The sequence below is a fragment of the Lissotriton vulgaris genome, chromosome 10 (assembly GCF_964263255.1).
Source record: "Lissotriton vulgaris chromosome 10, aLisVul1.2, whole genome shotgun sequence".
In the NCBI taxonomy this organism is placed as follows: Eukaryota; Metazoa; Chordata; class Amphibia; order Caudata; family Salamandridae; genus Lissotriton; species Lissotriton vulgaris.
The window spans coordinates 679,707,933-679,780,021 of NC_141698.1; the positions used below are offsets into that span (position 1 = coordinate 679,707,933).

Consider the following 72,089-nt stretch of genomic DNA (forward strand, 5'->3'; position numbering starts at 1 on the left):
GCAGACCTTCTAGTCTCCTGTTTGAATGAAAGGCGAAATCTGAGTTCAACATTCCTACTTACCTACCAAACAGCACCCAAGAGTGGACATTCCCAAGGAGAATGCAGATGCACAACCTAATTTTGCAATACAGTATAAGCTTTCTTTTAACAATCATATTTGGAGAACTGAATGGGTAGGTTCCCTCACCAACCTAGAAGACAGAACATTTTGATACCCGATAACTTGGGTTTTGAGGGCAGAAGTACTGTTTGCAATGCAATTATCTGTACTCTGTCATACTCATTCCTTTGTTTCCTTCCACAACAGATTGATGACGAAGGATGTGCTGCTTATCGCCCAGATGAATCTTGTCCTTCAGTAGTGTTTGTTTTTGTCAAACCTTTCCCTAAATCCCCTTTACCATCAATTCCTCAAACCCCTAACCCCTTTCACCAGGGCTACGTGATTTATTAGGGTGGGGCTTAATTTACACAATCAATGGATCACACACTTGGTGGGGCAGATGTGGTGAAAGCAACACCAACTTACTGCAGGATCTTCTAAGCAATAGCCCACACTGGCCCCATTTACCCACGCACGCATGAAAAGTGATCCATATTTTATATATAGAATGAATCAGCATAATTCAGGCCTTCTTCTGTTGTATAACCATAAACGCCTAACCTAACATTGTCCACTTCAGATTTTAAGTCTATTTTTACGACTCGAGGATTTTGTAAATAAGTTACTATGACCTCCCCATTAGCCAAATTATTTTTTGTTATTTTATCGCAATCAGGAATTCTTGTTGTGCCATCGATATGTAGTTCTCTGGTGTCAATTCTTTGTAAAGCTTTGATATAAAACCCACCAACTCAGTCTTTCTATTTCCATGTAGTTGCCTACGATGGATAATCATTCTGGTGAATAATCCTGCAGATGGATCTCACCTGGGTGGAACTGGAATGGGGACCTAACTTGTGAAGTTGTGATACCGTGCCTGTTATTGCTTCATCTATATTCAGGTAAGACTACTGAACAGGTTAACTTTGTAAGTAAGTAACTAACTGCTACTATAGTTTATCTAGGTTGTTGTAGACAATGTAGGTCATCGCAGCATCCCCCAATGGCCAAGATAGTTAGAGAGGTATATATCTATAACTAAGTGTTACACTCTCCCGTACAAGCACATAAAAGGCTGCGGAAAAACAGAAGGTAGCAGTGCAAAGTAAAAGTAAACAAACTACTTCAGCATACATTTAGATGCCTATAAATTCCCCTTTACTTTTTTGCAAAGCTACCCATCCTCTCTACCCACACAGCATGCAGACCACTCTACTCAATAAAACTGAACTGATCCAAGCCCCAATGTCCCAAATACCCAAAGAAAGTCAAACCTGGTCTACTCCCAACTCCTTTCTCCCCCTCTCCACCCAGCCAAAACAAGTCCCTCCCTCTAAAAAATAAATTATAAAAAGAGCTAGAAGAGGGCATTATGCATGTTGGTCCAGAGCTGGTTAAGACTCTATTCCATCATGGTGAGCCAACACTCGATGGTATTCAGCTGCTACAGGATGCGGCACAGCAATGGCCTGTTGTCAGTGTGGGAGGAGGTCGCAGCAGTTGTCTATCAGCAGTGCCGGCCATGTGATGGCCGGAAGGCCAGAGGCTGAGGTGACAGGCTGCACTGGGGCCAGGCAGAGAGGGATTTATTTCCTCCTCCTCCTCCTCTTCCAGGACCACTAGCCACTGGTACTCTAGTTCGGAATGCTCCAGCCTCTGCTACTGCAGACAGGTTGCTATCTCCCGCCCGTTTTGTCCTACTGGTGGATGAGCAGGAGTAGCTATATTGAGAAAAACAAAACAAAAATGACAAATTGCAAGTAATGGTCTGTGCAAACAATTGTTGTAAATTAGTGGGTGGCACAGTAGCAGTAACTGGTCCCCTATGGCCATTGGAATGTGAAAATGATGAAGAGAATCACAAGCCCAATTTTGTTTTACCCACACATGCCCTTCATAAAAAAGCTGACTGTGTGGCAGAAACGTATTAAGCAGAATAACACCAGATTAAACAAACAGTGATTTTAATTTCTTTTTTTCTAAAGGCTTTTCAAATAACTTTAAACTGACACTTAAAATAAATTACTACTTATTAAGGATTACGGCACTATGGAGAACAACTTGTGTGTTGTGCTAAAATAATGGATCCATGCTTATTGCTAGTCAGCACGTCAGGTATTTTGATACTGTCTGCAGCTAGGGCAGCTGTAGTTAACAATTATCTGTTTTTAATTCCAATGGCCCTCCTCTTCTCCTAATGCATTTCTCTTTGTACTCTGACTCCAAAGAGGCAGATGAATAATAAATAAGACACAACATCACACACCTCATGAATGATATGAATATATTCATATTATCCTGTCTGCCGTAAGTAGACGGGGAAAATGTTGGCCTGCAGTACAGGGAAACGAATGGGATATATAGATCGTATTTGGAATATTCAGCACTGTGTATCCTATATGCCAAACTTGACATCAAATCATTCACTTAATTCCACTTTACTCTGTGGCCTCACCCACCGCCACATATTATTTCCAACAAATTAATTCTCAGGGCAGTAAGCACGGAATGGAATTTGGCATTTGCTGGCGAACCTGGTGTGACTCTCATCCCTACCTGTTTGCTGACCGTGCTGGGGGGCTCCTGCCATCAGTCTCCCCACCGCCGCTGCCTTGAATCACCACGTGGCTGCCGAGCGGAAAGACTACATACCCCAGGACACCTTGCTGGTCATCCCGCCCACCTCCGCCCACTTCCACGCCCGGAGGCGCTCAAAAGAGCAGAGAAACTCCAGTGTCGCGTGCGGGACAAGCCCGGGAGAAGCCCGGGACAAGAGCGGGCCGTCTGGGGCAGGCAGAGGCCAGGCTGGGCCACCCCCCTAACCACCAACTTAATGGATATACCATCAAGAAGGTACTGTCACTTAAACTCCAACTGACTCACCTGGTTATTTGACTTATCTAAGCCAGGTGTTAGTGGTGGTTGGGTCAGTTCACGCAATGTACTTTTTTGCCTCGTTTTCCATCATGGTCTGATAAACTCTGTGGTTTGTTCTCCCTACTATAGTTGCTACTGATTTATTAGAGCTTTGTTTTAATTGCAGTGAGGGTGCCTTTTGAGCCAACAGGTGTGTTGCATTAGTTTTTCTATCATGGTCCGCAAGAAGACACAGACAGTTCCACCAGGGGCATTCCCAATCACGAAGTCAACTGTCACAACTATGGAAGCTTACTTAACTAAGGCAGCATCTGCCATTGACAAGGAGATCGAGTTGGTGAATAGGCGCCTCTCTAGATCCCCGGTGGGTTGCCTTCAACACCTTAAGGAAACATCCAAATTAGTTGAACAATCCAATGCACCACCAAATGGCTTATATAGTGGGGGGGCAGGCGGGGGACTTTTGGGACCGGACCTAGCGGAAGGTATATCTATAGCCTCGGGGGAGCAGGTACCACATTCTTTGTACCCTGAAATAGTCATCACTAGTAAAAAGGGCCCAGCTACAGTTGCTAACTTGGGGAAAGGTGGTAAGAGTCCTGTACCACCACCATCTGAGGACCCAGACAACCTCAGCCTGTCCTTATCCCCTTTATCTAATGGGACTGGTTGCTGGGCCAATGGCCTTAAAAGAAAATGTAAGGCATCAACGGGCCAAGCAAAAAAAATAAAAATAAAGCTTAATGAAAAACAGGCACAGACTGTAATAGCAGGGGGTGCACCAGGTAGTGAGAAACATCTGCTGGATACATTTAAATCTGTTTTGTGTACTGCGCTGGATGAAAAGTTAGCGCCAATCCTGGTGAAGCTAGCTGAGATAGAGCTCAGGTTCGAGGCCATGAAACAGCCCCCTCATTGCCACCTGGCTGGTGCAAGCACTTCACAAACCCCAGCATCTCAATCTAACCATGTAGTAGGGCCCACGCAAGACCCACACAACTCTGAAATTACCCCAGAAACAAGTTTTAACAAAACCTAGGGGATGTTTACTGGTACTGGGCCACAGGAGCAAGTGCTAAGTTGTTTTAATGAGGGCATAACAAAACACAGGCAGACTACAAAGAAAAGGGAAAACAATACATCTCAGGGCACACGGGGCATTAGTGGTGAGGCCCGTGGTGAGATCATTAACAACGGGCAAAATTTAGAGGTAATCGATTTGCCCCCTCAATCAACACACCTCTGGTGGTTATATTAGGTAACGTGCCACCACTTCCACAAGGCTCTACAGAGGCCTTATACCAACTTAGGAAAAAGGTAATGCAATGGCTATCTGGTAACACCTCAATGGGCTCTGAAGTTGGTCGCAACATTATAATGGTGCGACGTGTGGACTGGGTTGGATACTCAAGTAAGCCAGGAGGCGGGGACAGCATAATCGTGAACTTCAATGATCATTTGATCGTTGAGAAACTATTTTGCGAAAACCACATAAGAAAGTCCAATTCTAGTACTCGGATACAGATGCTCCCCCTGGGTTTTTTCTACCAACCTATTCCACTGAATAATTTCAACTCCGGTCCACAAGCCCCTAGGCCTATGCAGGGTTTTAGACCAGATTACAGAATTAAAAAAATCAACCATTACTCTGCACACATGACATCAGATAATACCCGAGGCTTATCATGGCTTATCAATCATGCCATTGCCCAACAGACTTTCAGCCCTGTCCTCACTAGAAGACTGTGATTGACTAAAGTCAACCACAGATCCCATTGACCTGCCATCACCCACTAGAAAAAATCTTATGGGGGTAGAACTGACGAACCAGATTATAGGCAGAGGTAATACGATCATTTGTGATGAGAGACTTGAAGAATGTCGCCCTGTGGCCCAACTCAGTCTAAGACCACAAAATATAATACCATGGAACATAGCCGGGTTGGCAGGGAAGGTTGAAGATACAAAATGGGTAGAGTTCATAAAGACATTCCCGGTGATTTGTCTCCAAGAGACTTGGATGGTGGAAAATGGGAGGCTATAAAACTCTATTTGTACCAGCCCAACGCTCGAGTAGTGGTAGAGCTAAAGGGGGTTTAGTGATATATATTGACATGGCCCTGAACTGTGCTGTTAAATCAATAACATCAGATAATACTAATATCCAAGCAGCCACCATAAAAAAAGGAAATGTAAATGTGCTCTTAATTCATTTTTATAACGCCGTAAACACAAGAGGTGATTGCAGGACTAAGGATCTAAGCAATTTTATTAGATTAAACTGCGCTATGGACTCCCACCGGCTTCTGATTATGGGGGACTTCAACATCAGTATGTGAGCCCTGGGATGCCATAGGATGGAAGGACTCCATTTTGAACACACCGGCAGGGGTGACCTGCTGAATCATTTAATTAATGAATTAGACCTGGTCTCTGCCTTATCAGTGGTGGACCAATGCAGTTTTCAGCATATCCCAACTTTTAAAGGATGCTCTGGGGGGTTCTTTATTGACCATATTCTATTCTCCAATGGTTTTCAGTCTATCATATTGGATTTTTAAATTGAAGATATAGCCTATAGCGACCACAATCCAGTCTGTATCCTCTTTGATGGTACTCTTTTAGCCCGACGGGAAAAATTGGTAACCCTGGGAGAACTGAAAAGCACAGACGGAAGACGCCGACTTAAATGGTCGAACGTTAACTCCGATCAATTGTATGACGGGATACATAGAACCTGTGACTCAGAGTTGACGTTGTGTGTGTCCCCCTTATTCAGTCCATCTGAAATTTTGTTAGCTTTTGAGGGGATCACCACCAAAGTAGGCTTTATGTTAACTATTCCGGTGTCGGGGAACCTGCACAGTGACCCTAAATGGTTTGACCAGACCTGTTCAAAAGCTGCCCAAGCCTTAAAGGCAGCCCTGAAGACTAGCTTTAGGGATGTGCAGTTGGTTCGGACACTACGCCATAGTTATAAAAAGGCTCTGGCAAAGCGAAAGGTATACTTAAAGAACAAAGTCTGGCAAGGACTTCTTGATCCAAATGTCTTGGGTAACAGTGAGCATTTCTGGGGAGTTATTAATAGACTACTGTTTGCCAGAGAAGGGGAGCTGGCGGTAGATACTAATATCACTGAAGATGATTGCGTATCACATTTTACTTCTATTTTCAGCAGTAATACCTCACAAGTAGAAAGCCACAGTGATGACCGGGTACAAGCCTTCCCCCACTTTACACCAAATGAGATAGACAAAGGCATCATAGGGCTGACAAGTAACAAAGCCCCCAGACCCGACGGTATGCCCCCAGATCTCTTTAACTCTAATGTATCATTATGGACACCAGTTCTGACTGCAGTGGTTAACGCTGCTGCTCAACACAGTTGTCCAAAGTCCTGGGGCACCTCAACAATCGTGCCAATATTCAAGAAAGGCGATCGTAATAGCACAACCTGTTACAGGCCAATATCGCTTATCGACTCTGTTGTTAAAGTTGTGGAGGTGTAATCCTGAATAGACTGACATCATGGGCTAACGCAAATAGGGTCATCTCCAGTATACAGTACGGGTTCTGGTCAGGACTCTCTACACTGGCTCAATGTATCAACTTGTACACAATCCTGAGGAAGTATAACATGGCCTGGCAGGGCACCGTATACATGGCGTTCATGGATCTCTCATCTGCATTCAACAGCGTTAATCGGGCGAAGCTATGGGACTCCATGGGCGCCATGGAGGTCCAACCAGCTTTGGTTATCTTCTTGAGAGACATACACCGGGAAACAAGGGCCAATGTAAGATACTCAAAAGATCTTAAAGTATCCAGGGACTTCGGTGTCCACAGAGGTGTAAGACAGGGGTGCATCTTGGCCCCCTTTCTTTTAAATGTATATATCAACAATCTAGAAGAGTGCCTGATCAGCACCGGAGTTGATTACCCTTATGCCGGTGAGAGGGGCCTACCAGTTCTGCTATACGCGGACGACGCCGTCCTTCTAGCAAGAACTGCAGTAGGCTTACAGTCCCTATTAACCGCTTTCCATAGTTTCATGGCTGCTCGTGACCTTTCTATTAATAATAACAAATCTTACACGATGCAGGTGGGGAAGGGCACCACGAAACAATACCAGTTTACGGTCAAAACAGAGAAGGTACCTAGGACTAAGACATTTTCTTACCTGGGAGTTATATTCGATGACCTGCTAAACTGAGGACCACTGCTAAAGAAGAAAAGAGGAGAAATCATAAGGGCTAACGCTGCTATCTTCAACTTTGCCAAGAAAATGGGCAATCGCCCGGTTGAGGCCCTTTTAAAACTCTATAATGCAAAAAGTGTCACAATAGGCAGTTATGGAAGTGAACTATGGGGGTACGTGGTAGCTGATGGTATAGGGGTCGTAGAGAATAAATTCCTAAAACAACTTCTGTGTGTACCATCAGGGACCACCAATCAAATAGTCCATGAGGAAACTGGTACCCTATTTATTAACGACACCGTAGCACTTCGGCCATTAGGCTTTTGGCTTAAGTGCTGGCTTAATAAAGATCTGTCCCTAAACCATCTGCTTTTAAAGGATGTTCTGGCCATGGATCACATGCTCAAAATTCCATGGCTAAAATATCTAAAAGACTGCTTCTCTGCATTGGGGCGCCCAGGCCTCTTTATGAATCCAGATTCAATTGCACATACTGATGTGGATTTTGTGAAGAAAACTTTTATTTCCCTAAAGCAATTGAATCGTGATGAGGTTGAATTAATTAAACCCAGTGTACGCAAATATGTTATGTTGAAAACTACCCCCAGTCTAAAGCCTTACCTTACATGGTCTATATCGGGCTATGAGCGTTTCTTGTTGACCAGGTTTCGCCTAGACTACTACCACCTCCTATTAGCCGTCCCCAGCGGCTGCCATAAGGGCCAAGTGTTACCGTCCTGCGGCTGCGACAATGTGTCTCCGCAGGACCTGGTACACTTTTTATTTGTATGCCCCCTTTATGAGATACCACGGAGGTCTTTTTTAAAACCCCTGTTTAGAGTACAGAACTTTACCCAAGTCCGTCCAGCCCTCTGCCACTTACAATTGCTGAAGCCTGAGAGCACCTTATTCCTGATTGTTTTTTTAAAATCAGCTATAAAACGTAGAAAAAGTCGGATGAATTGAGTATATGCCAAACTACAGCTACTTTATATTTTGTTCCTTAATGGCTGTGTTTTATATTTTTTAACTTTTTATATGTCATTGTTTTGTATATGTATAACTGATGGGGCTTGGATCTCTGTTTTAATCATGTATTGTATTGTTGGTAGTAATATTGCTTTTATGGTTTTAAACTACTAAAAACTGAATAAAGTATCTAAATGAAATGAATGGAAACTTGACTTATTCTACTTCAGGGTAGGGTAGAGGGATCATTGATTCATCATCTCTGCCTTATCCAGTAACTGTACAAGTCGAAAGGCAATAATCTAAATATTTGTAACATAAATCTCTTATGGGAAACTATGAAAAATTTATATTCTGGAATCACTTCACTTCACATGGTTATAAAATGAAATGTGGCACATGCCAAGAATGGATTTTCGAATTTGGAGGCTGGGACGGAAGAACTTAGGAAATAATAAAGGAGTGAAGAACTAAGAGGAGACTGAGTGGAGACAGAGTGGGAAAAGGGAAACAACACACCTTTTGTGTTTGCTTTGCAGTGCATTGGTTAGAATGTAAATGCCGCATTTACAGAAGCAGATGCACATTGCAAAGCCAACACTGCAGTCACAAATTGACCCATACTGCACTCGGTCATAGGAGGCAAAAAGATGTTATAGGCGGGGAGGGGGTGATGAATAATGGGAGAGATACATCTGGCTCACTTAACAAATACAGCGAGTCAAGGGAGTAGAACAAAAAATAAAAAATATCCGCACTTTGAACCATAGCTTTTATAACCTCACATAAACAAAGTAAGCAAAGTAGATGAGTAGCATGCTCCTCAGGAGAAGAGTTGCCTTGCTTATTTATCCAAACAATCCAAATATTCATTAATCCTTTCATTCTAATTCACCCATAGTCACCATGATTGAGCTTTACTTTCTCTCATCCAGTTTTTCACCAGAATTTTCAATCTATTATCAATCCATTAGGTTATTTACCCTTTCTTCTAACCATCCTTTTTCCCATACATCCCTTTACACACCCATGCACCCTATCACCTTCCCATCCACCCACTCTTTCACTCACATACCATTTCCTTTCTTTTTTTTTTCTTTCTTTCATAGTTTATTATGTACAGAACAGATGATGTTGACTTAACCCAGCTTGGTGGCCAGCTCCTTTGCCTTGGCTTTCTCAAGTTTTGCAATACGAGCCACCGATTTGGGTCCCAGGATACCGCCACCCCAGTGACGATGAATCTCATCAGCTTGGCTAGCGCACCCTTATCTTCCGGATTAACTTGCGTGAAGGCAACCGAAGCGCAGGTCTTCCTGTGGACTAGTCGCCCGAGCCTTGCCTTGCCCTTGATGATGCCGTATGGAATGCCCATTTTACGGCAGAGAGCAGGCAAGAAAACTACAAGCTCGATGGGGTCCACATCACGGGCAATTACCACCAATTGGGACTTCTTATTTTCAACCAGAGTGGTTACTGTGTTCACGCCTGCACGGAGCACCGGTGGCCTCTTGGTTGGAGCATCCCCCTTGCCCGCAGCCTTCTGTTCAGCTCGAGCCAAGAGCCTCTGCTTCTTCTCCTGCTTAGTCTCTGGTCTGTATTTGTGGGCCAGCTTAAAGAGCTGAGTAGCCGTCTGTCAGTCCAGGGCCTGCGTGAACTGGTTGATCGCAGGTGGTACTTTAAGCCTCTTGTAGAGGATGGACCTCTGGCGCTGCAGCCGGATGTAGCGGGCCATTTGACGAAGCGAGTCAGATCACGCTTGGGTTGAATATCCTGGCCAATGCCATAGTTTTTGGGTCTCTTCTCGAAGAGGGGGTTTACGACTTTCTTAGCCTCGAGCTTCTTCACCACTGAAGGGGCCGGGCCACCTTCTTTCCTTTAGCCTTCTTCCCCTTCGGCATGGCTGACGGTGATAGAGAAAGCACCATTTCCTTTCTTTTAACCTTCTGTTCTTTCATGTTACCCTCAAGCTATCGACGCTCATTGTGTGAGCTTTTGGTGAGTTGCAGATAGAAGAGGCCATAATTCATAACTCACCCACTGCTGCAGCTGGTAAGGCTGGAGGAGGGGTCTCAGTCACATGTTGATGACGCCCTGGTAGTAGCTGGTGAGTATAGTAATTACAAGAAATGATGTGACTTACCAGTGCCCATCCCTACTTCAGCGTGTCCCCATCCAGCTGAATTGTCTCCTTCTGCAGCAGCACTAGAGCTGGCATCACTGGTGTTCGAGTGTGGCTAGAATAACACATTATAAACATTTTAGATGCCAGAAATACCACTTCAAATACATTTACAATACATCACTACAGTTTATTTAGGACTGCAGTATCTTATAAGAAAAATATCACTTTGGAAATTTAATTGGTTCACAAAGTTAGACAAGCCAGGGGTGAAATAGAAGTCAATGAATGACATATGTTGTTGGTTAGCAAATGCAATGAAAGTGGGACCTCATACTTTTTTCCAACCATGCTGTACTGTCATAGGAAAATGCTGGTATACTTTATAAATGAATGTTTATAAATGAACCAGTAATACACTACGTTGGAAGGGTGGTCCATGATGACCAAGACCACTCTCTCATAAACTTGTTAGAGCAAGAGCAGGAAAAAGATAGCCTTCTCTCAACAAACATATATGGTGAATATTGTTTATATAATACTAGCTTCATTGGGCCTGCAATCTTCACGCTAGATAGTAGAGTACTGAAATGTGTTATTCTTTGTCTTACAGTACCACAAGATATATAGGAGGGAAAGATTACCAAAGAAGCAGAAGATGTGGAACTGGAGATTAGAGACTTTGATCGACAACTAAAAAAGGCCAGGGAAGAAATGTTTTACAAGAACAATGTGTTATATGCTTATAGGAAACCTGGCAATCAGCAAATTTAACCATATGAAATTACACAACACATGAAATTAAAGCAAGAAAGAATGCCTTCGGAAGGCCAAGTGGAGGTCTGACAATATCAATAAGTACCAAACTATGTATGACAAGCAAAAAATTCAAAACATCTCCGAAATATATATTATAAGTTCTGTAACAAATCAAAACTCAACAAAGTTTTTGATCATCACAATATATATTTCCCTCCCCAATTGGTGAAAAATAAGTGCAGATATCGGGCAACATTAGATGAACTGGAGCAAATAATGGTTGCATACAAACAATTGTTGGTCATTATAACTGGAGATTTTAACCAAACCTTACAGCCTCTGGCAAGCTAAATTACAAGTAGTGACAAACCAGATATGAGCTATAATATCCCACAAGCCATAATTTCTTTTCAGAATAAGCCTAAAAAGATTAGTACCTTAACGGTTGAGTTTGTTGATTTACTTTTAGAACTCGGCCCGTAATATTGCCCGCAATACTGGACTGCAATATCTTTGATAACTGAGCAAGCTGCTGCAGCCGTAATTAAGGGTACGTTTCTTTATCGAGTGTTTAGCGACCGACTATTGTTTGCCTGACTCAGTTTCTTACGAATTGTAGGTTACAATTCCCGATATTGTTTTTACAGGCCTGTACTTCAATCGAACAATCTTTAAATTAGAACCAAAAATCCTTAAGAACCAAGGTATGAACATCACTTTACTCTGTTCGCTTTTGTGTGTTCTTAAAATGGGGGATCATTGTGCTTCTATATTTTTTCTTTAACGTACATATACGCGTTTAGTTTTCTACAATTAATATGCTGCTAAATAACAAGTGTTTCATTTGGGCTATCAGACGAGACTGTGAGTTCATTTATTTTTCAATTGAAGGTTCTCAATGAAGTGTCATGAAACTCAATGGTAATTTGAATAATCATTAATCACCATGTATATTTGTCATTATAGTTGTGTTTATTTTTCCTTCTACAGAATAACTATTACCCTGAAGAAGGGCAAAATTGCCCGAAATGCATTGGGCTATGTATTATAAATGATGAACAATTAACATTTGATTGCGAATGAAACGAATGATTCAATAAATTGAAAAAACTTCTTGAATAAAACTTTATTTCGAAAATTCTAAACCTTGAAAGGAATTTTTTTTTCTGAGTGCTTTTTGAGGACGTCATTCCCTGCTGGAATAACGCTACCAACCACTATATTTACAACAGGCAAACCCACACTGTATCATAAGATTGGAACTCGGTCTAAAATCCTTGGTACTACTGCACAACAGAAGGTGTGTGAATTACATTAATGATTGAGCCAAGGCTGATCTGTCTACATTGAAACATCTAATATTTTAGGATTTAGTGAGATCCAAATACAGAGACATAAAACTGTATAGTACATTGATGGGATTAGGATCTTATGTTCTGCCTGACATACAGGAGATGGGGCAAATGATCGGATCTGTGCGAAAAAATCTAATACGCAATACGCTCACTACTAAGCAGTGGAATTTAGACCTTCTGCAAGCTGGAAAATATAATCATATGGATTTATTAATCGATAAATACACTGTACATAGTCAAGAATATTTAGGATGGAACCTACCTGGTTATATAAATGGACTATTTTATATACCAATTTGGGAGTTTGGAGGGAAATGGAACCAGGCACTTAAAGGTAGACTCACATGTCGGCTCTGTGGGACTTCTGATGAATCACTTGAACACTTAACCCCTCCCCTGCTGGTGAAGGAACCGCTCCGTCACCAGCCACTGATGCGCTGTGCTGATGACAGAGTGGCTCCGTCACGGCCCGCTCAGCGCGCCTGCGCGGTGCGGATTCCGCGCCTGCGCTGGACGTTCTGTTGAGCGGGCGGGGCCATGACGGAACCGCTCCGTCATCAGCACAGCGCACCCGAGGCTCGTGACGGAGGGGTTCAGTCAGGAGCATGGGAGCGCTGCGCGGTCCCCCCACCCCCTTAGTGCTGCGGCGGAATTGCCACCGCAGCGAAGGGGTTAATATGTATCTGCCCTAAACTGTTGTCCATATGGAGGACATACCAATGTTCCTCATTTAAAAATGCAAAAACAAGAACAACTGCTGAGGCCATTAGATACCCTTTTAGGCTCAAAGGGGACCGTAAAAAATAACAATGATCATAAAGTTTTTAGATCATGCCTATAAAGCATTAACTGCTTAGATGGCTCATATATTGGGAAGTAATGCAGATTTTTACTTTAGAGAACTAAAAATTCAAAATTGCATAATCTCGAGAAAAATATGTATCATATATTCCCAGCATTTTAGCACCTTAATATATTCGTGAAAGCAATAAAGTGAAATAAAAAATCATGATCTATAGACAAAATGGTGAAAGAATTTGCACATTTGGCTTATTAGCACTTTAGTTTATCTTGAAATCATAGATTTAGGTGAAAAAGTTTATTATATCGGCAAATGATTAAATATTATATGTTACTATTGTAGTAAAAGGATTAGAATTTGCATATATATCAGGGAAACATATGTACAGAATATTATATGATAAATTAGATGCATATACTTTACCAAATTAGCACATTAGCACTTTTTAACTTGGGAAAAGAAATAAACCAAAGTAAAGAATACAGTAATACAGTGGTAGGCGGATAGACAAAGTACAGAAACCATTGTGTGAACTTACAGCATCTTTGTAATACGTGGTGTGCATTGACCTTTAGGGAAAGTGTTAATTATTTAAATTATTGACAAATCTTCTTTTAAATGCTTGTATTTTTTATTGTAATCAATTATTAATACAATTAAGTATTTTTACTACCACTAGAGTACAGACCAGAAAAAGTCAGCTCCCAAAAAAGAAAAACATATAATATAAGGAGAAAAAAAAGACAATGCAGGGATAACAGGAATTAAACACAATGTTATCCACTGTGCTTTGCATGAGTGGGTTTGTATCTTGTCTTCGTCGTAACATGGAAGGAAGACGGTATGTAAAGGTGTCAGAGAAACTGTATTTCTCACCAGCGACACCAGCCTCCAGGCAGCAACTCCCATCCTGGAACTGGGTACCAACATTCCAATAGCCCAAGATTCTACCTTAAACCCACAGCAATCCTAAAACCCAACATTAGGGAAATATTAATAAATATTAAGACTTACTGGTATGATCTGATCCCTCTACAGAAGCACTGGTGGTCGGTGCCTCCTGATCAGCTTTACTCGGACCCTCGACAATGTCCCTCTTCTTGCCCCTGGGTGCTGATGTAAGAAATGAAAAAGATAAAACAAATAGATTAGTGATTTAGTTAATCTACCCAAACTTTTTATGACAAGCAAACACAGTCACATTGTACTTCTCTAAAGCAGATCGTCTATAGTACTAGTTTAGTCGGCTATCGTTGAGTTGCCATACTAATACAGAAACCCCTATTCCAACTTTCCTTAACAAAAAAACTTTTGGAACTAATACATTGCAGTGAATGATCTTTGATTCTATTCCCATTTCTCAACCCCCTTCATGGACCAACTCAGTCTCCCTTTTTGCAATGCATAGATGCATACTAAACTTCTCAGTGAAATAACTTGGAACTGTGGTAGCTACCGAGACTAACCAAGTCACAAGGAAAACGTGCTACTCACTGATATCACTGATACACTGTAGTGACAGGACAACAGTCTGCAATGTCTTCTTACTCAATCAGCCAAAGCGAGCACCAATGATGAGCATGATTAAGTAGCATTGAGCACCTAACTAGCAAACACTAGAAACTAGATCACACAATAATATTCCATTGTGAGCAAAATGTAACTTACCTCTGAGTGTGAGCAGCACTAGTATGCTATTCAACTTTTTTTTGCCTTGTAGAACACAAACACAAACACAAAAAATACATTATTAATACTCACCGAGCCCTGGAATCTTGCCACCTAGCAGGTCGAGAAGGTCCTGTTCTGGGTTCAGGATATCCGCCCAGCATTGAGTCAGCTTCTGAGTGGTGCGATGCACCTGGTTGGTGCGGTGCACGCACTGTTGCACCATCCCCCAGCGCTCCCACAGGGGGTATCCGCTACCGGGGCTGCCGTCTGCTGCCAGCATGGAGGGGAGGTGGTGCTGCGCAAAATAAAATCAGTGCTGCCACCTCCTCTTCACCAAAGATCTCCCGCAGCAGCACACCTGAACTGTACCACCCCGAACACAGTCGCCCTGCCTCTGCCATGTTGCTGGGTGGGTTAAAGAAAGGGAAAGGAAGAGAAAGAAGAACGAAAAAAGGTAATAAGGGGAAAAAAAACAAAAAGTCACGAAAAACACAATTTAATTCCCCAAAAACGTCAAATACACAAACACAAAAACATACACTAATATACTGAGGGGTAGATTAGTTTTAAAGAGGGAGGATTACACAGATGAAAAAGAGATTAAGTTTTATGCACAGCACCATAACAGAGAGAAGAAAAACAAGATGGCTGCACCCATGTGGAGAGCGTTGTGTCATTCACGCGTGATTTGGAACGAGAGACCACACTCCACATTCCCATTGCAACGTGACAAACTCCGCCCACCAGCGAACCTCCACATAGCATGCCTTAGTTTTTTTATGACTTTGCGTAGTTGGGATTAGTCCATAAACTCCACCCAGACCTAAGTTTCATCTGCCTAATGATTGCAGAAGAAGTGCTCAAAATAGACTACAATAAGTTTCAATAAATGTATTGTAAACTTTCTTCGTGTCTTTCTTGTATTTACTGTGGGCATGCATGAGTGAGCGATGTAACAAAAGGCGGAGGATCTTTTTCCATGGTTCCCTTGGGTACAAGAGGGTCATGTTTGAGAGTGCCAAAATCCCCTGTTGTTCCGGAAAGGTAAGGAGTTCAGGTAAGACCCTGTGAGCTAGCCAGGATTTGGGCTGACATGCCCTGACAATGCAGAGAGGCTCAGTCCCTACATTCTAACATCCTGACATCCTAACACACATAAATTAGTCCTCCTGACACAGAATTGTACAATTATAAATAGTTTATTGGAACAAGGATAACACGTCCATACAACAAGGGGCACAGGAGTAACTGACACACCTGGAATGCAATGCGGCGCCTCTCACCTCCGAAGTGAAAGTAAAAGTAAAAGTAACATAGTCACACTGCCTTAATGCTGGGCATGTCGCTTCTCACTCTGTTAGCTGTCCCTCACTGGCCCCTGCATTAAAGCACTCCTTGAATATGACGATTTTTGCTTGTCACCAATATTGTAATGCCAGGTTACTTGGTAATCCTCATTACTCCGAGTCCAGGTCTTCCCATTTCATTCCCGAGCCTGTCCCTCCCTCACTAGTTTCAGTTTATGGTGATTGTTTTGTTTTTCTTTCTTGCGAGTTTCTTTGGTATTCTCAGGCTGTCCTAGTGCCGTTCTTCCCCCTTTAAGCATGCTGGGTAGGCAGTGCCATGATGGGGGAAGCATTTCAACTTCAGTTGGGTGATAGGTTCTGTGGAACAGATGAACTGCTCATGTGTAAGGAATGGGATGGGAAGACGGACGAGGAGGTAATGAGTCTCTTCACACCAAATGATACAATTAGAAATAGTTTATTGGAACATGGATAACATGAACATCCAACAAGAGGCACTAGAGTAACTGATACACCTCGAATGCAGTACTTCATGACATTGCTACATTCTATGATGCACCAACACTTAATCTACTACACTACCACAACACAGTGTTTCTTTATCAGCAAAATCTGTGCAACAAGTACACGAGAAAGAATCTTTTGAGTGGCGTTTGACTCCACCGACCTTGTAGTCTATAAGACGTTACGAAGGATCTATAAAGAGTTATACCCTTATCACCTCTTATTACTAGGTTGTGTCTCCTACCTGTCACAGTCATCACCCTATTGAAATGCCCTTCCATAATTGTCAGTCTCAAAGGAGCTTCCCAAAAAAATAAACTCAGTGTTTCAGGAAAGTGTTGGCCAACGGTTGGGGAGTGTAAACATTCAAGCAAGTTACCTTCCCCTGAACTTGATATCTAACTGTAAAATACAAAGTGTTTAAGAAGAGGGTTGTCCTCCTACCCTGAAGACTTAGTGACTCCAGCATTGATTATCTGCCCAAATTTGCATGTGCCCAAGAAGTTGGTTTATGTGCCCATCAAATGTGTTTCCTGTAGTATAAGTATATACTACCCTGTGGATATTTTTATTATTTCTCACTTGTGCTTCAATCATCTTAAACCCCTGTCTCTGGTTTGTTGTCTCAGCTGTGTGGTTTCATGCACAGTGTCAAGACATTTCACTGTTAATTCATTGTCAAACATAACTAACAGCCCCTTAACACCATTTCTCTAACTCACATTTTGAAAATTGAATCACCTATGTTAAAAACTTGGATGGTCGAGTCACCCACCCCAAAGAGAAGACTAGTTGTCAGACATCCTATTCCCTGTATCTGCAATACTTTCCCCTGACATTGATCTTAGGCAACTCTAACCCTAGTTATCCATGGGATGTCTCACTCTTCCTCCTAAACTAGTTTGATCACATATTCTTTTTGTGATCTATCTCTGGCAAGGAGCAAGTTAATCCCTCACTCGCCACTCTGTACTATATGAACTGTGGGTCTCATTTATGGTATTTTGACATGGGTTAAAGCAGCAAGGCACCTTGCTGCACTGCCCTACACCAAAGCGAAAGGCCAGGAATGCACCATATTTAATGTGTGCATTCTTGTTCTGTGTGCCTGTGCTGGTCTTGTTTTGGCAGCCTGGCACCTACGTAGGCTCCTTTGCACCATGGTGTCTCCATTGCAGGCAGGATTGTTTTTGTTCCAATTTAAAAATCAAAAAGACATGCTCATTCATGTGTTTAAATCAATACAGTTGCTAGTTCCAAAACATAAAACCCAGTATGCCAATTTTGACCATTAAAATGGCTTCATCCATTTTACATCATATACAAAGTATTGGATTAAGTTGTGAGTCGGAACTAATATATCCATGGTGACTGATTTCAAATTTATGTTATGGTGAAGTGTGCATATGTATGTGAAAAAACGATTATTGATTGGCTTGTTTTCAATTAACAGCCCTGATGATGTCCGCTTAGGCTGGATACATTGAATAATGTACATTTGTGTTGAAAAATTAGATTGAATAATACATTCGGAATTAGTTTTCTAATTAACCAAGACTCCCTTTGGATTTTCTTGATTGGATACACAGAGAATGGACAACATATGAGCGCACTGCTTGGAACACTATCATTTTTTGAATGAATCACACGCTCCTTTTATAGAGATTGTAGTTATTGTTGGTGGCCCAGTGGCAGTGGGACCACATAAAGTAGAGCGTGATCAGAACTTTGAGAATAAGTATCCCAGAACAGACACCTGTGCGCACTTTGCTTGCCACCCTCACCACCAGTTTGTGTATTAAGGATTGTTTTTGTGCAGGAAGGGGCACAGTCCTACTCAATAAAACAATCCTACAAGGTGTTTTTCTCTTTCTATGTGTGCTGCAGAATGCATGGAAAGAGGTACAAATGAGGAGAAATAAGCACATTTCTCTTTGTTATGCCTCATCTCTGGAAGTGTATACATTTGATGCTTCCCCAGGTTTACCTCACTTTGCAAATCTAGGGCAGCACCAAAGCTCATGGGTGTTGCATGGGAAAACCCTCTGCAACCCCCATGGAACGCCTCATGTGCGCAGAGTAAGGTGAAGCGGCGATTTGTGCTGTTTTGCCTAACTCATGATGTATGAGGCCCCTCAAAGCCACGCACAGTGACTTTACCTAGCTTCGTAAATCTTTTTTCAGAGCCCTGCATCATGCATGTGGCACTTTATGTGGAGCAAAAGTGAATAAGGGCTCTCATAAATTAGCCCCCCATGTCTTGATGTCCAGCCAAGATTTCAGTATAGCAATGACATATGGAGTGTTAGAAGAGCATTACTATGAGTCTAACTGTGGCACAATTGAATTCCACATGAAACATGGTAGGAAACTCAGTGATCTTACTGATAGTGGAACCAAGATGATGAGGATGAGATGATAAGATGGTGATGATGATGTTAAAGAGTAAGCATAAATATAGAACACCATTGCCAAAAATAATGTTGCATCTATATACATTATGAGGCGGGACAAGTTTAATTAAATGATAAAGGTCAACCCCACTATTCAGCACTGGTTATTTTATATATGTATATTTACTGAAAAGACAAATGTTAAAGTGACATTATAGTTAGGGGTAGTAATAATATGCTATTTTGCATTAAATAAACCTTAGCAATTCACTAAAAAAAAACTGTAGGGTAAAGGGTTGTTATAGTTACGGGAAAATGTCAGCTAAAACTTTCAGTTTAAACTAACAAACCTACAGTAAATCAACAGTTACAGTGACCTCAAGTAACTATAACTCGTGAAATTAAGTAACCATAAATCTCACCCCCAACATGCTAGGTCTTGTCATTAACCCGTTCGCTGTGGGTGTTGGCCAATGGCCGTCACGAGTACTACCTGCTATAATAGAACGCTCTGCACTGGCGCGGAATGTTCGAAGCAGCAAACGGGTTAATTATGTACTTTCAAATGTTGCAGTCATGTTATCAATGATGTCATATATCATGTCATGAGTGGTTATTGTGTGGCGTAGCTACTTTTGCATGGTGAGGGTGCGAGTTTTAGTTCCTTTAAGGCATGAGTTATAGTTACTGGGGTCAAGCACTGCATCCAGTCTATCACGGGCAGCCACCTACATGCTGCACACAGCCCTTGGCCGTGTGTCTTGCTGGCCATGCATGTCATGGGGTTGGCTGCGTGGTCAGGCCACACTCAGGAAGACTTTCTGACATTTGTCAAAGAGTCACAACACCAAAATATAAAAAGTAGAGCTGTTGGCTTTATTAAGACATGATCATATCTATACATTGAAAACAGATCTATCATCTTTCTCCAGAAATCCCCAATACTTTTAATCATATGTATATTTCAGTAATTAACACAAGACATTGCTATATTATAAAAATGGTGAATAAGTTTTAATAAAACAAATAAAATTAACATTTCTGTGAGTCTCTCTTTTAACATAGTTTTTATAATTACATTTTATGGGCTGAAAATGTTAAAAGAAAGACTCAGTGACATGTTTAAAAAAACACAAAAACAAACATGTCTCCAAGTCTTTCTTTCATCATTTTTCAGGCCACAAAATACTTTCATAAAAATAACCAAAAGAGGGCCTTGCACTTCAACTGAAAGGCATAGAGCTCCAATTAGGAGTGTTTTTGTAAAATAAGTTAAGTTAACCTGGGGTCTTGGATTCAATGACCATGGACACATAATGTAATTTTTAATGTTACTTGAGGGCTGCCCAATTCCTGCAGCCCCTTGCAACATTTAAAAAAAGTGTGTTGGTGCCCCTGCTTCTTCTATGGGCACCACAAACATGAATATAAGTTATTTCAAAATTTCCTGGGGAATTATATGGTGGTCCTTGCTAAGAGAAGTGGATTATAAATTAGTGGCTCCTGACGCTCCTTTATTATTCACTTTTTTCTTTTTTACATATTTTGGGTGTCCAGTGCCCACCTCGGACACCCACATGCTTATTATTATGTTGGGGGCTGCAAGGGAAGCCCCAGGGCCCCATCAGCTCTCCTGCAAGAACCCATCCTGAGTGTCAGCCTGAGCCGGCAATTCTTTTTTTTATTTTTAAAATAATACTGCTGAAAGAGTGTGTGGCCCCTCTCTGTGCAGCCTCCCCAAGCGTTGCAGGTCCATTATACACCATTTTCAGGGATGGATTTTTTTAAGGGAGGAATGCACATGGCCCCTCCCCCACCCTAGCCTTTACAGGTCCCGGGGATACTATTCCCTGGGAAGTAATTTTCCTGGGTTAAGTAGGGGACCGCATTGCTCCCGACCAGAAGGGTCAAGGTTTTTTTCTATGATTCTGCAGCCTCCAGCAATCTCTGCTTCCTTGCCTACAAGAGTGGGGGCAGGTAAAAAAATGGTGCTCCCAACCAGTTAGAGAGCAGACAGATTTAACTTGATTCTGGGAAATGGTATTCCAGTGGTGGGCTCACCTCGACACAGTGATTCAGCCAGCCCCTGGGGAATGGGTCTTTGGCCTTTCTAGGCTCGGGGAGGAGGCTGCGCACCCCAGTACCCTATAGTTATGTTTCAGTCCTGGGTGAAGGGGTCCCCATGGCATTTTCAAGCTGTGGAGGGGTACTGCACACCCCTTCCCTTTAAATATATATTTGCCCCGGGAGATGGACTCACTGAGGCTTTAAAGGCTTGGGGAGGGGACCACATGTCCCCTTCTCATTAAATATATCTCTTGACCCTGGAGGCTTGAAGAGGAGACTGTAGACCCCTCTCCCCTTTTTTAAATACAGCGGCCCAAAGGATATGGTCCCCTGAGCCTTAAAAGGCTTGGGGAGGAGGGGCTTACATTCCCCTCCCCTTTTTTACCCTTTGGTCAGCCTTGGTGGATAGGGTCTCCCGGAGCAATATCAGCTAAAGAGGACGGGGCATGCATGTTCCCCTTCCCCAAAAATATATATATTTTGACTTCATGCCCTGGCTTAACCTGGGGGTAATCTGGGAGGACAGGGGACTAAGTCTGTAAGTCCTGTAATGACTGCCGCAACATTTGCTTTCAAGTTTCGGCCAGCTAATCAAAGTGCTCGCACCAACGGGATCCTCACCCTTACAAGAGCGAGGCGGCCCAAGGGAAAAAAATCCCCTTAGGCTAATAAAAAATTTAATTTTTTTAAGTTTTGCTCATTGTTACTCTTTGAGAAGCATATTTTGATGGCAATTAAGAATTATTGAGACAAGTCATTTTCAAAGTGCTGAACATTGCAACTTTTCTGCAATATTCAAAACGCCTATGCTTTACAAATTATCAGTACTGCAAGAGAGAAACAACAAAATCCAATATATCAAAATGGCATTAGAGACACAAATATATTTGTGACTCACAATGTAAACATTGCAATTACTTGTAAACCGCAACATTTTTCTGTTAAAAGAAAATATACAACCTATTTTTGATCCCTCTCGGGTCACAAAGCAATGGACGTTTACTAACTGCTTTTGCTAGAAGGACGTTAGGGGCAGATTCCAGAAAGTGATGATGAGTGAGTAAACACAGTTTGAGATACCAGCACTTTGTCTTGATAGGGACATACACAGTTGGCACATTACACTCTGACCTTGTCCTGCATTTAGTTCTAGGGCTCACAAGGAAGCCATGGGAAGTTTGGGTATAGAATTATGGTACTCATCTCTGTATCATCCTGAGGGAAATTTGATTGTGGAGAGGAAAAACGGTGACTTAAAGCAATCCTTAACAGCAAGGGTATTAGGCCCGGGTGGTAGTTGGGTCAATCACCAATATTGGGTCCAGAGGGGACTTAATAGCATGTCAAGAAGTTCCCTAGGAGGCATCACCCTTTACAAAGTCCTATTTGGGATGAGAATGTGGGTGCCTAACCTCGATTGTGGCAGCACAGTGACGGATGAAAAACCATTTGACATTGATAACCGTTTGGCTCTTTTACAGGAACCCGATGAATTCTGGGCACAAGGCAACGTCAAAGTAAAATGTACCTCCCTTAGGGAACTAAAAACAGGAATGGCGAGGCATGCCTAGATCCCAAAAGTCGTGGATCTGGTCAGAGAAAAGATTATGGACAAGAAAGAATTTGAGCCATCCTACAGAGCACCTATACCTGGCCTGGCTGTCGAAGAAACAAGAACAGTACTTCTTCCGCCTCTTGACGGCAAGAAAGAAAAGAGATTCGTCTCAATTGATCTGATCAAACCACACTATGTGGCCGATACTGAATAGCAGGCTGCGTGGGCTCCTGGGTAGCTGCTGATCTCCTCTCACTACCATACAGGTGGTTCAGATAGAAAAACTGATAACATTTGAAGAGTCTTCTAAACATAGTAATGAAGTTACCAATAATGAAATAGAACTTGTTCCTATTGAAATTGAACATCATAAAAAAAACAAATGAAACACGGATATCAATTCGGCCTACCACCGCCATCTACATCAACATGCTTCTACATGAGACATCTGCAAGTTCAACAAAACCTGCTGAGCTACCAAAGACAGATCAAACTGCATTTGGCGTCTTCATTGATTTTAACACTTTTTCTCTGGATCCAAGTGAACCAGAGTCACCGCCAGCTCCAGTTTCTCGCAAAAAACAACTTCATGCTTTCTACTTTTGGCTGAAAAAGACTTACCTAGTTTCATCCTGGCTACAGCTTTGGATAGCACTTGGAATACTGTTCCTACTCTTCTGGATAGGTTTATAGACTGTATTTTTCCTGCTTGTGAATGGACACTATCTCTCAGAACGCCCAGCAGTATCAGATGTGAACTTGGTACTCAAACCTCAAACGTCATCTCATCGTGAACAGAGAGACCTGCCCTATGTGAACATTACAACTTTTCTAGTCCCTGATGCAATAGTTTGGACAGAGTTTCATATGATGTATTTGGTCCCACTGTACTTTTGAAAATACTATATGTTTAAAATTTCTTTGAATGATATCATCACCTCCAGAACATACTCTGACAATTGGGATTTTAAACTGTAAATAGTATGCTGTCTGATTTACAACTGTCCACAGCATTTATGAAAAATGTCATCTGATTTTGACACCATATATTGTTACCAACACTATGATCATGATTTTTTGCATAAAACAAGCGCACCACGTAATGTTTTCACATACCACTACTGGGAACATTGCCCAACACCACTAAAAGGTAGTTCACAAACATTTGCACAAAAGTTTGCTTATTTTTCTGGGTTTAATACATCAGATCCATGCTTATGTTATTATAAGCTTGCACCTACATCTGCAAAGAAAAGTATGCTTACTTTCACAAAACAGATATACTCTGCATCCTTTATTGCCCAAATGTCTGAACAGGTTTTATGACTTATGGAAAGACACTAAATAGACATCAAATCATTCTGGGGTACTAAGAAATGACAGGTTCAGGGAACTGAGGCACTATTTAGAGCATCCCTCATACCACAACAAATGATCTTCCTGAATGACACTGTGCAACAGACTTCCTGTCTTGGGTTAGCCAAGATTAAGGACTTGAACACAGCTTGTATTCCCTCATTTTCACACTTAGAGGGATGGCAAAACTATACAGAAAATGGCAGGGGTACACTAGATGACATCATGCATGGTGTTTCATTCAATTCAACAATTGGAAGGGATGGTTGGTTTGGCCTATCAACACAAATAGGTGTCAGTCAAAGTTCAGGGACTCCACAGAAGGGTTTACTATATATAGGCCTGACCTACGCTATGTACAACAAGAACATTTAGGTGTGGTGACATCATACAGTGTTAGGAAGTTATGCCTAGATTGGCTAAGAACCTCAACACTGTCACAGGTGAAACAACACTCATCCCTACTCTCAGACAACATGGATCTTAGTGATTTTTTGCTAGGTCCTCGAAAGCCACTTCAGAAACTCTTTGTAAGCGCTGTTGATGAGGAAATTTGGAAAATCTCTCAGGAGGAAGTTGTGGAGAAATTGCATGAAATTGACATAGTTAACTTAGAAAAGGATTTTCTGTAGTTGACAATGGTATGACCACAATGACATCCAGGATTTATTCACTGGTCAACATTGCATCTTCTGCTGTAGATATAATGGAACAGGATCTGCCTATCTTACAACACGGACAGTCACAGTTCCGATCCATTCTATTATTAAGCTGGGCGCTACATCATTGCGCTCTGATCATTTGCCCTCGCGATATATTAACAGTACGTCTCTTTTCTCCGCATACAATCTATCAGAGAGACAGATAAGAATGGCACAAAGAGATGCAAAATATACAATGCTGCACATTGAGAAATTAGACCAATTACCTTTCACCGTGACAGAATCACCATCCACAGAATGGATAATATTGCCAGTAACAAATTCCCAAAGACAAAATTGCCTAGAACACCACCAGGTAGACAGATATAAAGCAATGGGTAAGGACTTCATCCTTGAATCTTGGGAATTACCATATAGATTTAAATGGAGAAATGGGGACATTGAAGTATTTCTCAGTGCTACAGACGGATAACGACATAATATCGATAACATAAATATCGATGTAGCAAAATAGCGAGTTAAAAAAATAGGATACAAAAGTATCGAACTCCTATCTCCAAACAGGTAAGCTGAAAAATATTGAATCAAAAATATCGTTGTAAAAAATATAGATAGTCAAAATATAAAATTTTTAAAATGTCTTAAAAGTAATTGAAAAATAATAATAATAAAATATTAAATATAATTAACTTAAACATACTTAAAATACTTAAATAACCTTAAAATTAATAAATATTTAATTTATGTTAAGAATAAATAAACATACAATTTAATTTTAAATACATACATATATATTAACATAATATTAATACAAAATATACAATATTTTTACCGTAGGTTAGGGGGACAGTAATATTTACTATTACCACTTCACTGAGTGCAACAGCAGAGAAAGCGTTGGATAGCGTAGGGGTATAAATTACTATTCCCACTCCAGTGAGTGCAACAGTAGGGAAAGCGTTGGATAGCGGGAAGGTAAAAATTACTATTCCCACTCCAAAGAGAGCAACAGTAGGGAAAGTAAATACTTCATATATGATTAAAAATAAATTAAATATGAATACCAATTATAAAATAATTAAAATTAATCACCAATGTAATATAATATAATCATTAATCAATTAAAAATAATAAAAACAATTAATTACTCAAAAATAATTACCTATTAATATACATTAATTACCAATAACAATTAATTAATTAACAATTGATTTTTTTTTACAATTAATTCAAAATAAATACCAATTAATAAATTAAAAACATGTAATTAGTTACAATTAAATTACTTCCCACCCAATTCCCCTATAAACCCACAACCCGCTACAGAAAATAAATTAATCAAATGAACATAATTATCAATTAATAAAAATTAATTACCAATTATATTTTAATTAATTACCAATTAAAAATTAACAATTAATACAAAGTAAATACAAATAAATAAATTAAAATATTTAAATATTTATATTTAAATTACTTCCCACCCTATTCCCCTATAAACCCATAACCCGCTACAGGAAATTAAATAAATACATTTAACATAATTATCAATTAATCAATTAATAAAAATGAATTACCAATTATATTTTAATTAATTACCAATTAAAAAAAAATTATTAACAATTAATTCAAAATAAATACCAATAAATAAATTAAAATATTTAATTAATTATATTTAAATTACTTCCCACCCTATTCCCCTATAAACCCATAACCCCCTACAGGGAATTAAATAAATAAAATTAACATAATTATCAATTAATAAAAATTAATTACCAATTATATTCTAATTATTAACTGATTAAAACAAACTAATTAACAATTAATTCAAAATAAATACCAATAAATAAATTAAAATATTTAATTAATTATATTTAAATTACTTCCCACCCTATTCCCCTATAAGCCCACAACCCGCTCCAGAATTATATTACTTAAAAATTAAAATAAATTATAAAATACACTTTTAACACAAATACTAACATAAAAAACACTTACATATTATTAAAAAATAAATATTACCTTACCTACCTAAAATTCGATATTTTTGTGGTCTATATTCTGTCCATCTATATTTTTATTGTCTATATCCTGTCTATTCGATATTTGTTCATTCTATATTTTGGATTCGATATTACTGCTATTCTATTCGCTATTTGGGCAGTCTATAGTCTGTCCATTCGATATTTTGCCCATTCTATATATTTGACTCGATATTTTGCACATTCTATATTTTTTACTCGATATTATGACTATATACCCTACAGACTGTGTGACTTCATTAAGTGGATCTCTACCAGGATATTATGCTTCATGGGGCCTGTAACCGTTCAGTTGCAAACCTATTCTATCATTTAAAGGGTTCCCCTGCTGCCATGATTAATCCAGTGTTCAGGCTTCTCTCAAATGGGAGTTACTTAATGCTGAATCAAGGTTGGTGTGGGATGCTTCTAGGCATCACATATCTAGTCACAGTAAGTTCCAGGATTACTTGTTGCATGCAAGTATTGTTTCCACCGACCCACACATTAAGGGAGGTGCCGTTATGGCCTTCACTGAATGTTTCATTTATACGGTTTGATACTCTGAGCCGAATGAAAGCCATACTTATACAGAAAGATATACCCCTAACCTCAGCTCGGGAGACTTTTGATCTTCAGATTGCAAGGTCCTCAGCTGAGTTAGAAGCACTGGTACAAACTAACTGCCCTTTCCATTTCGGTGAAATGGTACGTTGTATCTTTAACATGTCTATCATGAAGGGTATAGTACACCTATTTAAGACCATAGGTTCTGGAATGTTAAGCACCTTTCAGACAGTCTTCCGAGTGATCCATCTTTTATACTCTCTGTATTTGGACGCTTGTTTGGAGGGCTTCCGCTAATCCTGCTACTGGTAGTGGGAATCCTGATTTACATTTTTCTGCTATGCAATAGATGTCCCAGTCACCAAGGAGATGGAAAAAAAGCTTTCGGAGCGACATTACCGTTATCGCATCGTACTCCATCCGGGCACACCCCACCTTCGGGAGCTAAGCGAGTCTTGGTTCCTATCATTCAGACCAGTCTGAAGTGAATCCATTTTGCCGACAAGAATGAGTGTTGGACCTCTGTGTAACACTTCCATTGGTTGCGCCTTGGACGTGGATGTATTGCTGTTAGAGGCCCACATAGTGCAGTGTCCTCAGGGTATTACCATGTGGTTGTCGGCATTCTTAGAGCGACCATGGGATGCTTCAGCTCCTATTGGATTGGACACCTGCTCTACTGCAGGCATACAGGCTTTGGATGTTTCAAATGCTTCCCCAGCATTAGCTGTGGGAGCTGAAGAAGATCATTGTTGCTTGATCGACCTGATCTGTGAGGTGTTACAGGGATCGTCATCTGCGAATGCAAGCAGCAGTGATGTCGCATTTCCCACACAGGACACATAAACATTTGGCTCTCCATGTGCTGGGAAGAATTCAGCCGTTTTCCAAAACAACCAAATCTGGACTTATAAACACTGAGCACCATGGCTTTGATACACTCTCAGTTGCTTAAACTATATATATATGAACTTATTTTTAAGGACTAATAGGGCTTTTAACATATATAAAGGTTGTATCAAGTTTTTAGGCACTTTTTACATACTTTTAGACATTCTTATTATAAAATTAAAATTTTTTAACAATGTTTTACGATTGGTTCGAAGGACATTCACCTTTTTTAGTATATGGTGCGGTTGGATGAGGAGTGGTTGTTATGTTTAATAATGTACCCCAATATCGGCCTGGGTGGTCACCTAACCTTTCACCTACGTTTTCCCTGCCATTGTACTACATAACGGTTTCTGGTATTGATCATTTGACTAGTTAGATGCTGCATAAAATGTCGTGTGGTTTTCCCAGAAAACTAACCTCATTTATTATGCATGAGGATTCTCAGAATCACAGCAGGATTATCATCTTCTGCATAATAACTATGTATAAGGGTCATCCCTTTCGTCATTCTCAGTCGACATGACACAGTAAAGTCGAACCCCTGTGGGTACCTTTTGGGTCTATAAACAGCATATCTTTGCTGTGGCAGGCAGAGGAGAAAGACTTCCAAGCTGATACACTGATGCAGGATGCTGAAGTTCCTGCACACAGACACTCCAGCACACAGTGGTCCGATATCCCTCGCGGGGTGTCCATCTCGAGGCCAAAGCAGGGTCCTTCATTCACTCACACAAGGTAAAGGAGTTAGCTTCATCCTAGGGGGGTTCTTGGCTATGCTCCTACGTACATGCTAGGTACTTTTAGATACATCTAGTTTGGGTTAGCATTGTAGGAGTGCACATTATTACTGTTATGTATTTATATACTTGCTAATATTCATTGTTTTAGCACTATGGGAGAAATCTATCATCCATTTACTCTTTTGGGGCTTATAATCATTTAAATCAATTTCTGTCTTATGGTTATTTCATCACACATATTTTACAATAGAATGACGCTGGTTCAATAAATGCTTATTGAAATGTCCCCACCCTTTATTCTGTGTGACTCTCTGAGACAAAGTGAGCATGAGTGACTGAGCGAAAAGTACTTTACTGTTTCCACAATCCCTGAGGAGACATGGTTGTCATGTTCAATAGTTGCCAGAAACTATTCTCTCCTTGGTAAGAGGGGTTCATAGTTGCACTGTGAGCCAGCTGGAATACAAGCAAACATATTTGGTGAGGGTGTCTGGAATCATTCTGAACCCCAATCCCACAGTTTATATTGTCTAAACGTGCAGATCCTATATAGATTTTTTTTAACTACATGACAGGGCTCTTAGCTCCTCTAAACTCCGTCTCCCTGTGCCCATTTTCTCAGCTGCAATACCAACTATACTGACTGGCTCTATGAATGAAAACCTTCAGGGAACCTTTGAAAGGAGGCCATGGCAAGACAACATCATCCCTTGGGAGGAACAGTAAAAGACCCTTCTTCAAGACACTTCATGTCCCCTGCAAAAGGTTTTTGATATGTGTTAAATGGTGAACATATTATAGGGGGTACTCAATTGACATGTATCTAAGGGCCACTTTGATCCTGCAAACGTTTCTTTATTGTGAATGAGGAAACAACCTTATTTAAGTATATCTTGACTAAAAAATGGTCACACACTATGGTGCCTCACAAGCAGCTTACCACCCTTTTGTTAGTTCCTGAATGCAGGTCCTGGAGGGCTAAATATGTGAAGTGAATTATGACAGGTACTGAAGAGGTCAGAGAGACATAGGGCAACTGGAGTTACTAGGCCCAACCATGGAGGTTGAGAGCTTTTACTCTTGGTGTTGTGAGGTCTGGCATACTATGGTTCCTGAGAAACTGAGCCAAGTGAGCCTTCAACACTTGATTTTCTTCAATAGTGTGGTCTGAGAATTCCTAAGCTCCTACAGGGGTGGGGTGAGGGATTGGGGGTAGGTGGATACAGAGGGGTGAACATGGCCTGGCAGTTCGGGCTGAATTGTTCCCATTGGATGCAGGGTCAAGACTGATTTGCATATGGCTGGTTTAAAACTGGAACGGCATGAGGAGCAAAAAACAATGGATTTAGGCCCAGATCTCTATACTGGGGTGAATGTATGACATTGTTCTGCATTCTGTCCATCAATTGTTCTTTTTGCATTTGCCACCCTGAGTGGGATGAGTATGCCCAGACGTGGGACCCGTGCTCTCCATGCCACTGGAGCAGCCACGGCCTGTGGAGGGAGTTTTGGTGGGGCGGAGAGGCGGGGCAGGGGAGGGGCAGGGTGGGGAATGCTAAAAACTGGAGTATGGATAATTGAAGGTAAGTAAACAATTTAATTAATAAAACAAATTTTGTAGCGCGCCCTGCATTGCAAAATGCGATGCAGGGTGCACTACAAAATTCGTTTTATTTATTACATTGCTTACTTACCTTCAATTATCTATACTCCAGTTTTTAGCACCCCCACCCTGCCCCTCCCCGCCCCACCTCTCCGCCCCACCGAAACTCCCTCCACGGGTCGTGGCTGCACTGGAGTCAAGCTATCCTGGCTTATGAGGGGTGAAACCCCGAAACCAGTCCTAGGATGCTTGTTTCCAGTCCAGGGAGGACCTGGTCTGGCAGTTTGGGCTGGACTGTTCCCTTCGGGTGCAGGGTCATGACTGATTTGCATATAGCTGGGCTCAAACTGGAATGGGGAGCAAAAGGGCCCAGATCTCTGTACTTGGGTGAATGTATGACATTGTTCTGCATTCTGTCCATCAATTTTTCTTTTTGCATTGGTCACCCCGAGTGGGACAGGTATGCCCAGACGTGGGTCCTGTTCTCTCCGTGCCACTGGAGTCATGCTATCCTGGCTGATGAGGAGTGAAACCCGGAACCCGGTCGTAGGAGGCTTGTTTCCAGGTCCAGGGAGGACCTGGCATGGCAGTTCGGGCTGGACTGTTCCCAATGGGTGCAGGGTCAAGACTGATTTGCATATGGCTGGGTTCAAACTGGAATGGTATGGGGAGCAAAAAAATGATGGATTTAGGCTCAGATTTTTGTACTGCGGTGAATGTATGACATTATTCTGCATTTTATCCATCAATTGTTGTTTTTGCATTTGTCACCCCGAGTGGAACAGGTATGCCCAGATGTGGGTCCCATGCTCTCCATGCGTCTGGAGTCAAGCTATCTTGGCTGATGAGGGGTGAAACCTCGAAACTCGTCCTAGGATGCTTTTTTCACGTTCAGGGAGGACCTGGCCTGGGAGTTCGGGCTGAACTGTTCCCATTGGGTGCAGGGTCAAGACTGATTTGCATATGTCTGGATTCAAACTGTAGTGGCATGGGGATCAAAAAAACATGGATTTAGGCCCAAATCTCTGTACTGGGTTGAATGTATGACATTGTTATGCATTCTGCCCATCAATTGTTCTTTTTACATGTTTCTTTGTGCATGGTTCACAACTCAACATGCATGCAGCATCAGCAATAAATGATTGCTTAGCCAAATACTTACCTTTGCGAAAGAAGAAGTATTGTTATTTTACTGTTATTTGCACAAAGGGAAACACGCCATTCACAAACAACTACACAGTTTCTGAGATGTCAGGGTTACAGTCTCTATGGTGTCAAGGTTTGATGTTTCTTTAGGCAGTTCCTCAGGGACCCAAGTCTTCCTCGCTCCTAGCAATAGTGCTTATTCCCCATTCACTATAGGCAATATCCATTTTAAATCCCACTAGTATTCTGAGTTTCAGACTCCACTCTGACTCTAGATTAAGGTCAATATGTTCCAGTCCGCAGCACTATCTTGCAAGCAAGTTCCCTCTGGGCCAACAGGACTGGAATCAGTCATACCTGCACCTGCAGGCTCAGAGGGTCTGGAGAACCTGGTTCCTGAGTGTGCCACTTCTACAGGTGCTTGGATCAACAGCAACTGATTCAGATGAGTTCACTGCACACAGCCCAGGCAGGCTGCCATGGAGTTTCTTAAACAAGGTTGCAGCACTGAAGGAACCGGAGGTTCTTTGCAGCTTCTCCTTGCAAGTTAAGTTTCTGGGCTGTCCCAGAGTGGGGGCAGGGGGTGATGTGATGATCCTGATTTGAGTCCCTCACCTTCGTTATGGTGCACAGGGGCTCCGAAGGTAGCCTCACTTCAATGGTTCTGACCATGTTGGATATCCTGCTAATCCCAGTGACACCCCTGTGGCATGCAGGGTCACCGTATCAGCACTGTGCATGGGCTCTTAGCTCACTAGGCACAGCAAAGTCCTTAACTTCAGCCCAAACAGGTATACAGGGTTGTAGCACAACACCACACAAGGGTTTTGTTCTTCACAGCACTGCAATCTTCTCATGGTGGCCCATCCTAGCATACAAGGTAATCAGCTCCTCACTACGCACAGGTTCTGGCCCGACGTGTGCAGTGATACACATGGATCAAATCACCCAGTCCTCCTCAGCCACACAAGGGTCACGGACTTCATCCTACACATGTGCAATGACCTGATCAGTGCTGTAGATTGCACAGAGAGTTTACTTGACAGGACTCCCCCTCTGGATCTCACTCCCTACAACCCTCTCCTCTTCCTCTCAAGGCACACTGGTCTTAGCAAGCAGGCCAGTACTGGTACTCTAGGCTTCAGGGCAAGTGGCTCTTGGATTCTCTTAGTGATGTCTGCTCACACAGCAGGGAAACTGCCAGGCCTCAGCGCCCAGTCCTGGTCAGAGGCAGAAGTCTTGCAGAGATTTCCCTCCTCAGACAGCCCTTGTGGCAGCTTGGCAAATGCCAATTTTGGTATCTTAAGCTCACCTTCCTATGGTCCATTTCCAGACACCAAGGGGTCGATTCTGATTAGGGAAAAAACGCTCCAAATAGCCATTTGGAGAGTTTTTCCCATACGAATCGTACCCTGCAACGTCCCCTGTACGTACGATCAAGTATGATTCGTACCAGGAGCTGGACTCCGTACGAATCGTACAGAGACCATACGAATCAAATCCCCGTATGAATCTCCCTCGGAACCCGCTGTACGCGACATCTGTACGGTTCACGGCTGCTTTTTCCGACCCGGCAAGTACGATTCGTGTTGGGTACGCACTGTATGACCCTTTTTCTACAGGAGCTGAAAACAGCCTTAAAAGCAGAGTTCGCCCTGAAACAGGTACGGTGCATACCCTTGCAATCACGGGGTGTACGCACCGTACCCCGCGATCTTGGGGTGTACGCACCATACCCCATGTTCGCTGGGTGTACGGTGCGTACACCCTGCGATCGCAGGGTACAGTGCGAACACCCCAAGATTCCACGGGTACGGTGCGTACCCCTGCTATCATGGAGTGTACGCACCGTACGGTGGGTAAGTGATTGTGTGCTTTTCCATGCGAATCGCCCTTACCTGATGTAGACCGTACGAATCGCGTCCTCATACCCCGGTCCGGATTGTACTCGTCGGGTCATAAGGCATGTGTATGAGACGTTCGGTTCACTGTTTCAGCCTTGCAATACGTACGGATCACGATGATTCGGATGGATTGAAGGAATGCGGATCGTCCTATCCGACTCGGACGGACGGGTACGAATCGTACGGCAATGGCTCCGGATGAAAATCGTACAGACTTTTTTTTTCCAGGATCGGAATCGGCCCCCAAATGTGATTTAGAGTCTTGGCCTTTGAAGTTTATATTGGGAGTCTGCTTCTTTTTAAAGTGCCCACTACTCTGTCCTCTCTCCCACTCGAAAGCAGTCAGTCACAGCAGATAGCCCCACAACAGCCACAGAGATGTGTTCATCAAAAGGTTAACCCAGGCCCCAGTTTTCCACTTTATACTTCTCTTTTCAGCCCCATCTCCTTCCTGAAATGTGTCAGCGCTCCTTCCTTGTGATCTCTCACTGAATCTAAGAACATCCTTTGAAGTATACTGGGTGAAGCCTGGCTCTCCCCTCTTTCATTGTGTCTCACCAATCTTACAGGAAGGCAGCAATGCACAAATTTGTCTGGAGGGATTCCTCTACCTCCTCTCCTAATGTTTCAGCATGTAGGCCAGGGTGTCCCAAAATGTGACACATAGACTGCCAGGCATTGTACCATCGACAGGCACACATACACCCAGTACATGCATTTAATATACACACACCGCACAGCACTGTATCGTTCATGTGCTATACCATCCACAAGCACACATACACACAGCACATGCATTCAACATGCACAGACTGCACATTCCTACATCCTTCACGTACTGAACCGTTCACAGGCACAAAGACACCCAGCACATACATTGAACATGCATGCACTACATAGTACTGCAATATCCCTGTGTTGTACCTTTCATAAGCACACATACACCCAGCACAAGTACACCACTAATGTGCTGCACAGCAGTCCACAGCAAATCGATGTGTGGCAAAATTGAGGCAAGCACACAGCAGGGGAAATTTAAAATGAGTGAACCTGTAGGCCTCACTGCATTGACACAGGTTTAAAAGGACTGTTACCTCCTTCTGATTACTACCCGTTATGCAGCCACCATTACACTTGTGCTGATTAACTCCTGCTGAAGGCAGTAGCCTTCCACCACTATGAGGGTAGTGATATGGGTGTCACTCCCAAATCATAAAAACTGCAATCCATGAGACAGGCTTATGTCATGGCACACACACATGATCGTTGTTTGCCTTTTATAACACAAATCAACATTTTGGATCCAGACATCAGTATAGTTGGACACTCATGGCAGTGGTGTACATCTGTTACCATGTAGAGGATCTTTCCATCCCAACAAATGCATATATCATACAGGTGGGGTGTATGTTTGGAACAGCTTTTGTTTAGTGATGTACAAACCAGACTTTAATGTTGTATGGATACTAACACATTAAATGCAAATAAAAAAATGCAGATGTCTCACTGGTTTTGACTAGAATCCCAGCTACTCTTGAATACATCTGGACATGAGAGATGGATAATATAAACTAAAATAATGTAGATAAAGAACCAGAAGTCCATCATCCTGGTCTGGGACCCTGAAAAAAAGTTCTTCATTGACAGCTCTCCACTTCAGCTGTTAAAGAACACAAAGTTCTTATTCTCTAAGCTATATGAACATATAAATCTAACTTTAATATAGAATAGCTCTTACAGAAAAAACACATTTTGAAATGTGATCGTTAGTTTTTCAATCATGAGTGGATTTACTTGCTTACTTGCACAAAGGTTTTCATGACTAATTTATGAGCGCTGGTGGAGAGTAGGTAGGAAATGAGAATTACCGAACAGGATTCCTATGTGAGTTTGTGAACACCCAGATACATTGGGTATGATTCTCAAACTGCACTTTGTAGTACATTTTATGGAACTACAAAATGCACTACAAAATACAACTTACAAAATGTGCAAGCTACTTGCAGAGTTTTAACTCTGCGCACTACCTATACTTATGTGGGGGTTCTCCGCCCTGACTGTGGAGCCTCTGGGTGTGGAGTACTCCAAGCACTTAAGTATAGGGATTGGGAGCCATAAAAATTCTGCACATAGGATGTGAATACCCAAAAATAAGAACATTAATTGACAGTGTAAGTTTACCTCTGAGCCCATTGTTTTGCACGTGGGTCCAGATTTAGCCTGCTGGTTAGAATGAGTACCCCTGTATTTCAACCTTCTGCTGTTGATGGCTCTTTTACTATCTCATAGAGACTCTGAGTTAATGCATGTGTAACAAGAGTCAAAGGGCCATATGTATGTAGGGCAAGATTTGCGATTCTGAATTAGCGATTTTTACCGAATCGCTGATTCCGAATCGCAAATCAATATGTATGAAAAAAATTGCAAATAAATAGCGATTCGGTAAAAATAGCTATTTATCTGCGAGAAAGTGAAAAGCAATTCCTTAAACTGGAAAAAAACGCAAATTTGCTATTCCTTAACGGGAAAAATCGTAAATTTGCAATTTTCGCTAAACAGCCAATCAGAATACTGGTGCAGTCTGATGACATCACTACCAGGAAGTAACAGACTACCCATGCTGCAACAGTGTTTGCTGAGGGAGACTCACAGAGAGGGAGAGTGGGAGACTGCAGACTGCTCCAGGCACACCATGGCTGAAAGTGGCAACAAGGAAATGGCTGGGACACAGCAGCAGGAAGAAGAATGTGCCAGGAAAAGGAAAATTAAGTTTTCTGAAGCTGAAATTGAGACCCTCATACAGGAGATGGTTCCTAACCACGATTTGCTCTTTGGAAAAAGTTCTCTGAAGGTGCCAGAGACCAGGAAAAGAAGGATTTGGGCTGACATACAGGCTAAAGTAAATGCCCTGGGAGTCACACACAGAAGTGTGGCGGTACTACGTAAGCACTGGTACGACCTGCGCCAGCGCTCCAAAGAAAAGCTAGCTGCCAGGATGGAGCAGTAACAGCTCACCGGTGGAGGGACATCAACTGTGCCAGAATCCACACCTCTGGAGGAACTTGTGGAGGGTACTCTGGTACCAGAGAGCGTGACGGGCATGGCTGACCTAGACAGCTCGGACCAGCAAGCATCCACACCAGGTAAGAATCATGCCATCATAACCCAAACCCATCCCCCAGATCCCCTGCAGCAACCTAGAGGGTAGGGGAAGCACCTTCAAAGCCAAAGCAGTTACAAAGGCAGTTAGAGCAATGCATTATGGGAGATGTAGTCAAAGGTAAATCTAAGTTGTGTTAAGCAGCCACGCTAGGCAAAATTGGCATGTGCAGGTCAGGAAAGGGATAAGAATAAGTAATGTATACCCAAACGTTAATGCAATTTATTTTAAAATTGCAAATGAGTTAAGAAAATAAATGTGTGCTGTTCTGTCCACAGCACCAGCAACTACACAGCCAACAGGCAGTGGAACAGTGAGGGATCATCCAGACTCCGGAGATGCAGAGTAGGAGCCAGATACAGATGGGGAGGACAGCCCTGTCAATCCTCCCAAGAGACAGAGGCGGCACATAGTGAGGCCACTGCCACCAATGGAGGATGAGGCAGAGGACATTAATGCCAATTTGCAGTCCCAAGATACACAGCCACAGCAGGAGTCCAGGCTTCAGGACAGCCAACGTCTACAGGGCACAGGCAGGCGCAGACACCGCAGAGCCAGCAGCTTTGCGGAACAGGAAGAGGAATCAGTCTTTGCAGGCTTGGAATTAAACATGCTCCAGGTGCAGCGTCTGCAAGCAAAAAACATTGAGTTGTTAAGTTCAAGTTCAAGTTCAGGAATTTATATAGCGCACTACTCACCCAGAGGGTCTCAAGGTGCTTGGGGGGGGGGGGGTAATTATTTATCGAATAGCCAGGTTTTAAGTTCTTTTCTGAAGGAGATGTGGTTCTGTGTAAGGCGGAGGTGAGTGGGGAGTGAGTTCCAGGTCTTGGCCGCCAAGTAGGAGAAGGATCTACCTCCCATTGTGGATCTTTGGATACGCGGAACTGCGGCGAGGCCTTGATTGGAGGATCTTAGTTGGCGGGTGGGTGTGTAGAAGGATAGTCGAGTGTTGAGGCATTCGGGCCCTAGTTTGTAGAGGGCCTTGTGTGCGTGGGTGAGGAGACAGAATGTTATTCTTTTGTTGACGGGAAGCCAGTGGAGGTCTTTCAGGTGGCCGGTAATATGGTCTTGGCGAGGGATGTCCAAAATGAGTCTCGCTGATAAGTTTTGGATGCGTTGGAGTTTTTTCTGTAATGTGGCTGTAATTCCGGCATAGAGGGTGTTTCCGTAGTCTAGACGACTCGTAACCAGTGCGTGGGTGACAGTCTTTCTTGTTTTGGCGGGGATCCAATGGAAGATTTTTTTGAGCATACGAAGTACGTTGAAGCAGGAGGATGAGACGGCGTTGACTTGTTTGGTCATCGACAGTGAGGAGTCCAGGATGAAGCCCAGGTTACGTGCGTGGTCCGTAGGTATGGGTGCTGAGCCCAGATCTGCAGGCCACCATGAGTCGTCCCAAGCAGAGGGGGATGAGCCTAGGATGAGCACTTCCGTTTTGTCTGAGTTAAGTTTTAGGCGGCTGTTTTTCATCCATATGGCTACTTCTTTCATTCCTTCGTGTAGGTCTGTTTTGGCGGTGTTTGGGTCTTTGGTGAGGGAGAGGATCAGCTGGGTGTCGTCAGCGTAGGAGATGATGTTGAGGTTGTGTTGTCGCACGATGAATGCGAGGGGACTCATGTAAACGTTGAAGAGGGTGGGACTGAGTGATGAACCTTGTGGTGCACCGCAGATGACTTCGGTGGCTTCTGATTTGAACGGGGGAAGTCGGACTCTTTGAGTTCTCCCAGCTAGGAACAAGATGATCCAGTCCAAGGCTTTTTTTATGCCGATGTTGCTGAGGCGTTGTATGAGGGTGCTGTGACAGACAGTGTCGAAGGCAGCGGAGAGGTCGAGTAGAATGAGGGCCACTGTTTCTCCGTTGTCCAGTAGTGTTCAGATGTCGTCTGTTGCTGCGATGAGGGCGGTTTCGGTGCTGTGTTTGGCTCAAAAGCCGGACTGTGAGGGATGGAGGGAGTTGTTGGATTCAAGGAAGGCGGCGAGCTGGCTATTGACGGCTTTCTCAATGACTTTGGCCGGGAATGGGAGGAGGGATATGGGGCGGTAGTTTTTAAGTTCAGAGGGGTCTGCAGTGGGTTTCTTCAGGAGGGCGCTGACTTCGGCATGTTTCCAGCTTTCTGGGAAGGTAGCAGAATTGAAAGAGCAGTTGATGATATCACGGAGATGGGGTGCGATGATGGAGTCAGCTTTGTTGAAGATGTGGTGGGGGCATGGGTCGGTTGGCGAGCCAGAGTGGATGGAGTTCATTAGGCGGATGGTATCTTCAGTGGTGATTGGGTTCCAGGTGCTGAGGTTGTTAGAGGACGGTTTGGGTTCTGAGGGTGGTGGAGAGGATTGTTCATTGGAACTGTTTTTGAAACTGTTATGTATGTCTGAAATTTTGTTGTAGAAGAAGGAGGATAACGAATCGCAGAGGTCTTGGGAGGGAGTGATGTTGTTTGAGGCTGTGGTGGGGTTGGTGAATTCTTTGACGATGTTGAATAGTTCCTTGCTGTTATGGGCGTTGTTGTCGAGTCGGTTCTTGAATGCTGATTTCTTGGTGGACCGAATCAGCTGGTGGTGTTTGCGGGTGGCTGCCTTGAAGGTGGTCATGTTGTCGGTGGTTGGCTTTTTTCTCCATGTTTTCTCGAGGGTGCGGCATAGCTTCTTGGATTTCTTAAGGTCATCGTTGAACCAGGGGGCCTTTTTGCTGTCTTGTTTGGTGTGATGGTTTTTCAAGGGTGCTAATTCGTCAGCGCTGTGAGTGATCCATTGTTTGAAATTGATGGCCGCTTGGTTTGGGTCTGAAGAGAGGGCGGGTGGGTTTAGGTTGAGCGATGTGAGGAGTTGGTCGGTGGTGATTTTGTTCCATTTTCTTCGGGGAATAGGTTGTGGAGGGTTGTGGGTCGAGGTGGTTTTGTAGCTGAAGTGAACACAACTGTGGTTCGTCCAATGGAGAGCTTTGGTGTGATCAAAGGAGATGTGTTTGCTGAAGGTGAAGATTGGGTTGAGCGTATGTCCGGCTAAATGGGTGGGGGTGTCAACAAGTTGTTTGAGACCGAGATTGGCCAGGTTGTCAAGAAGGGTGGTGGTGTTGCTGTCGTTTTTCTTTTCCAGGTGGAAGTTGAGGTCTCCTAGTAGAATGTAGTTCTCAGAGGCGAGAGCATGTGGACTGATGAAGTCAGTGATATCTTCGCTGAATTGTTTACGGGTTCCTGGAGGCCTGTAGATGAGGGTGCCTCTGAGTGTGGTCCTAGGGTCGGTGTGGATCTGGAAGTGGAGGTGTTCGGCGGTTGTAAGGATATCGTCGGAGCTGGTCGTGATTTTGATGGTGTTCTTATGGACGATGGCGATGCCTCCTCCTGTTTGGACGGTGCGGTCTTTTCGGATGATCTTGTAGTTGTCCGGGATGGCTATGGCGATGTCGGGTGTTGATGATGCGTTCATCCATGTTTCAGTAAGGAAGGCGAGGTCTGGTGATGTTGTGTCGAGTAGGTCCCAGAGTTCAGTGGCATGTTTGTGGATCGATCGGGTGTTCAGCATGATGCACTTCAGGTGGTTAGAGACGGAGTTGTTTATGGGGTTAGTGCATGTGGTATGGGTCTTGATGCTGGTGAATTTGCAGGAGTGGCAGGTGAAGGGACCGTGGGTACGTCCCGGGGCAGCTTCGTAGCATTGTGGTGTGCGTCCGGGATTAAGGTCTAGAAGGGTGGCGGCGTCAAGCGTTATGCGGGTGGAGTGGGGTTTGCGTGGACCAGGGGGTCTGGTGCTGGGCGCGGTCCAGGCGCGGACGGGCGTAGACGGGCTTACCTTTGGCGCACCTTCGGCGCGCATGGGGCGCGACCGCTGCGCGTGAATGCTGCGCGTAGAATCATCTGTCATATATGGATAGTGGAGGGGGAGGGGCGAGGTGGGGTGGGGTCAGCTGGGAGGCGGGAGCGGGGTGGAGAGAGGGGCTGGGAGGCAGAACAACAAAATGGTGGCAGCAGAAAGCGAAGACGAAAACAACACAAGCAGGGCTTTGCTAATGTACACAATGCTAGCTTTGCAGTCAGCGCTACGAGCAATTTGATTACAGATCACAGTATGCAGAGTGGGCAGCCAGGAGCAGTGAAGCGCTACGATCTTAGCAGAGTACAATCACCAATTTAGATCACAAGCAGAGTCAGCGCTACGATACCAATGCCAGGGGAGCGACCGCTTCTGAACCAGCCAGGACGGTCACAGCGCAGGGTTAGGCGGGTCCTTCCTGTACTATCCGTGGGAGGTGGGGTCAGCTGGGAGGCAGGAGCTGGGTGGAGAGAGGGGCTGGGAGGCAGAACAACAAAATGGTGGCAGCAGAAAGCGAAGACGAAAACAACACAAGCAGGGCTTTGCTAATGTACACAATGCTAGCTTTGCAGTCAGCGCTATGAGCAATTTGATTACAGATCACAGTATGCAGAGTGGGCAGCCAGGAGCAGTGAAGCGCTACGATCTTAGCAGAGTACAATCACCAATGTAGATCACAAGCAGAGTCAGCGCTATGAGCAATTTAATCACAGATCACAATATGCAGAGTGAGCAGCCAGGAGCAGTGAAGCGCTACGATCTTAGCAGAGTACAATCACCAATTTAAATCACAAGCGGAGTCAGCGCTACAATACCAATGCCAGGGGAGCGACCTGCTTGCTTGTTACAGCGAGAGATGAGGGCAGGGCTCAGGGGCATACAAGGAGAGGTGAGGGGCGCCAGGCAAGAGCTGTGTGGAGAGCTGCGTGCAGAACGTGCTGCACGGCGCAGGGAGCAGGACCGCATGGACCGTTATACACGGGCCATCAATAGATTGGCCTCTGCCATCAACGTTTCATCCAGGTGCAGCATTCTCATGCAGCGAGAATTCTCACATGGCATGCAAGACATCGCCACTGCAGTCATGCAGGCATCATCTGCTCTGGATGAGCTGCGAGCCCACCGTACAGCTGGCCCTGGAGTACTAACTCCCAGTGAGGAGGACGCCCAGTCTGTGCGGAGCAACAACACCCCACCCCCCATCCAGGAGAGGCGCCATAGTGGCAGGAGCAATAGGCCTGCTAAGCACAATTAGAATGACTTTTCCGTGGCACTAGTTTATTTTTTGCACTGTGACTGTTTGAGTTGTTAGCAATTAAGGCTTGAGCACCTCTTCTTGAGCTATGAGGAAATTGTGCCCAAATAACCAAAGGATTAGATTATACAGCTCCAATCCTTAAAAGGTGATTGTAATCACTGAGATGAAGATGTGTTTTCATGGATTAGCGCATGGGAAGTTGCTTTTCTCAAGTAATAGCCAAGTAATTGCAGAGGCGGCTCCTTCCATTGGTCAGAGCCAGAAAATAAAAAATTCATTGATAATTAAACTGTTTATTATCGATGAATTTTTCCCTGACAGAGCAGAGTGGCCCAAATCAAGGGCGCACATGGCCATTGTCTATGATGGCAGAAGGCTGAGCAGGGAGGAGGAGAGCTGTGCACTATAATTGTGCATGTCTGTTTGGCCGGCACACTTACATTTCCCAACCCAGCTGTGTTGCACAGCCAGGTGGGAGAAGAGGCACATGCTCCCAGTCTCTGAGTGAGCGTCAATCCAGCCTGCTCAGATCAATCTAGGAGCTTTTTTCATGCTGGATAATAGCATGAGAGCAGCGTCTGGATTGGGTAGGGAGTCTGGGAGCCTCTGCAGTGCGCATGATCATGGACTCTGTCAGCGTCTAGCAAGTCCTTATTTATATATATATTATACCTCCACCCAAGCATGACACTACCACTTGGGTTTGCTAGCAGTCACCACTGAGTAATAGAAGGCCATATGTTACCTGAAGCATTGCCCATTAGTGGGCATAAGGTCTAAGTGGTACTAGGTGCCTTTTTGAATGTCAAATATATAGGACTACCCAAGTAAAAATAATAAGGCCTCTTTACAATATAGGGAGTAATATGTGGTGGCAATAGCACCTGGAGAAAAAACAATACATCTAGTTTTTCGGAGGCTGGAACACAGAATGATAATGGGACTTATGTAGCTCCTGACTGGCAGAGTACAGTCCATCAGGATGGCAGAAGACTTAACATCCTCCGTCCTGGCAGACAGTATTTCATCCTTTTTGAAGATGAATATTGGTCCAGTGGCCTTCTCTATATGTTGAAAGGAACCACCATCATGGTGGCTCCCCAAGTGGGAGTTTGTTTTTGAAAAACAGAAAATGGACTACCGGGAGTTTTTTCCCAGGGTGTGCGGGTCATTATTATTTTCTGTCCCTTAACACCAGGTTTTCCTTGATGGTGACAGACAAAAAAGAGAACATTTGCCTGTCCACTCCAAAAGAGTTTGCAGTGTGATGACCTTAATCCAATGGCCACTACTCCTTTGGGATGTTGAAGGTAGCCTTCTGTCAATGCAGCCAGTGGCAGCTCCCTTGATGGAAAGCCCTAAAGTGGGCACATGGACCATCAATTTGGTGGATAGAGTCCTCCGTCATGTTTGTAATGGAGTACCCTCCCAGCTAAACTCTAAAGAACCCCTGTGGTATAACTGCATGCTTTACCGCATTTAGAGCTGCAAAATGATAGATTTGTTTGTCCCCCACCCACAGGTTTTATCAGAAATTACCTGTCGAAATCTGTGCTGATAAATATGCTGGTTTAGTGTGAAATGTACGGCAGACTTATAATTTCAAAATCGGTGCAAAACCCTGTTTGCACCTTAGTAGGCCTTACTGCCCAGTCAGATTGCGGGTTTACAATACCTAACACAAATTAAGGGCCTCATTACGATTTGGGCGGACACTGTATCAGTCTGGAACAGCCCAACCTTAGGTGGGAAGTTCCAACCTCACAATTTGGATGCGACCGCCTACATGGCAGTCTGAAACATCCATTTTGCTACGGCAACTTGTGTGGCGGGCGGAAAAGGCCTGCAGCACAAGCTGCCATATCAAAATGGATGTTTTATAGAGGGGCACCCCAGGGCGGAGGGCCAGTGGGGAAGGGGGCCCTGCTAGAGGACCCCAAAGTCATTTTCCGACAGCCTTTCCATGTCGGAAAGGCCGGACATGGAAAATCTATCAGAAAATGACTTAACAATCTCAACAGCGGAGCTGAGTCTGGCTCCGCCGTCATTAGGGAATTATGGTGTCTTTACGATGCTCCAACAAGTAACAGCAGTGGCGGTCCCTGCGTCCGATGTCTCAGCCCGCTGCATTGTAATGCAGCGGGCGGACTGCAGGGGCAGATGCTGGAACATCATAATTAGCCCCAATGTATTGGAACCAATCAATTATCATTTCACATAGTTAAATAATGTATGAGATGTTTGCTTTTGCTTGAGGTAGGATCCGAACGTCCCTCAGATGTTTCTCAATGCATGCACTTACACTGACCACGAATCTACCACAAGCCCACGCTCTGACTTACTTAAATTCCAAATATGTGAAATAGGCTTATAAACCGTTTATCCTCCTTTTTCATCAATTAGGTTTAAGAAGTTAAAGTTAACATTTATTCAGTTTCTTCATGGCCTCTTTTATTTTTATGCTGAGCTAAATCCGTAAGACCCATTAATGAAGATGGTTTAATGTCTGCACATTATTATAATAGACTCCTTTGTTCTACACTCTCTCTCTGTGTCATAGACTAAGTCATTAATCAATGGGGTTTGAAAAATAATTGTCTAGTTCTTAACTATCTTTCATTGTAGAAACATTTGGAATTTTAAGATAAAGATGTACTCACTGCACTGAAAAAAATGCAGCTGAGATTACCCTTCATGCAAGTGTGGGCATATTGTTGAAAATGCAAAGCAGATGACCCAGTGTTAATGTATTTTAGTGAACTGTTGTTCAATTGCCTATTCAAATTTTGCTAGGAAAGTAGACTTCATTACTGTCATGTAATAATGATTTTGTACGGAGTTTTTTTGTGTGCTGTCTCATTAATTAAATTGAGGAATAATGAAGATTTCAAAAGAAATTGCCAATCGGAATATGAAACGGCGTGGCAATAGGGCTAATAATCGTGATAATGACGAGCCTAAGTTTAGACCATTCAATACGTTTAAAGGATATTGTAGGTTTGACACTTTCAAATCATTTGCATGTTTTAAATGAAACACTTGCAGTATGAACAGCTACACGCCATCTGGGAAATCTATACTTAGCCTCACAATGCAGCATGAACATCTCAAACATGAAGACTGACGTAGAGAGGGTAGCACATTTGCCATCTTTTATATTTGTCTGCTTGTATAAAATTACTTTAATTCCAACATCTTTAAAATGTGCCCTGAAATTAATTTATTATGACTATTATTAAACACGATCATGAATTTCGAACCAGTATTCAACCAATTACAATATATATTCATAAGTATATTTAAGTTTTCCATTTTCTATGCAGCAACGAATCATGCAAGACAACACAACTGGAAAAACATTCACCCGAAAACAGTTCGGAATTTCCTTCAAAAACTGATGCAATTCGTGGACATTCATTTAGGTAGCCAGGCAGCGAAGCTACCACTGGTTTGCCATATGGTAACCAACATATGTCACTTGCCATTACAAAAAAAAACCAGAGTTACATAGTAAGCCGGGATCTGTGCAGGTAACGGCGGTGGGGCCACGTGGGATGGAATGGGGGGGGGGGGGGAGGAGTTATTCCGAAATATAGGAATAGGAGGATATTGAGGAGATAGAGGTGTAATGTTTGACCAACATGCTGACATCATTGGGTGTTAAAGGGGATATGATGTCCCTTCCGCTAGCCCTGGCATTTTGATGAATTGACCCCAAGGAAATATTAAACATTTTAGAGGATGCAAATAATCGGGACCTAACCTGTGTTTAGGTTTCATAGGTGTGTCACATTTAAGGGCATATTTACAATATTTTGGTGTAGGGCACACCCAGAAGCCTTCTAGCTGCGCTGCCATACGTCCAAAGACAAGTGAAGGAATGGCCATATCTATAAGATATGGCGCATTCCTCTCCTTTCTACCAGTGCCTGCACCTAAAATGCAGTCTAGTGTCAACACTGGTGCCCTTATGGTGTTTGTGTTGTTGGCATGATTGTTTTTGTGCAGGAAGAGACCTTCCTGTACAAAAACAATTAAAGGAGGTGTTTTCCTTATTCAATGTGTCTCGAAAAATGCAGCTTTCATGGAAAGAGGAACACACGATGAGAAATACACACACTTCTCTTTGTTACGCCTACTTTGGGATGCCAATAGTTTTGGCACTGCTCTAGATCTACGCCCTGTTGTAAATCTGGAGAGGTGCCAAAAAACCATGAGTGTTGTGTGTGAACACCCACAACACCACCCATGGAACAACCCATCAACACATACGGCAGTGGCTTACTCCATATTTACAAGTCCATGAAAAGCCACGCAGGGTGGCTTTGTGTGGCCTTGTAAATATGGCCTGGCACACTGCGCATCAGGAGCATCACAAAACTGATGCTCCAGCAGTGCAAAAGTGCCCCAAAGTGAACAATGGTGACAACCACAAGTAAGTTTCAGGCTGACAGGTGTCTTAGGGGGTTGAAGAGCTGGAGCAGAGAAATATTGCTACCTTAGCTTACCTTAGTAAATGGTTATTTGTCACAGGAACTTTCAAAGCCTTTGCAGCTTTTGTCAGGGACCATAGTAGAGATCAAAGAAATAACTAAAGTTAACAACTGAACAAAACGCAATTACATACACAGAGCAAGGTAACACCACAATAATAACAAGTAAAAACAGAGCAACACACAGAAACTGCAGTACAATGAAACAAAAACATTTTAGAATAATGCAGCACAAAAGGGCAGCAGCTCAAAGAACAACAGAAGATATCCTTAACACAACAAAATGCCTCACAGCAGAGGTGCACAAACGTTCTTGTCACACATTACCACCTCCAAAATTGTGTTTTCATAATAGGGTGGCAAAAGGTGTTCAGAACAAGGACTACATTAGTAGCGCCAGTTAAAAATGTTTTGTGATCAGGCCCCCTATGAATAATTAGAAAGAACATTTTCTGTTTCAGGCAAAGTAGTTGGCGCCAAGCCGTCTGAAATTTCCCTCTTGGTACAATTGTTATTTTCTGGCAATAGATGTAGATGGGGAAACAAGCCTACGGAAACGAAAGTTCATCTTTTCATATTGTTACAGCTTCAAGCTAAGTAGTGGATAGGGAAAATCAGAGATACATAGCAATGGAGCTTGCTTTATTATCTGAAACATATTTTCCAGCTGTCCTTCCACGCATTTCACAGCAACCTTGTCCTATCTCTTTCTTTGGATGTGTTAGACTCCCAGACAAGCAGTCACATACATCACTTGTGTCTTATGACCAACTAGCCCTTTTGATTTGCAGAATGTGTTAATGTGAGACAAGGATGAATGCATAAACGTCACTTATGTTGTGACTTCATACTTTTGTTTGCTTTTATTTACATACAAACAAAGCTGAACAGGTATTGGATAAGCCAATAGGTCTCGCCTACGGCTTTGCCTTCATGTTTTAGTTATGTTGTACCCTAGCCTGGCTGCTATTCAGTATGGCTAAAATTATTGCTGCATAGAGGCGTGGGGTGAAGTGTTCTAAAGCTGAATAGAGTGCAGTGCTATGGAGTGGCCTGGAGTAGTGGGGCATGGTTTAGAGTGGAGTGCCTTTGCATAGAGTGAAGTGCAGCTGCGTGGAGTGCAGTTGAGAATACTTCAGAGGTGGATAAAATTAGTTCTACTGAGTTTGATAATAGTTTACATGTCTCACCAATGCCCACATACCAAACAAATGATAGACGGCGCGATGTAAAGATATATATATATATATATATATATATATATATATATATATATATATATATATATATATATATATATATATATATATTATTTTTTTTTGTCTGACACAACCATACATAGGCTCGCTCAAAAATACTTTTTCATGGCTAACTAAACAATTATTCTACATTGAGAGCAGTGTCTTTGGCATACACAATCCTTGCACTAAAACGGCGCAAAACAGTTCACGACTCCCAAACCATAAATTGTAAACTCACCCTGCAGCTGGTGAAACGAGATGCAAGCGGAGCCGAGCAGTGAAAACCTGAGGGGAAACAAAAGGCACAGGCTCTAAAAGTGTTGTGGCAGACCTATCACCTGAGCTGTGACAAGGTCGAGAGGCCAATGTTTGGGACAAATGCTACAGTAAGGTCCCTGGGGGAGGACTGCAGCAACCCTTGGCAGATGAAAAGAGAGAATAACAAAAGAGAAGAGGGGATGAGAAAAGCCAACCAACGAAGAGTCAGAAAGGATCCGGTGGCAGAATCTATGGTCAGAGATCAAACAATAGGAACACAAGAGGAGCCTTCGAGTGACGAGGTGCTAATGGTCTGTCCTGAAGATGCTCCGTGGGAGGAAGGAATTGGGAGGAACAGGAGGCCTACAATAATTACCGTCATTCAATATGTGTGGGAGAATGGGTGAAGGGCACTCACTGCAGCTACACTCAAAACATAGAAGCCAAGTATACATCTAGCCTCGCACCTTGTGTCCCTGAGCCCTGGTTAGAAAGGGCACAAGGTAATTCCTTCTGACCAGTTTGCTCTGTTTTAGGTGCTTCCACAACCTACAATAATGTGGAAGTTGAAGGGGAGCTGGGGAACTAGGCCATGGATTGTGGATATATGTGCTCAAGCCATTTGACGGGATTTGCCAACCCAGTCATAAAGCAAGTGGAGTGCAGAGATTTCTTAAAAACAATTTGCGACAAAGATTCAAAGGTTGGAAGGAGGTGAAACCTCCATATGAGAAAAACAAAGTAGACATTATAAAGCGAGAGATCAGCGGAACACAAACTCCTCACCCTGTAGTGTAGTTCCTAGTTTCCCACTAGGCCCTGCGCATTGGAATAACATAAACAGTAGTATCGACGTAGAAGTGCGGATCTTCCAGGCCTCTACTGACTATGCTAAACTTAATTGGGTTTGTTACCAACTAGCTCAGAGGTCACTGGAAACTTTCTTGACTGAATAGGAAGTGATCAGCTTCCCTGGCACAGACAAGAAGGGATTCAGTTTTCCAACAACCGTGCAACATGACAACTTTGCTCCTCAGATCAAGAGTCAATCTCTAGGGTCTTGTGAAACAATAGACAGTTATTTTACTCAGTCAGGTTAGTGCAGATTACTTTCACAATATGTAGAGAATAGAGAGACGGGCGTTTGTCAATAAAGGGTTAACATTTATTGAACAGTCTTTCTTCTCGTACAGGAGAAATGAATTGCCACAATTGCAAGACTTGGTATTATAAAAAGTACGTACAGTAAGATAAGTATTGCGAAATAATACTGTAAAAGCATTGATATGGTTTCTTAGCCATACAATGGTTTAAAAGTAATAAAACATATATACATTCATATATACATTAGGCTAAAATACTCAACTGGTGCTTCTAACTACGCCTACCCCAGTGTACCTGACCTAAGCCTAATACTTTGGGAGGGGAGTAAGTAAGTAGCTTTAAGTTAAGTTGGTTTTGCCAAGGTTTGCTTCAAGAATTCTCACTAAGGGTTTAGTCAACACCATACCTCTGAATAGAATGATGGAGGTCTGGTATCTCCTTCAGGGAAACTCGGTATCCCAGTCACCCGCAAGGGTAGACCAGAAACGCTGGAGCTGGATTTCTCGGCAGGAGAAAGACAGCGTCTCTGTTCAGCGCGTCGAGGAGGAGAAGGAGGGGGGACAGCGTCCGCGGGCAGCTTGCATCTGCTGGGCTCTTCGCAGAGGGACGGCTGTTCAGCTCCTAGTTTCACCACACCATCGTTCGCTAGTTGGCAGCGATAGCAGTAGCAATATCTTCAGCATAACAGCAGCTTCAGGCGACGGGCAACAGGGTGCTAGCTTCAGCGAACCACAGCTAACAACGGTAGCAGCAACACAGCATTTGCTTAAGGCAACGTTGGTAATATTTATACCTGAAAGGTGCCATGTTTGACGTAAGTTTGCTGGACATAAGACGTCAATTAAAGATGTCACTAGGAAGTGATCGCTATCAGTTGCTCATTAGAGTTCTATTACTAATCAAAACACAGCAAGCGGGGATTTCCAGGTTTGCTGAGTTTTTATCTTGTTGAAGAACTCGGAGTGTTAATCTAGGAATCTCAGATAGTGACTTCTGCTCTGTCATTGCACTAATTGGTTGCAAAGGAAGTGGCAGAGAAAGCTATTCTGGAATGTGGCTCTGTTCGTGTGAGGCCAGAGATGAGTTTCTGAATATCGCACTTGAACGGTTATGCCAATATAGGGAATAAATGGATTTATAGCCGAATAGGGGCATAAGGTCACAGTATCGATCAGGATCCTAGATAAGCACGGAACACCCACTCCACGGGTTCATGTCCATCAAATTACTAAAACTAGAGCAATAAGATGCATGTGTAACATTGCCCACCCCAAAATACATAAATGCATTTGAAATAGGCGTATATTGTAATACGTGAAATTTAGGTACTGTACGTTTTTGAAGCATAGAAATCATTCAAAAATTATTGCATATGAAATCAATGAACGATTATGCAAAAAGAATTACACATGAAATATCTCTGAAACAGAAGAAGGGCGAGATAAATCATCACATATAAATGCATTGCAATAACATGTGCTAGAGGCTGGTGTAAGGTTATGTCTCTAGATGTATTTAGAAATAGAAGTTGAAGCTTCTGTTCTCTAAGAATAGTTTTTACTTTAAGCAAAGAATTGTTTGTGCCAAAAAATGGTCAATATTAAAAAGTGTTCAATTCAAAAGAATTAATGCTTGAACGGGGAAATAGAGTTCCAACGCTTTTAGCAGTTTTTGTTGTTCAAAACTGAAGGCCGAATTCAGAGTTCATGGGAACGCTGTGTGTCGGAAAGCTTCTTCAAAGTTATTATTTCTGTTCGGGTGAGAACATCATATCAGACAGGCTCTCAAAGAATTGGTCTACAAAATCAGGTGACAGTTCAACCAAATTCGATAGTGCTGTAACTTGGCAGGTGTGAGAATGATTGCTGTCATCATAGTCGGGATCAGCAATGCTCACAGAAGGTCGTACCTGGATGATGTTGCTTCTGTCACTTGCTCCACTGTTACCACCTAGTCGTAGCACAGGAGTCTCAAAGAATGCCGTCATCAGGATTGGTAGCCGCTGGGGACAACACAATGCGTGAGCCATTATCGGACTGAGCAAAGTATTGACGTCCATTGGTACTGCTGATGGAAGTGAAAGACAGATGTCCAACACGCACTCATCTCCACATAGCATACATCGAAGTACCGGTAAGATACAGTTCTGCCATATAGGTCTGAATGAAAGGAACCAGGTCATGTTTAGATCTCTCAGCCTGGCCAATCCAAGGACGTTAGTTATCCTGTCCCGGTAGCGCATTGCTAGGATTGTCTCTTCCATCCCCATGGGAGCTATGTCTGAGCTTTGGCTTGCCATAACGAAGCAGGAGGGTCAAAAATAAAATCCCTGCTATTAGTCCCAAAAATAAGGGTATGCCGCCAAAAACAGAGTGGACAAAATTTGGAACGATTCCAAAAAATGCTTGAAAAGGTGTTAGCCGTCCCGTAAAAATCGTCTTAAATATGCCTGGGATGCCTATGGCACTAGACATGTTAAGGAGATGGCTAAGCATTTCTACGAAATGCATGGGGCAATTTGTTGATAAAAGTTCATGAACTTCCGTAGCTGTCCTTGCAACTAGGAGATCATACGTCTCTTTTGATGACGTTATGGGCACTGTTGTCTGTAAAAGCACAGACTTCATTTTGCTTAAAGTATCAATTCGTATAGAATAGAGATTCAGACGAGGCCAGATGGGAGTCTCTGTGTCTACAAGCCCACTTGGAAACAATGCCTGCATACAACATTTGACCATGGATGTTACTCTTACTAGATAACTTTTCCCTGGAACAAGGCCACAACATCTGTGATCCGTTCTAAGAATGTAACTCCTGTTTGCAAGTTGCATAAAGAAGGGCTCTATCTGAGTTGCAGGTGTGACTAGCTGGTGGCATGAAAGGTTGTTAGAATTACGTTCACAGGCTCCGTGTAAATTAATACCCTGGCACAAATGTATACCGCTTAGTGAATGCTTACAATTTTCACCACTAAGAAATACATTTTTGTCGCTGTCACTATAGCAAGAATGTGTGTATTGTAATTTCCATTCTGATTTTACATATCCTTTACCCAATCGTTCATACTGGCCAGCAGGTATGTACTCAAGGCACTTTTTAAATCGGAAAGTTGTTATCGGAATAGTGATAATTCCGTGTATTATCCATTCAATGACAGGACTCTCTGACATTGTCAATGGTAATCTCTCAAGTTTTTCGATGCTCAGGATTGTATAGTCTGCTCCTTTTTGTGCCAAACTGATTTGTTTATCAGTAAGGTTAAAAATGGAAAATAATGACGTTGTGTTGATTAAATGCCAAGGCACATAGCCTGAACGAAGATTTTGCAGCGTCCAGCCCAATTGTACAATAGAACATAATTGAGATTGGCCATGTTGTAACATTAGCAAGTCTCTGTCTATTATGTCAAAGGCAGAAGATACAATATTGTCCAACGAATATATTCTGGAGGACAGAGTCATTAACCCATTGTCCACTACAGAAAGTGATTTTTCCAAATTAATACGATCAATTTCTCGTATTTTCTCAGCTGTTTCAATTTGTGTGACTTTCCAAGCCTCGTTGTACGCAGCACAGATACTGGTCGCTATCAAACGCTTTTGACGATGTTTGCGTGGTCCAAGAATGAAATCGCGCAAATCAGCACCATCTTTTAGTAAAGACAAGTGTTGCTTAATTTCAGCCAGTGTGGATGATGTTAGCCATTCAAGGCAGAGTTTCCCTACACTGTATGTTGTTACTATCCCTGGATGTTGTCTCTCGGAGTATCTAGGGTCTTGTCTGGTCATTTTTAACCCCTGTGTTTTATTCAGGAATCTATCTTGACAGTTGTTTGTGTCAGTAGGCCAGATTAACCACTTTTTCCAATCAGGATGTGTTCTGTTAAAATGTAAAATTTTAGATACGTCTATCTCAATTTCTGTAGTAGTATTTTCAGGTATCGGCTTTGGAATAGACGGTTTGTTAAGGTCTTTGATCTTAGGTAGGCCAAGACAGGATGTTTGGTGAATTGTGTCATTTAAAAACATCATTTGTTCTGGTATCATGCAGGTTCTGAATAGTGCTTCAAGGCCTTGTACCTGCCAATCTTTTGTACCCCAAATTGTTTTCGTTTTAATGTTATTTTTCCAATAATCAAAACCAAATGTCATCATTTTTTCATAAAATGCTTCTGAATATATTAATTTAGTGTTTGTCAGCATTGTTTTCATTCCTGTTTTATCTAACAGTTTGTAATAAAACGTTTCTGCATCACTAGTGTTAAACCCTGAGAAGTATTTGAATTTCTCAAAAAATGCTTTAGAACTGCTTTTAGGTGGTGTAGCACAATGTTCCCATTGATTATACATAAAAACATTTCTAGGCTGTGCAGATTTATGCAAGTAATGATCACCATAATGTGTGTAGCAGAATAATTGCTCATAACTAGATGAACCTTGTAAATAATCATGTTCTGTGAATCTAGCTGACATTACTAAATCAGACATCATGTCATTAATACTGTTAAAGTCCCAATCATCAGAGAATGTACTAGGTTTTACAAAGTCACTTAAGGAAACCTTCAGTTGATGAGGATACTTCAGGATTTCGACCGGACCATAGATCTCATAGTCAGTTTTCTCCCATACTACCCCACCAGGTATTGGAATTGCTGTGACATTTACTGTTGACAGTTCTTTTTTCTTTGGATGATCTGTGTGGTTTCAGGACTAGGTTGATGTTCTGACTTGCTGTGTCCATTGTACTATATTTTCCCTCAATGAATTTTCCCAAACAAAGTACCATGATGAGCCAAAGCAGGAGAAAAAATACACCTAGACCGAACCAGAACTCTAACCAAGGGGAAATAAGGTAGATTTCCTTCAGTTGATGAAAGAGTTCCATTGCTTTTTCTTTAAAAGTCTTTTTTGTTTCTGGCATCACTTCGGGGTCGTTTTGATCTTCAGAGAAGTTGTCGAAGTTGATGAAATAACCAGAGGCAGTTCTGTCAATTGTTGGGATTGTTCTTTCAATCTGTCTTTCGGTAGCATTTTCTGATGCCACATTATTGTAGACTGGTGTTGTTTCTTGACGAACTGTTTCAATCTGTGTCTCAAGAGGCACGAGTTCCATGGCATTATTGCATAGTCCTTCTCTGTGCACTGCAGGCTGATCGAATGTGATTAGTCTTTCAGTTTGAACCTCTTGGATTGTTGCAAGTTTGGGTATTCTGTTGTTTCTTGGGAGTCCACTGGGCCTACTGTTGATTATAGGCCACATGCTTGTGGTTTTACCAGGTCAATAGACACAACTCTGTTCTCCTTTTTACCAGCAAGGGGTGGTAGTACAACTGATCTTGTTCCGGTGACTGCCAAGACAGGTACTACTTTTCTGTAAGAAGGCCCAAATTCCTTCTTCACCGCGATTTTTTCTCTGACTAGATCCCCAATCTTTGGAATCCAGACAGGCCCTGCTGGGGCTGTTGCTTGTGGTGCCTCGTCAGTGGTAGATGGCTGTTGCTTTAACTTTATGTTGCTTAAGGATTTTCTTGTTTCATTCAATTCCTGTAAAACAGCCAAACGATCTTTTACATCAAAGTCTGTTGTTTTTGCTTGTACCACTGATATCTGACTATCGAGGTCATGAATTTTCATTCTAATTCCGAACAATAGTTCGTATGGGCTGAAACCTTTTAGAGATTTTCTTGGCAAATTGTTAAGACTGGACTGGACACTTATTAGATGTTTGACCCACCCAGCGCCTGAAACTAATACCTTCGCTGTTATAGATCGCTTTATGTCCCCGTTTTTTCTTTCTACCACACTATTCCCTTCAGGGTGCGACGGACAAGAATACTGCAACCCAATTCCCATGCTGGCCATGGCCTCCCCATAAGCTCGAGAGCTAAAAGGAGGACCCTGGTCAGAATGGAACGTGGTTATTGCGTATGTGCCGATATAGACTCGCAGATCTCTCTTATAACAGTTCTAGCGTCAGCCGAGCGCTGGAGGCCTCATTTTTTAAGTGTGTTTAGCCTTAACTATTAATAGGACGCAGGATGGGGTGTAGGCAGCGTTACGCTCTTTCTGATTGGTAGCCGGTAGCATGGTTCACCACTGCGATCCCTGTTGCAGTTTTCACAGTTGCTTGCAAACTCATGGATGCCTTCACTCATTTCCGGCCACCAGTATACTGATTGTAATTCAGTTAGAGAGTCCCTGATTGTTTGGTGTCTCAGACCCAATCCCATGTGTGCGTCTGCTATTAAAAATATTCTCCGGTTCGTGTTTGGAATTACCCTATCCCCGAACCGGGGATTCTAGAAAAAGGAACGGAGTTTGCATCGATTATGTATGCATAATTGAGTGGATAGTTCACGGGCAGTGCTGCACAGTCGCCTTTTACGGTCGTTTTTACTGCCAGCATGGTTTCCCCGTCTGTGTATTTTTCTGTACGCTTTTTTGTGGCTACAGAAGCCGGGTTAGTTGCTTCCGCTGTGGCTGTATTAGCCAATGAATTCCCTGCAACGTGAACGCCATCACGTTGAAGACTCTGTGCGTGAATCACGTGAGTCTTTTGTAGTTCTTTGTGTAAAAGAACTACCTGTTTCCAGAGCAATTTATGCTTTATTGTGGCACCTGTGTCATCTTTGTAATCGTTTTCAATCCACCTCTGCAATTTATTGTTGTAAGAGTTGACGCAAAAATGAGAATCGCACACGATAAGTGTCGGGAATTCACGTTCTGCATTTTCGAGCGCCATCTTTAAACATCTGATTTCAGTTCTCTGAACCGAACAGTTTCTTACAGATTCAGTTTTTGTTACTTTCGGTCTGAATTTACCGCACAGCCAACGACCTTTAACAATCGCACAGGCTGCATCGTAGGATTTGCTCTCTACGTTGAAATGCTGTACAAATCTATCTGTATAGATTATACAGGCGTATTGTGGGAGAGGCAGAAGTTCGATTGGCAGAGGATATTCTTCTTCATATTCTAAATCATTCAGTTCTTCGAATTGCGGGGCGAAATAGTCTTTCACATCTTCCGCTCCCAGAGAATCTACACACTGTATCCATTTCGGATCCAATGACACTGTAGGCAGGTTTACTGGGCTGAATAGCGCCTCGAAGGCGGATTCCGCTGTGAGGATATTAATCCTTTTACCATGTGCTAGTTCTCGTTCATTTGCTAAAGCAAATTGCACTGCTTTCACAGTTCTTTCTGTGTGACTGAATGTTTTTTCTGCTTGTGTGTACAAGTGAGATTTAATTGAAATTGGTACCTTTTCTCCCTCCTTAGAGGTTAGGTACGTGAATCCGCATCTTCCTTGGATGACTCGGATTACAAGACCGCGTGTGTTGTCACGTGTATCTAATTTTGTTTTTGCTAACATGTCTGTTTGCAGTGATCTCAAAATTTCTGTGTGTTTTTGAGTCCAATTGATTTGTTTAAAATCAGGTTTAATTAGTACGTAGAGAGGTTTAACCCTCTCTGCGTAATTTAGAATGTAAGTTCTTCCGAAATTCAGAAAACCTAGTATGGATTGTAAATTCTTCAGAGTTCTTGGAGCTTAGAGTACAGCGCACTTCTCTAAGAAGTTGTCCGCTAGGCTTTTTCCTTCACTTGATAATTCGTGCCCTAAGAATAGTACTGTCAGATGGGCAATTCAGGACTTTTTAAAGTTGAATTTGTAACCCTCTGCTGCGAACCCAAGTATAATGGTGTTCACTCTTTTCAAGTGAGTATCCAAGTCGTCGTCTGTGAGATAGATATCATCTACGTAAGATAATGCCTCATCATCATATGAGATGAGAAAAGCCAACCAACGAAGAGTCAGAAAGGATCCGGTGGCAGAATCTATGGTCAGAGATCAAACAATAGGAACACAAGAGGAGCCTTCGAGTGACGAGGTGCTAATTGTCTGTCCTGAAGATGCTCCGTGGGAGGAAGGAATTGGGAGGAACAGGAGGCCTGCAATAATTACCGTCATTCAATATGTGTGGGAGAATGGGCGAAGGGCACTCACTGCAGCTACACTCAAAACATAGAAGCCAAGTATACATCTAGCCTCGCACCTTGTGTCCTTGAGCCCTGGTTAGAAAGGGCACAAGGTAATTCCTTCTGACCAGTTTGCTCTGTTTTAGGTGCTTCCACAACCTACAATACTGTGGAAGTTGAAGGGGAGCTGGGGAACTAGGCCATGGATTGTGGATATATGTGCTCAAGCCATTTGACGGGATTTGCCAACCCAGTCATAAAGCAAGTGGAGTGCAAAGATTTCTTAAAAACAATTTGCGACAAAGATTCAAAGGTTGGAAGGAGGTGAAACCTCCATATGAGAAAAACAAAGTAGACATTATAAAGCGAGAGATCAGCGAAACACAAACTCCTCACCCTGTAGTGTCGTTCCTAGTTTCCCACTAGGCCCTGCGCATTGGAATAACATAAACAGTAGTATCGACATAGAAGTGCGGATCTTCCAGGCCTCTACTGACTATGCTAAACTTAATTGGGTTTGTTACCAACTAGCTCAGAGGTCACTGGAAACTTTCTTGACTGAATAGAAAGTGATCAGCTTCCCTGGCACAGACAAGAAGGGATTCAGTTTTCCAACAACCGTGCAACATGACAACTTTGCTCCTCAGATCAAGAGTCAATCTCTAGGGTCGTGTGAAACAATAGACAGTTATTTTACTCAGTCAGGTTAGTGCAGATTACTTTCACAATATGTAGAGAATAGAGAGACGGGCGTTTGTCAATAAAGGGTTAACATTTATTGAACAGTCTTTCTTCTCGTACAAGAGAAATGAATTGCCACAATTGCAAGACTTGTTATTTTAAAAAGTACGTACAGTAAGATAAGTATTGCGAAATAATACTGTAAAAGCATTGATATGGTTTCTTAGCCATACAATGGTTTAAAAGTAATAAAACATATATACATTCATATATACATTAGGCTAAAATACTCAAATGGTGCTTCTAACTACGCCTACCCCAGTGTACCTGACCTAAGCCTAATACTTTGGGAGGGGAGTAAGTAAGTAGCTTTAAGTTAAGTTGGTTTTGCCAAGGTTTGCTTCAAGAATTCTCACTAAGGGTTTCGTCAACACCATACCTCTGAATAGAATGATGGAGGTCTGGTATCTCCTTCAGGGAAACTCGGCATCCCAGTCACCCGCAAGGGTAGACCAGAAACGCTGGATCTGGATTTCTCGGCAGGAGAAAGACAGCGTCTTTCTTCAGCGCATCGAGGAGGAGAAGGAGGGGGGACAGCGTCCGCGGGCAGCTTGCATCTGCTGGGCTCTTCGCAGAGGGACGGCTGTTCAGCTCCTAGTTTCACCACACCATTGTTCGCTAGTTGGCAGCGATAGCAGTAGCGATATCTTCAGCATAACAGCAGCTTCAGGCGACGGGCAACAGGGTGCTAGCTTCAGCGAACCACAGCTAACAACGGTAGCAGCAACACAGCATTTGCCTAAGGCAACGTTGGTAATATTTATACCTGAAAGGTGCCATGTTTGACGTAAGTTTGCTGGACATAAGACGTCAATTAAAGATGTCACTAGAAAGTGATCGCTATCAGTTGCTCATTAGAGTTCTATTACTAATCAAAACACAGCAAGCGGGGATTTCCAGGTTTGCTGAGTTTTTATCTTGTTGAAGAACTCGGAGTGTTAATCTAGGAATCTCAGATAGTGACTTCTGCTCTGTCATTGCACTAATTGGTTGCAAAGGAAGTGGCAGAGAAAGCTATTCTGGTATGTGGCTCTGTTCGTGTGAGGCCAGAGATGAGTTTCTGAATATCGCACTTGAACGGTTATGCCAATATAGGGAATAAATGGATTTATAGCCGAATAGGGGCATAAGGTCACAGTATCGATCAGGATCCTAGATAAGCACGCAACAACCCTGAACAATGAAAATCCAACGTGGTTAGTGTTGCTGCAAACTATGCAAAATTCTATGGAAAACAGCGGCAGAGCCACCCAGGACAATGGGACCCAAATGTGTTTCAGGTTCCTTAAACCCTCACTTAGAAAGGTTCAGAAAGCGTGATTTAGGTTAAGCATTCCCTGTCTTTTAAATGATAGTCCGAGAATGGTACATTGTGGTTAGCGTACCCTGGAGATCGTGCTTCTTTAATGAAAGGTAATAGAGGAAAGGTATGTCGGAAGGGAATCTTCAGCAGCAGTACAACGGAGGGAATGCAAGAATCCTGAATCTGGCCCTCACTTCATTTCAGTCGGACTGTACTTTTGGATTTGCCACGGTCAAGTGCGACCAGATTGCCCCAGTTGGTGCTATTGATTTCTAAGCACTGCATTTTAGTTTAATCTTGTAAAATGCAGAACTTATCTTGTGTGTGTTGGATTTTTTTCGTTTTGGTCTTGGTTTACTTAGACAAATATTGATTATTTTTCTAAAGTGGTGTGGACCACTCTGGCGCTTTCAGAAGCGGTCGCTCCCTCACCACAGCTCCTGCCTGGTATCGTACCCGCGCTCCCTTGCCTCCTACTCTCGTATTCATACTATCTGCTTAGCGCCTCCTAACTGCATAGCGCTACAGCGCGAGTGCCTCTGTCAACTGAAATTGCCATTTGTATCGCTTTTGCTATTATTTCACGCTGCGCTTTGATTGACGCTCGCATACATTGTTTATTTTGTACTGTTTTTATTTGTACTGCATGCTGCATTGCCTGATTGTTGTGCAGCCTTTGCTGACCATTTGTTGACCCAGCCTACCTCGAGTTTACTTTCGGGCCGCCATCTTTGTTGTTGTTGCCTCGGAGCCCGTCCTCCACAGCCCGCTCCGCCTCCCAGCTGACCCTCCCTCCCACGGACTACACAGCCCGCTCCCAGACCCGTAAGCGCTGTGACCACTCTGGCGCTTTCAGAAGCGGTCGCTCCCTCTCCACCGCTCCTGCCTGGTATCGTACCCGCGCTCCCTTGCCTCCTACTCTCGCATTCATACTATCTGCTTAGCGCCTCCTAACTGCATAGCGCTATGGCGCGAGTGCCTCTGTCAACTGATATTGCCATTTGTATCGCTTTTGCTATTATTTCACGCTGCGCTTTGATTGACGCTCGCATAAATTGTTTATTTTGTACTGTTTTTATTTGTACTGCATGCTGCATTGCCTGATTGTTGTGCAGCCTTTGCTGACCATTTGTTGACCCAGCCTACCTCGAGTTTACTTTTGGGCCGCCATCTTTGTTGTTGTTGCCTCGGAGGCCGTCCTCCACAGCCCGCCCCGCCTCCCAGCTGACCCTCCCTCCCACGGACTACACAGCCCGCTCCCAGACCCGTAAGCGCTGTGACCACTCTGGCGCTTTCAGAAGCGGTCGCTCCCTCTCCACCGCTCCTGCCTGGTATCGTACCTGCGCTCCCTTGCCTCCTACTCTCGCATTCATACTATCTGCTTAGTGCCTCCTAACTGCATAGCGCTATAGCGCGAGTGCCCCTGTCAACTCATATTGCCATTTGTATCGCTTTTGCTATTATTTCACGCTGCGCTTTGATTGACGCTCGCATAAATTGTTTATTTTGTACTGTTTTTATTTGTACTGCATGCTGCATTGCCTGATTGTTGTGCAGCCTTTGCTGACCATTTGTTGACGCAGCCTACCTCGAGTTTACTTTCGGGCCACCATCTTTGTTGTTGTTGCCTCGGAGCCCGTCCTCCACAGCCCGCCCCGCCTCCCAGCTGACCCCCCCTCCCACGGACTACACAGCCCGCTCCCAGACCCGTAAGCGCTGTGACCACTCTGGCGCTTTCAGAAGCGGTCGCTCCCTCACCACAGCTCCTGCCTGGTATCGTACCCGTGCTCCCTTGCCTCCTACTCTCGCATTCATACTATCTGCTTAGCACCTCCTAACTGCATAGCGCTATAGCGCGAGTGCCTCTGTCAACTGAAATTGCCATTTGTATCGCTTTTGCTATTATTTCACGCTGCGCTTTGATTGACGCTTGCATAAATTGTTTATTTTGTACTGTTTTCATTTGTACTGCATGCTGCATTGCCTGATTGTTGTGCAGCCTTTGCTGACCATTTGTTGACCCAGCCTACCTCGAGTTTACTTTCGGGCCGCCATCTTTGTTGTTGTTACCTCGGAGCCCGTCCTCCACAGCCCGCCCCGCCTCCAAGCTGACCCTCCCTCGCCCCTCCCCCCCCTCTATCCATATATGTCAGAAGTATTTGCGCGCAGCGGTCGCGCCCCATGCGCGCCGAAGGTGCGCTAAAGGTAAGCCCGTCTGCGCCCGTCCGTGCCTGGACCGCGCCCAGCGCCTGTCCCCCTGATCCCCGCCGCTCCCAACCCTCTAGAATCACATATGATGCCGCTACTCTCCTCGCCCTCAATCCCGGACGTACACTACTTTGCTGCGAAGCTACTCCAGGACGCACTCACGGCCCTTTCGCCTGCCTTTCCTGCAAGTTCAACTGCTACAGGACCCTCACCAATTCCACGTCCCCCAAACACAACTCGGACTCAAACCGCCTAAAGTGCATCCTGCTCAACACCCGCTCGGTCCACAGACACGCAACAGAACTCTGGGACCTAATCGACACTGCGTAACCTGACATCGCCTTCCTTACTGAAACATGGATGAACACATCATCAGCTCCCGACATCGCCATAGCCATACCGGACACTTACAAGATTATCCGCAAAGACCGCACCAATCAAACAGGAGGAGGCATCGCCATCATCCACAGGAACACCATCAAAATCACAACCAGGTCAGACGACAATCTTGCAACCGCCGAACATCTCCACTTTCAGATCCACACCGACCCCAGGACCACACTGAGAGGCACCCTCATCTACAGGCCTCCAGGTACAGGCACCCAATTCAGCAATGACATCACGGACTTCGTCAGCCCACACGCCCTAGCCTCCGAGAACTACATTCTTCTAGGAGACCTCCACTACCACCTTGAAAACAAACACGACAGCAACACCACCACCATTCTGGACAACCTGGCCAACCTCGGACTCAAACAACTTGTGGACACCCCCACCCATGTAGCCGGACACACGCTTGACCCTATCTTCACATCCAGCAAGCACATCTCCTTCGATCGCACCACAGCTCTCCACTGGACGGACCACAGTTGTGTTCACTTCAGCTACAAAACATCCCAATCCCACAATCGCCCTCAACCTATTCCTCGGAGAAACTGGAAACAAATCACCTCCGACCAACTCCTCACATCACTCAACCAAAACCCTCCCACCCTCTCATTGGACCTCAACCAAGCGGCCACCAAACTCAAGCAATGGATCACCCACAGCACTGACGAATTAGCACCCCTGAAAAAGCACCAGATCAATTCAGCCAGCAAAAAGGCTCCCTGGTTCAATGATGACCTTAAAAAATCCAATTCACTCTAGAGAAGATATGGAGAAAAAACCCAACCTCAGACAACATGGCCTCCCTCAAGTCAGCCACCCGCAAACACCACCAACTGATTCGATCCGCTAAGAAATCAGCATTCAAGAACCATCTCGACAACAACACTCATAACAGCAAGGAACTCTTCAACATCGTCAAAGAATTCACCAACCCCACCGCAGCATCTAACGACATCACTCCCTCCCAAGACCTCTGCGACGCGTTATCCTCCTTCTTCTACAACAAAATTGCCGACATCCACAACAGCTTCGATAATTCTCCCAGCGACCAACCCTCCCCACCCCCCTCAGATCCTACTCCGCCTACTAACAACCTCAGCACCTGGAACCCAATTACCACTGAAGACACCATTCGCCTCATGAACTCAATCCACTCTGGCTCGCCCACTGACCCCTGCCCCCACCACATCTTCAACAAAGCTGACTCCATCATCGCACCCCATCTCCGTGATATCATCAACTGCTCGTTCAACTCTGCCACCTTTCCAGAAAGCTGGAAACACGCCGAACTCAGCGCCCTTCTGAAGAAACCCACAGCAGACCCCTCTGAACTTAAAAACTACCGACCCATATCCCTCCTCCCATTCCCGGCCAAAGTCATCGAGAAAGCCGTCAACAGCCAGCTCGCCGCCTTCCTTGAATCCAACAACTCCCTCGATCCATCTCAATCTGGATTTCGAGCCAAACACAGCACCGAAACCGCCCTCATTGCAGCGACCGACGACATCCGAGCACTCCTGGACAACGGAGAAACAGTGGCCCTCATCCTACTCGACCTATCCGCCGCTTTCGACACAGTCTGCCACAGCACCCTTATACATCGCCTCAGCAACATCGGCATACAAGGAAAAGCCTTGGACTGGATCACCTCATTCCTCGCTGGGAGAACTCAAAGAGTCCGACTTCCCCCATTCTACTCAGAGGCCACCGAAGTCATCTGCGGCGTACCTCAAGGATCCTCACTCAGTCCCATCCTCTTCAACGTCTACATGAGTCCTCTCGCCTCCATCGCGCGTCAACACAACCTCAACATCATCTCTTATGCCGACGACACCCACTTAATCCTCTCCCTCACCAAAGACCCCAACACCGCCAAAACCAATCTTCACGAAGGCATGAAAAAGTAGCCGAATGGATGAAACATAGCCGCCTAAAGCTCAACTCAGACAAAACGGAGGTACTCATCCTAGGATCTTTCCCCTCGGCTTGGGATGACTCCTGGTGGCCTTCCGCGCTGGGTGCAGCACCCACACCCACTGACCATGCACGCAACCTTGGCTTCATCCTAGACTCCTCCCTCTCGATGTCCAGACAAGTCAAGGCCGTCTCGTCCTCCTGCTTCAACGTACTTCGCATTCTCAAAAAGATCTTCCGCTGAATCCCCCTCGAGACAAGAAAGACTGTCACCCACGCACTGGTCACGAGTCGACTGGATTATGGCAACACACTTTATGCCGGAACTACAGCAAAATTACAGAAAAAACTCCAGCGCATTCAAAACGCGTCAGCGAGACTCATATTAGACATCCCACGCCAAGATCACATCACTGAACATCTAAAAGACCTCCACTGGCTCCCCCTTAACAAAAGAATTACTTTCCGCCTTCTCACCCACGCACACAAAGCCCTCTACAATCTAGGACCCGAATGCCTCAACACTCGACTGTCCTTTTACAAACCCACCCGCCAACTTAGATCGTCCAATCAGGCCCTCGCCGCAGTCCCACGCATCTGGAAATCCACCATGGGTGGCAGATCCTTCTCCTTCCTGGCTGCCCAGACCTGGAACTCACTCCCCAACCACCTCCGCCTTACCCAGAACCACTTCTCTTTCAGAAAAGAACTTAAAACCTGGCTTTTCGACAAATAATGAACCCCTTCCCCCAGCGCCTTGAGACCCTCTGGGTGAGTAGTGCGCTTTACAAATGCCTGAACTTGAACTTGAACTTGGAATACTTTTGTGGGGTTTTCACTGTATTACTGTGTATGTGTATGCACAGCTACTTTACACATTGGCTCTTTAATTGTGCCTGACTGCTCTGTGACAAGCTACCAGAGGGTGAGCACAGGAAAACCTTTAGTGTAAACCTTTAGTGTTACATTTACTCTAAGACTGTGGTCCCTACTTGCACAGGGTGCATACCTCTGCCAACCAGAAAGAAATCCAATTTTTAACACTTTCACTTTCTACTCTTCTATTATTTTGTAGTGACATATGATGCATATAGGAACAACTATGAGCCTCTTTTAAACGTTGGTGTTTAGCATACTCCATCAAAAACATGTTAGATATCCTGTTTGGCAGTTTTGTTGTTCCCCTGCTGTATTTAGAGTGGGAAATCGCCATATTTCCAATGGAGATGCACCTGCTGTCTTGGAAAGTGGAAACCTTTGACCCAGCGTTGTTCTGATGGTGGGCTTGGTCAAAATGCCTCAGACCTTCCACCTTATTTTCGTAACATGTTCTGAGGTGCGTGCTTCTGTTCAAGACCACCAGAATAAAGCCTAGTGGTCTCGAACAGGAAACCAAAGAAATGCCACCCTAGTGAGTCTGAGGCATTTCTCTTTTGTTTTTCAAATACAATCTTCGATTTTGAAAGGTTATTTTTGAAGAACAAAATATTTTGGTGAGCGAACTCATTAACCATTGTTAAGAAACAACAATGAAGTTAAACAAACTTCATGTTCACACCTCTCAAATATCATATGCTACGTTCCAAAACTGATCGGTGTAAAGGTATTTTCTACAGAGTATAGTATATTTATATAATTAAAACCTTTCACTAAATCCTCTACCATCAGTCAATGGAACTTAAATGCATTGAATCCCTGCCAAAATCACAATATAAATGGATTAGCAATACTAACAAGAAGCAAAAACAAGGAAGGCCTCAAAGTTCCTTGAACAGGAAACAAAGGATGCAAATCCTCCGCTTAGATGTTTCTGACCAGCTTCCTTGCACTCTTAAGGATTAGGAGGGATTCTAACAAAACTGCGGTAAAAGGAATATGTTGAATATTGACTTTATCCTGCTCCTCACCATTTGTTGATGGCAGGCAATGAGTGTTGGCCAAATGAAGCTGTACACTGCAAGCAATTTGGGAGAACCCTAACAATTTTGCATGCTCCTTAAAAATGTTGTGCTCCTTAAATTCCCAGAAAAAGCATAGTTCAAAAAGTGTTGCCGGCGGAGTCTACTATTATGTTCATGCCCTTTTAAGACAACACTAATATGTTGCTTATATATTATTATAATCAATGCAGGTATTTTCTTTTCAAATGTATTTTATGTTCATTTTGGTATTTTAAACATTACACGTTATAACCATAATAGTTTCTGTTAGAAATTGTAACGAGCAATTTCAGCTCAACTATAATGTAAGTAAGTATAGCTACTGCCACGTGATATTGGCTCACTAATAACATTTAATTATGGATCATAACGCATTGGAATTGTAACCAAAATATTCAGCAACTCAGTGTTTACATTTGGAATGGAATGGAATATGTTCTTATATAGCGCAGACTGTCACCCTACGGGTTTCCTGGCGCTTTGATCGACCTCTATGCGTAACTGGAATATGAACTGGAGGAGAGGGAAGGGGAAATTGGTTAGGGGTTAGTGTGGAGTTGGGAGAGCATTTTTATAAGGAGGAACCAACGAGTGTGTAGAGGTGGGTTGACATTAAAGATGGAAGGTTGGATTAATACATGGGTAACAAAAGAAATTATTATCCCTGATGTTGCTGTATGTCAAGTCCATTGGATTGTCAAGTAGTTCATATCTCATTAACAATATTTAGGGGGGCAAGCTCATCAATGCTTTCTTTAGTGCTTTAGAGGCATGTCCTCTTGTGCTGCTAGGGGATGCTTCAGGAGGCATCTGGTCTCCTGCTTACGCAAAGCTGAGCCATGGGCTTCTGCCCATTTCAAGAGGACCTGAGTCTTGCTGCTATTGAGGATAGGGATTTTGACTTCAATTGAGAGGAAATCATTTGTTTTGAAAAATTTACCTTCTAAAGGGCAGCATGAAGAGGTCTATATGCGTTGGAGGAGGCCATGAGGAACAGGAAAAGCATTGTGGATGACCTTCGCTGTAGCACAAAGAGCAGGCCGGGTGTCACAAACAGTCATCGTTGTTGCGAGAAGATTGTGCCAAGCGTCGCAGACAGTAATTGCTGGAGATTTGCATTGGCGGTCACCGCGGGTTGTCAATGCTGTAGTGTGAAGTGCAGCGCTCAGGTTGTTGGTCGACGCTGGTGGTCACTGTAGTGTGAAAACGCAGTCCCATTGAAACCTCACATTGGTGGTTAGCACAGGTGGCAAGATCTTATCGTGAATAGGTATGTTTGCGGTTGAAAAGAACCCAAAACTTCAGAACTTCTCCATTTTTTCAAGGAGAAATTAAACTAATGCTCCACAAAGGGTCCAGGATAATGAGGGGCACCTCTTGAGAATCAGTTACTCACTCTAGCAGAGTGCAGCAAGTCTTAGGCAGGTCCCCTTGACACCGGGCCAAATTTGCAATGTTGAAGGACTTCATAAAGGTCACCGTGCGGTGCCTGCCACCTTGTGTATGCAAATGCATACATGCATTTTTAGCATTGTGGCGGGAGGTGCTGAGAGCACCGCCTGCCACAATGTTAAAAATGCTGGATGCGCCCGCCACTGCGTCGGGCGCATCCTAATACCCCCCACATGACCCCCGACCTTATGGCGGGGGGTCCATTGTCTGATACGATGGCGGGCCCGCCTAATGACCCCCTAAGTATTCTGCAGAGAAAACAGAGATTCAAAAAGGTGTTTCTAGAGGGAATTAAACCATTTTGATGAAGGTGAATTATTTGGGGGAGGAATGGGAGGCTTCGACTGGACAGGACCTTGCTCAATATCTTATAACCCGAGTGTTTGGGATTTCTATGGGCCGATAGGAGGGAGGTCCCCAGGCTTCTGTGAGGAGAACAATGGTGTGTTCCTCCAGGACAATGGGAAAATGTCCCCATCTAAAGACTCTCGTCACCCCGAGTGGGACGGGTATGCTCAGACGTGAGTCCCGTGCTCTCCACACCACTGGAGTCAAGCTATCCTGGCTGATGACGGCTGATAGCCAGAAACCGGTCCTAGGATGCTGGATTCCGGTCCAGGGAAGACATGGCTTGGCAGTTCGGGCTGGACTGTTTCCATGAGGCACAAGGTCAAGGCTGATTTGCATATGGCCATGTCTGAACTGGGGTGGTGTGGTGAGCAAAAAAACGATGGATTGAGGCCCAGATCTCTGTACTGGGGTGAATGTATGACATTGTTCTGCATTCTGTTCATCATCTGTTGTTTTTGCATTTGTCACCCTGAGTGGGACGGGTATGCTCAGATGTGAGTCCTGTGCTCTCCACACCACTGGAGTCAAGCTATCCTGGCTGATGACGGCTGATAGCCAGAAACCGGTCCTAGGATGCTTGATTGCGGTACAGGGAAGACATGGCTTGGCAGTTCGGGCTGGACTGCTCTCATGAGGCACAGGGTCAAGGCTGATTTGCATATGGCCATGTCTGAACTGGGGTGGGGTGGTAAGCAGAAAAACGATGGATTTAGGCCCAGATCTCTGTACTGGGGTGAATGTATGACATTGTTCTGCATTCTGTCCATCAACTGTTGTTTTTGCACCCATCTAAAGACTCAGCATGGAGTTAACTGATTTAAGAGTGAGAAGCTCAAAATAGAAAATATAAAAGTCCATTGTGAGTAGATCTGTTCGCAGCATCTTACCTGCAGGAAGATCATGGATTTCTGCCTTTATTATCTACAGGAATTTGTGGGTCTCTAACACTTTGCAGTTTTGTTGAGGAAATTGGAGAAGTGGAAGTTCCACAAGAAAGGCTGCAAAGTAGGAAACACTGACAGTTGAGGTCTCATCTAAGAGATCTTTGTTGTAATCCCCAAAAAGTTGAATATTCTCTTGTGTGTGAGCCAGGGCCCTTGCACAGCCTATGTGCTCAGTGATGGGGGGTTGACAAGAGTCACAGTTAATCAGCCAGATGAATAGTCTTACTGACTTGTCCCTCTCAGGATTTCCTTAGGTGATATCTTTCTCATTGTCAAATCATAGTAGCTTCACCCATGAGTAGGCCTTGATAACCCGAACTGCACCGAGGGTCTCTACATGAGACAAGTCCGCTGCTCACCAATGATCGAGCGTCTTTGGACTCAGCTTTAGCTCGAGCAAGAACCCTTCTCAAGCTGCACGCGGGTGGTCAAAGTCTCTCGATCCCTGCAGGTAATGGGTGCCTCGCCTATGACACTCATTCTATTCATCTGTTGATCTCAGCACTTGTAAACCAGGTATAGTGTCTTCATCAGGACTAAAGCATAATTAAAAGACTGAGGTGCAAACAAGGGGAGGGCAGAAATTGCAGAGTTTCACTCAGTGGAATTCCGCAGAGTTACATAATACCTCCGCAAGCTGACTGAAATCAGTGCTCTACGCAACTCACACTAATTATTAGAGTGCTGTACGTTTGTTCCATGCTAGATAATCAGCATGAATGGCATCACATGACATGCTAGAGGGCGCTGCTCCTATGTTGGCACTAGAGTAGATTTTCTACTCGAGCCGAAGCTTTCTCATTGCTTAATGGTCGTTACCCCCAGCTACCACCCGTGTTGAGAAAATCTCAGCAGGTGCCTTCCTAGTGCCCAAAAATGGTGCTAGAGGATGTCAATTCTTGCTCGCACCCACCAACTTACCATTGGTGAGCCATGCATCAGAAAAAAATCCGCCACATACTGACTGGTGGTGTTTGGCCAGAGCTCTGCATTACAAGCACAATGCAGAGTGACCAAAACTCCACAAACTCTGCCGGTGGAGCAGAATTTATTGCCCATCCATAGGGCTAACACACAAATCATATTTTTGGTATACTTAAAACGGATATGTGCCTGGTTCAAAGAGTAGTCTAAAAGATAAGGTAGATACACAGAGTGATATGACAGGGTTTCCTGTAAATTAAGTTGTTAGAAGCTGTCTAAGCAATGTTCAATCTACTTGTCCCATTTTAGAAAGACTTCTTCTCTTCCAGTTAATACCACAGTTACTTGGACTTCTGTAACCATAGTGACATCGTTGATCCCAGCTTTTACCTCACCAGATTGCTACTGCTCACCAAGGAACACGTTTTAACAAATCAAATGCTCTATTCCATCAAGTGCATTGCTCTTTTTATACAAATGTTTTGATGTCTGAAAAATACCTCTGGCTTACAAATATTGATATACTTGTAGAATATCACTTTGGTACGCCAGCTAACCTTTCTTTTATCTAATATGGCTGCTGCATCAAGTGACGCCCATCTGTTGGGCGGGCGACATCATTGCATTAACACATTTGGTAAATGTGACATACATATTCAGTAACATCAGCTTTGTGACACAATTCACCCTGGAGCATAAGCTTTCCCTGGCTGGTACAATCTAGTTTTTCTAGCGAACATATATTCAATATGCATAGGCAAAAACACAGGTCAGGATCCCAACCTCTTATGTACATTCAGCTTGCTAAGGGAGGCTCCATTTTCTGAGTGATATAATTATGTCAATTCTAAATATGGACATTTCTGGCTCAAAATATGATAGCTTGATCTGACTCAATATTTGTGTTTAACCTCTGAATACAATTTTTGTAATCTATGAGAAAACAGTTTATTACTCTTATCACTCAATTTCAAACATTAGAGAGAACCCATCAAAGTACCCCCAGCTTGTAAATAAAAGGTCTCCAGAAATTTGAAAAATTTCTTTTTTAAGGTTAATAACAGTCAGTTGTAAAGCCAGTTGGTACATCATAAAGGAAGATGCGTTTCTGTAGACGTTTTCTTGATGACTCTAAATTACCATAACCTGAGAGACATTTATGTATACAGATTTAATATCAAATCCCCTTGTAATCAGAGAATAAAGGTGTAAGAAAGTGGTTAATTAACTTTAGTAGGTTTTAGTCCAGCCAAAGGAAAAAGTCAAGAAATGTATCAGGGTAAAACACACCTGGGGTGAGGCAAAGTCTAGCCACTGCACATGATGGCCACTTTCTCTTGAACTCTGGCACCACAGGGGAAAAATCAAAGCTAATGCACTTACCACTGCAGGCTTGGTGGTATTGAGATGAGAAGGAATGGCGGGCCTCACACTATGGCATCCTTTAGGCCCAGTTGGAGACCTCACCAGTGCCTATTTGGTCCAACACCAGCGATCGCTTGTGGAATAGAAAGTGCACTGTGGACACCACAAGTGCAGTGCTTCTCAGTAGCTTCTTTGGACTGACCATCTTCTCATCTTCTTTGGTGCTGCTGCCCACAGGAGCCTTTTGACAGTGGCCCACCCAAATGTTATGACTGCTTCATTGACACCTTTACCCTCCTTCATACTCCATGACCCAACCACCTCTGATCCATGATGATGACCGGCAAATCCCCCTGGAAGCTTCTCTTCACTGAAGTAGTTGTTGCAGAAAACATCCCCACACCTCTGGCAACTCAGTGGACTCACTCTTTGACCTCAACATCCCAGGATGTGAAGGCCAATAAAACTAATGGGACTGTTTAATGCATGAGTAAATGCCTAACCGTGACAGAGGAAAAACTTGCAAACTTGGAGATAGTCCACCAGCATATCTGGCATATCAAGAAGTACTGACATTAAGGACCGATCCTGCCATGATAACATTCACTTTTATGGAATACAAGAAAAAATTGAGCATTCCGATGCAAGGACATTCCTACTCAAACTTATCCCAAAACTGACTGGCTTCTTCTTCACCCACCTCATGTAATTCAGAGAGTACATAGGATCCAGGCCTTCCAGCAACGCACAGCTGCTGGAAGGCTTCCTACAAGACGTCCATGCGCAACAGATTTTCTGGGAGGCCCACAAAGATGATCTGTATCACCTCCAAGGAAACCAAGCCCAAATAGTGACACAAGTTTACCTGGACATTAACACCAGAAGACGGGCCATTCTGATTCTCTGCCCCAACTTTAAAAATTGGACATCGAATATGGCCTAATCTATCTACCATCATGTGAATCATCATGGATGGATGCTCAAGAGACTTTCACGACCCGCAGGACTTAGCCGTTTCCTAGATTCCCAAACCAGTATTGATGTTGCACTCCCTCAACCTAAAGAAGCAGATGGTACTGCCACACTTAAACCTAACCCTCCACAATGCCAGCAAGAATAATATTTTCAGAAGCAGCCAGAGAGCGAGATGGTGATCAAGACTCTAGAGGAACTAACCCACACTGGATAAATCTAAATCTCCCCTGACCATCTCTGAAACCTTCACCCCTCAAAAACTAGAACCTCTCTCTCCCCCAAGACATGATCCTATTTTTTCGTAATCTTGATTAGCCTCCTACCTTTTCTAGTTCACTAGCTCCCTCTTCACCCCGCCCCCCTCCCACTCCCCTCCCCCACAATATCTCCTGCTTCCGTATGCTCCTGAGGTGCACCCCATCAGGGACAGGCTGTGCCCTGCTCTAAATTTCAACCTTTTACTTTCTGTCTTCTTCTAATGGAGATACTGATTATACTTTTACTATCAGGGTAATCTCAATTGCCTTGTCTAAGTCCCAGGTGTGCATCGTTTCAAATGTTTCAGTTGGTTAAAATGTTCACAATGTTGTACTTCAATGTAATCCTACTTAGCAATTTTGGGGACCAACCAGATTTTATCACCTGGTATCTCCCCCCCCAGGGCTCCTTCCCTCGCGTATCTCCACAGCTTATGGAGCTCGCACA

The 72,089-nt window shown here is 43.5% G+C and overlaps 1 pseudogene; it reads right to left on the reverse strand.

The window, feature by feature from the left end:
• Positions 1-9,256: 9,256 nt before the first annotated feature.
• On the reverse strand, positions 9,257-10,065 carry LOC147688675 (large ribosomal subunit protein eL8 pseudogene; annotated as a pseudogene).
• Positions 10,066-72,089: the final 62,024 nt, after the last annotated feature.